Source organism: Coffea arabica, chromosome 7e (genome assembly GCF_036785885.1).
Source record: "Coffea arabica cultivar ET-39 chromosome 7e, Coffea Arabica ET-39 HiFi, whole genome shotgun sequence".
Lineage (NCBI taxonomy): Eukaryota > Viridiplantae > Streptophyta > Magnoliopsida > Gentianales > Rubiaceae > Coffea > Coffea arabica.
Window position 1 is genome coordinate 38,523,704 of NC_092323.1, and position 72,089 is coordinate 38,595,792.

Here is a 72,089-nt window from a genome sequence, read left to right on the forward strand (position 1 = left end):
CCACAGGTGTCATTGATCTTGTTCAGGATCCTATTCCTGAACAAGATCATGAAATGACAAATCAAGATAATGTCGAAGAAAAAAAAACTGTTATAGAAGAACAAACTCTTCCTCTCCAAGAACCAATGCCATTAAGAAGATCCACTAGAGAAAGGAGAAGTGCAGTGCCAGATGATTGCATTGTTTTTCTCCAAGAATATGAGAATGACACTGGATTGATGGAAGATGATCCAATCAACTTCCGTCAAGTCATGAAAAGTTCAAATTCTCAAAAGTGGATCGATGCCATGAATGAGAAGATTAAATCCATGAAGGACAATAATATTTGAGATTTTATCCCATTGCCAGAAGGTGCGAAACCCATTTGTTGTAAATAGATATTTAAAATCAAGAGAGATTCGAAAGGCAATGTAGAAAGATACAAATCTCGTCTTGTCGCTAAGGAATTTACACAAAAAGAAGGTATCGACTATAAAGAAACCTTCTCTCCGGTCTCTTCCAAGGATTCTTTTAGAATTATCATGGCATTAGTGGCGCATTTCGATCTTGAGTTACATCAGATGGATGTAAAGACAGTATTTCTCAATGGTAACATTGATGAGGTGCAACTAGAAAACTTTGTATCAGGAGATCCAAAGAATATGGTTTGCAAACTTAAAAAATCCATCTATGGGCTCAAACAAGCGTCTCGACAATGGTATTTCAAATTTCATCAAGTGATCATTTCATTTGATTTTGAGATAAATTTAGTAGATGATTGTATATACCATAAGTTCTGTGGGAGCAAATATATTTTTCTGATATTATATGTTATGACATTTTGTTTGCCAGCAACGATATTGGTCTATTGCATGAAACCAAGAAATTTTTAACTAAGAATTTTGAGATGAAAGATCTTGGTGATGCATCTTTTGTGTTAGACATACAAATACACCGGGATCGATCTCAGGATATTTTAGAACTATCACAAAAGGGTTATATTGAAAAGGTTTTCAAAAGATATGACATGCAAAATTGTAAATCAGGTGACACTCCCGTGGCTAAAAGAGATAAATTTAGTCTTGAACGGTGTCCTAAGAATACTTTTGAGGAAAAAGAGATGCAAAAGATTCCTTATGCGTCAGCAGTAGGGAGTCTAATGTATGCTCAAGTATGTATGCGTCCGGATATTGCGTACATTACTGGAATGTTAGGTAGATATTTAAACAATCCTGAATTAGATCATTGGAAAGCAACCAAACGGGTCTTGCTGTATTTACAGAAAACAAAAGATTACATGCTTACGTATCGGAAGTTAGATAAGTTAGAGATCATTGGGTATACTGATTCCGATTATACTGGATGCCAAGATACTATGAAGGCAACGTCAGGCTATATTTACTTGTTGACTGGAGGTGCCATATTCTGGAAGAGTACTAAACAGTCCCACATAACATCTTCTACTATGACTGCAGAGTTTATAGCTTGTTATGAGGCATCCAATCAAGGAATTTGGCGCGAAATTTTGTCACAGGATTACGTGTAGTGGATAGTATTGAAACACTACTCAAATTATTTTATGACAATAAGTCAGTAGTTCTATATTCCAATAATAACAGGAGTTCGACGAAATCTAAACATATAGATATCAAGTTCCTGACTGTTAAATAAAGAGTACAGAGTGGACAGTTATCGATAGAGCACATCGGGACAAACTCCATAGTTGCGGATCCGCTTACTAAGGGATTGCCACTCAGAATGTTTCATGAGCATACTGCTCGTATGGGTGTCATGTTGATAAATGATGTACACTTTTAGTGGGAGTTTGATATTTTAAATGCTCTTATGATACTTTTCGTTGATTAATATTTTAAGGATATTTTATGCATAAATAAAGTTTGGATTTATTTACACTCTGACTTTGGTATGATTTGATCTCATAAAATTTAAGGTGGACCAGTTGGAAATATACATGTTTTGGTCACATTACATGAAATTTTCATACTACATATCCAAATCATGATTCATGTCATTCAATTGCATCGATATATGTGACCATTGATGGGTCGAATTACGAAATTGTGACAAAGGTCGCTTTGATCCTATATTGGTGTGATTGATGGACCGAATTGGCTACAGATACATTTTAATAATGACAGTAAAATTGACCTCATATGGTTAATTGCGAAACATAATTATAAGGTTACACATATAGTCCAAGTGGAAGATTGTTGGATCATTAATCCAACATTGGACTTATATGTGAATAATTATGGGTTGCAAACTGTCAAATAAAGTTAAGTCCAATTAAAGTGATCAAATATGGTTTGGACTTAATGTATCTAATAGGATGTAGGCCTTTAATGTGTAGAAAGTTAAATGCTCCTATTTCTATGATGGGCTGAAATAGGGTTCCAAAAGGTAACAAGAATGTTACCTATAAATAGGATTATGGTCCCCAGGTTACACGAATCATTTTTTTGTCGTATTTTCTATTTTCTAGTACCACAAAATATAGCTCTTCCCTGATATCCCATCGTCAGGAAAGATACCAGAGAGATACTAAAGGGTTCTCTCAAGGATCAGCGAATACGTGTTGACCTGGAAGGCCATCCCAATACCTTTGGAGATTCATATATCAGTTTGTCGATATGAATCCAGGTACGCTTCCGCAATTTTCTTGTTAATTTATTTCTTAATAATCGCCATATAGATTTTGGGTTTAATAGGTGACAGTTTTCACCAAAGGTTGAATATAAATAATCACCCTAACACTTGGTTCCAAAGTGTGAGAAAAATATAGGAGTGAGAGTGAATTACTGAAAGAAAGAAATGACAAATAGTGGAAGTACTTCTCTTCAAGTTCCTCAACTTACAAAAGAAAATTATAAAAGATGGTGTATTCATATGAAGGCTTTGCTTGGCTCAAAAGATATATGGGACAGTGTAGAAAATGGCTATGAGGAGGTAACAAATATAGATGAGTTATCTCAAAATGAAAGAGATGCTTTGTCAAAGACAAAAAAGAAGGATCAATTAGCACTCACACTCATCCATCAAGCTTTGGATGATTCTATGTTTGACAAGGTGGCTGATGCAACCACATCAAGAGGAGCTTAGGAGATATTTAAAACTGTTTTCCAAGGAGTTGACAAAGTTAAGAAGGCGAGGCTTCAATCCCGACGTGGTGAGTTTAAAGCTTTGAAGATGAAGCAGTCCGAGTTAATTTCAGATTATTGTACAAGGGTGAAAACTATTGTGAACCAAATGAAGAGATTCAGAGAAAAGATAGAAGATGTCCGTGTGATTGAGAGGATTCTCCGGTCATTAATTCCCAAATTTGATTATGTGGTGTGTGCCATTGAAGAGTCAAAAGATCTAGACTCAATGACCATTGGAGAATTAGAGGGCTCCCTACAAGCTCATGAAGATAAGATCAAACGAAGAATTGAAGAGCCTTTGGAGCAAGTTCTAAAAGCCAAAGCATCTTTGAAGCATGACGAAGAAAAGAGCCAAAGAGGACGTGGCAGAGGAAGAGGACACGGTCGTGGTCGAGGGGGACGAGGATATGGTGACAACAAAATTAATGAGGAGAAAAGCTACCAGTCATTTAGAGGTCGTGGAAGAGCAAGAGGAAGAGGATGTGGTTACTATCGTAACACGAATGAAAGGAGGTATGATAAATCTAAAATTGAGTGTTACAACTGTCATAAACTTGGCCATTTTGCTTGGGAATGTTATGATGCAGCAAATGTAGAAGAGAAAGCTAATCTTTTTGAAGACAAGCAACAAACTGGCGAGTTAGCTTTGTTGTTGGCACTCATGGAGGAAGATAGCGATGCTTATAGTTTGTGGTATTTGGATAATGGAGCAAGCAATCACATGTGGCTATAAAAATTCGTGAAGCTTAATGAGAAGGTGAATGGCTAAGTGACTTTTGGAGATTCATCAAGAATCCAAATTCAAGGGAAAGGTACGATTCTAATCTTTGTCAAAGATGGAAGCCATAAGCTGATTCATGATGTTTATTATATTCTCAAATTAAAAAATAATATTTTGAGTTTGGGACAACTTCTTGAAAATGGATATGAGATTCATATGAAAGATAGATTTCTTTGGCTTAGAGATCAATATGCTAATCTGGTTGTTAAAGTACTTTTGTCATAGAATAGAATGTTTGTTTTGAATCTCAAGACAGTTGAAGCAAAATGCTTGAAGGCTAATGTTCAAGATGAAGCATGGCGTTGGCATATGAGATTTGGCCATCTGAATTTTGGAGCACTAAAGGCTATGGGTGAAAAGAAGATGGTGAATGGTCTGCCTTCTATCAACCATCCTAATCAACTGTGTGAAGCATGTCTTCTTGGGAAACATGCTAGGAAAAATTTTCCAAAAGAACTCACTTCAAAGACAACTACACCGTTGCAACTTGTTCATGCCGATGTCTGTGGGCCTATCAATCCACCTTCACTTGGTAAAAGTAGATATTCTTGCTTTTCATTGATGATTTTAGTAGAAAGACTTGGGTTATTTTCTAAAGCAAAAATCGGAAGTTTTTGTTGCTTTTAAAAATTTCAAAACACTTGTTGAGAAGGAAAGTGGTTATGCAATTAAGGCTTTAAGGTGCGATAGAGGAGGCGAATTTATTTCCAAAGAGTTCAATGTTTCTTGTGAAACTCATGGAATTCACCGTCCTTTAACAGTCCTAAGATCTCCACAACAAAATGGAGTAACGGAAAGGAAAAATAGAACCATTCTTAACATGGCAAGATCTATGTTGAAAGCTAAAAATATGCCCAAAGAATTCTGGGCCGAAGCTGTTTCATGTGTAGTTTATTTATCCAATCGTTCACCAACAAGAAATGTCAAAGATCAAACCCCTCAAGAAGCATGGAGTGGAAGAAAGTCAAGTGTTAATCATTTGCAAGTTTTTGGGAGCATTGCATATGGTCATGTGCCACAACAAGAGCGATCCAAGCTAGATGATCGAAGTATCAAGTATGTCTTTATTGGCTATGATTCAAATTCCAAAGGTTACAAGTTGTACAACCCAAGCAATGGAAAAATGGTGGTAAGTCGAGATGTTGAGTTTGATGAAGAAGCAGTCTGGAATTGGGAGGCTCAAGTAGATAAAGCCTAAAATTTCTTTCCATGTTTTAAAGAAGAAAAGGAGGAGACAATTGCACCCATGAGTTCTTCATCCTCATCTACTCCTCCTAATTCACCTACCTCTCATTCTAATGGTGAAAGTTCAAATGAAAGACCACCAAAAATGAGAGATATAGGTGAGATTTATGAAAGAGCTAGAGAAGTTACTCTTGATAATAATAATTTGTTGTCTTCTTGCAGATAGTGAGCCATTAAATTCTGAAGAAGCTGTGAAAGACATAAAGTGGAAACAAGCCATGGATGGGGAGATTAATGCAATAAAGAAGAACAACACTTGGGAGCTAGCAACTCTTGCCAAGGGTCATGAAGCTATTGGAGTTAAACGGATATACAAGGTGAAGAAGAATGCTAATGGAGAAGTGGAAAGATACAAGGCAAGACTTGTTACTGAAGGCTACAAGCAAAAGCATGGGGTTGATTACAAAGAGGTCTATGCACCCATAGCTCGCATGGAAACAATTCGATTTCTCATCTCATTGGCAGCTCAAATGAAGTGGAAACTTTATCAACTTGATATGAAGTCAGCTTTCTTAAATGGCTATCTAGAAGAAGCGGTTTATATTGAGCAACCACCGGGATATATGATTGAAGGGCATGAAGATAAAGTTTTGAAATTGAAAAAAGCGTTATATGAGTTAAAACAAGCTCTAAGGGCATGGAACAGTCGGATTGATGAATATTTTCAAAATCATAGCTTTGTTCGTTGCTTTAATGAGCATGCTCTTTACGTTAAAACTCATCATAATGATATTTTAATTGTTTGTCTTTATGTGGATGATCTTGTATACACTGGAAATAACCCAAGTTTGTTTGAAGAGTACAAGAAGGCTATTTCACTTGAATTTGAGATGACTGACATAGGGCTCTTGACATATTATTTGGGCCTAGAAGTGAAGCAAATGGAGGAAGGCATGTTTATATCTCAAAAGAGTTATGTGAAGAAAGTATTGGAAAAATTCGGAATGCTTGGCTGCAATTCTGTGAACACGCCAATGGAAATTGGAGCAAAATTGTCAAAGTTTGATAAAGGAAAAAAGGAAGATTCCACTCGTTTCAAAAGTCTTGTGGGAAGTTTGAGATACGTGATTGTTACAAGGCCCGATATTCTTTGTGCAATTGGAGTAGTAAGTCGTTTTATGGAAACTCCTACCTCCATGCACATGAAAGTTGCAAAATGAATTCTTCGCTACCTAAGAAGTACAATTGACTTTGGCCTATTATTCTCAGAGTTTTCACAAAATTAGGGGCTTGGCTCAAGCTCTTAAGATCTAGTACAAGATACATTTCTTTTTCTTTTTTTTTTTTCTATTAAGTAGGTACGAGATACATTCGTCTCTCACTATTATCTTTCTTTCCTTTTATTTCTTTTTGTTGGGTACATTTTTGCCATCAATTCTTTGATTGCGTGATGAATTTTTTGTTTCCTTTTGACAATTTTGCTTCTCAGATCCTACAGAATATTATACATTTGTAACTTGGTTTGATCAAAATTTAGAATCTTTCATTCCACGTGTACATATAATGAATATTGGAATTCGGTTTTGCATGTTGAGTTTGGCTTTGATTACTTTCGTAATCTTAAATACCAAGTGCAATTGAAGTTTATCAATTGGGTAATCATTTGATCTCACCCCTACATTCGAGTTTTAGCTGTTGTTAGAAGTATGATTTACAGCTAATTCTTTTTAAAGTTTTAATTTTTGCTGAGATTTTGATAATTTTACTCTGATGTGTGAGCAGATAGAATGCTGGAATCCTTTTGCCCGCAAGATTAATGAAACAGTTATAACTAACTAGGTGATGCTCTGACATCATTGTTTAGATTAGGGTTAATCACATTTAATCCCCTTAAAGTATACCTCATTTCTCAGTTTACCCCATAACCTTTAATTTTGCTTACTTAACTCCCTATAGGACAAAATTGCCCTTGCATTATTTTGACTTTTTATTTACTTTGTTTTCCTTTCTTTTATTTCTTTTTCTCTTTCTTCTTTATTTAATTCTTCCTCTTTCCTACAAAAATTTTCACCTTAATGATTGAAATTGAAAAAGAGGAATTGCAGAGATCTATCTTCTCCTTAAATGATTAAAAAAATATTCAAATGACTTTCCTAAAATACAATTTTTTTAGCCTTTCAATTCTTTTAATTTTGGGGTTTCCTCTTTCCTTTCTAGTTTCTCATTTTATTCTCAAAAAAATATCATAAGATGAAATTGTTTTCCTTTCTTTTATTTCTTCTTCTCTTTCTTCTCTCATTCATCCTTCCCAATAGAAAATTTCATTTCAACGAAAATTTTTGTTTTGAATTTGTAATTGCATATTTCTGAGTGAAGGTTTAAAAGGTATCAAAAACTAATTTTGATTTTTTGTATGATGCCACGTGTCACAAATTTCAATTGATGATTATTAATCATGTCACAATTTCATCTTAAGATATTTTCTTGGGAATAAAATGAGAAACTAGAAGGGAAAGAGGAAAACCCAAAATTAAAAGAATTGAAAGACTAAAAAAATTGTATTTTAGGAAAGTGATTTGAATTTTTTTAATCATTTAAGGGGAAGATAGATCTCTGCAATTCCTCTTTTTTAATTTCAATCATTAAGGTGAAGATTTTTGTGGGAAAGAGGAAGAATTAAATAAAGAAGAAAGAGAAAATGAAATAAAAGAAAGGAAAACAAGGTAAATGAAAAGTCAAAATAATGCAAGGGCAATTTTGTCCTATAGGGGGTTAAGTGGGTAAAATTAAAGGTTATGGGGTAAACTGAGAAATGGGGTATACCTTAAGAGGATTAAATGTGATTAACCCTTTAGATTATTTTAGATGGAATGTCTGGTCAAGCTTTCTTTTCAATGGTTTTCTACAAGCTTAACAATTAGTGTGACAAAAAATGATACTATTAACTTGAGATTGGAATCCTTAAGATTACTAGTTAGCTTGTGCCTCGCGCCAGGTGCGTCGCGAGGTTGCCCAAATTTTGTGTTCAAATCATTGTTTTAAAAGGCATTTCTGGAGAGAGTTTCGGGTGAGGCCCAAATTGTGACGCCCCCACTTCTCCCAAAGGCGAACCAAAGGGTATCCGCGGGACGCCTGCCCAGCTCTCGCCAGGACTCACTACAATCCATCATTCAAGAGCTCGAAATACTTTAATTAACTTCAATACACAATTAAGGTACTTCAAATATCTCACACTTACAACTAAGTAGCTTTCAAGCTTAAATACAACCCAACGGAAAATGGTACAATAGCCATCCGTTATAATATAACTTAAAGTCTTCAAAAGAAAACATTCTAGTACTACTCACGAGTACCCTTGGTCTCGAACCCTGTAAAAGAAAACCACAACGTGGAATGAGCTACACAGCCCAGTGAGGTTCCAAGACACTCTAACGGTTCAAATAAATCAAGTAAGTTGGGCATATCATATGCATGGTTCAAGGTTACACAATGGCATGTTATCATGAGGTGATAATCTTTGTACGGTAATTTGAGACATTTATCATGGTATGAGACATTGGCATGTATAGTTCACGAGTGATTGGAGCTTATTACAGGCATAGCTCAGGATTTCATGTTGGCATTTTAGCACGAAACAATTATTATGATACAAGGTAAACATATACTGTAGGATACGGTGTTCCAGTGGAACTCTGTCGGTCATCTGCACCTTATGACTTCCGGATCCCCTCGGTTTGACTGGCCATCACCTTATCCCTCCAGTGGTAATACTCGAGTATACCGAAACGGTTGTCCAGGGTTCCAACCTACCCGACCGAGCCCAGTCCTGGCTCGAGTAGGTCAGTAACCGAGGCAGGGCCCAAGTTCAGCTTAGAGCTTACAACATGCACAAGTAATCAAGTAATTCGACAAAAGGTAAAATTCATCATTTGAGTAGGTCGAGTGAGATAAAGTACACACTCGCCTAACAATGATGGACAACTTCATATAACATGTGATTCATGATAATCAAGTGATCAAGTGGATACTTAGCACGTAAGCACGTAAGCAATACAAGTTGATTTCATGGGAGCATATAATTCACGGATATCGAATAATCATATAGATTAGAAATCATATGAGCAAATAGTCAGGTAATCAGGTAGTCATGTGGGTTGGTAAACGGTTCACGGTTAACGGTTAACTGTTCACGGTTGACGGTTAATTGACAAGCATTGGTCATATGCATAGGCCATCATTGGCCGTTATCCCATTTTTACCACGTGAGAGTCGAGGAGATTCACTCCAACGACGTATGCAACCTTAGCATACCAAGTCATGTTATTCGAGTATTTTCAAGCATGAATTATTCATCTCAAAAGAGAACGAGTGCGATAAAGTACACACTCGACTCCATTTTTCAAAACCAAGTAGACTAAGTAAACAATCTAGCAAGTTAAGCATGTATCGAGTTCATATGGTCATTTGATATGGTTAATGATTTAACCAATTCGTGTAGATATACAATGCAAGTATACATTCCTTAAATAGGCATGAGTATGGTAAATACTTAACACATAGCACTTAATAATCATGAAATAAGCGTGTCCTAGACTTATTCAATTACGTATTCCTATATGGAACACTCACCTAGTCAAAACAAGCGAGTAGTTTTCAAACAAGCGTTTTAGGTGTCCGCTCCGAGTTCCCCTTGGAGATTCCCTCGAGTGCCTGAGTAAACAACCATTAACTATTATACACTATCACTTAGAACTCCTACTTATCAAAGAAGGTTGTACAATCTAAAGGGAATTCATGAATTGGGCCTTAATTATTAATAATCGAGGCTCAAGAGTAAAGTTTTAAAGTCTAAAGAAAGAGACTAACATTTTTCATGAAATCGAGTTAAAAATGTTCAATCGGTATCGAGAAAAGAAGGTAAGTTTCCAAAATCTCATTTCTAAGAAATTGTCAAATTTTAGCTTTGGGTGTCAATTCTAGAAAAATCGTATCTTGCACTACGTAGGTCCAAAATTGGAAAGCTTGATACCATTGGAAACTACATTCCGAGTAATACAAGTTTCTAGAAGACACTTTCCCATGATTCCAAATGGAAGGTATTCAAAAGTTGGATCAAAGTTACAGCTGTAGAATACTAAGACAGTTTCAAGGTTGGTTTTTGGCCAATTTTGGAAATTCAGTAAAATTCACTTGTTTTGAACTAACCTTTGAAATTTGGAAATCAAATAGTGTTACAATCCAAGAGTATAACAATACAAGCGGATTGAGAAATGGAGTTTCGAGCACCAAGATATAGTAGCCCCAAGTTGAGGAAGATTCAAGACTGAAGAAGAATTTCCAGTTTTGAACCTCCAACACTAGAAATTTAATTCGGTATCGAAACGAACTTGGATTGGTACCAAAATTGGCAGTATTTTACTCCCATATGAAAGGTACCACTCTATCAAATTTCAGGGAAAAATACTTTCGGTAAGATAGTTAATTAGTCAACCAAAGTTCAGGAAAATTATAAGGCAATCTGCCTTTGACTTTCATTTTCCAAATTTCCAATCGTCTAACCAAGAAAGTTATCCAACCATGGTTCATTTGTGAAATAAGGGTCTAAGATACACCCATAATATCTTTGGTAAGTGTTTAATATCAAAAACATCAACTAACAAGTTCATTCCAAGATTTGGTTCCAAACCAGTCCCAACATTAGGGTTTTCCAAAACAGAGCAGTCCACTTGTTTCAGTCACAACTCAGTCAATATAGCTCGAAATTGAGCATGGCTTATGCCGTTGGAAAATACATTCATAGTACTAAAACATCACAGAAGAAGTCATTCCCAAATTCGGCACCCATCTGGTTCAAATTCGGGCATCAAGTTGCTGCCTGAACACTTCATTCCAGACGAACAGAGCAACAGGACAGCGAACTTAAAACATTTGGTTCGGCTTGCTCACAAGGAATCAGAACGTAAATTTTATACCAAATTAAAGCTAGGAATGTCTAGTTTCAAACTCCACCGACGGCACATGATTTCGACATCCGAGGACAGAGTTATAGCCAAAATGCCAACGCTGGACAGTGCAATACGGAACAGATTTCCAGATTGCCACTTCTAGGAGAAAAATTCATTTGACCCACCAAACGTTAATGTTTTCCAACGAAAATTTTTACACACATAATATAACATATATACATCAGGTTCATGCCAATAGATCACCAAAAATGGGCCTTCTTATGGCCGAACAAAACAGGGGCATTTTCGGAAATTCTTGCCAAGACCTCTACTTTGAGTTTCCAACAATAACACTCCATAAACTCATCATTATAACCACTAAACTACCATTAAATCCAACAGTAATCCTTAAATCAGCAACAACAACCCAAGTGTGGGAATACCAAGAGCCCACTCATTTCATTTTCACCATAAACAAGCTAACTAAGTGCATGCATGAGCTTAATCTTGCTATATAAATTCCAAAAGACAAGAATCCAAAGGTTGATCATTACCTATTCCTTGGGTGTGCAAGATCAGAAATTTCGGCCCTCTTGAAGCTCCAAGAACCCGTGAAGATGCAGCCTTTTGTTAGCTAAATCCAACCTCCAAGAGGTTTGCTAAGTGGTCTCCAAGTTTGGTGTGATTTGGAGGTGATTTGGGGTAGTTTTGGTTGAGATTAGTGTGCAGAATTTTTGTTGCAAATGAGTTAGAGAGAGAGAGGAGCTTGGCCGGCTGTTTGAAGCTCAAGAGAGAGAGAGAGTGATCAGATTTTAGCTTCCAAGAGAAGACATTAACTTGTGGCCTCAAGTCACCCATTAGTCAACTCACATTAGGGTGCGTTTGGCGCGATTAGGGCTCGATTTTCTCGCGCGTTTGGTTCACTAGTGCACTAAACCTCCAATGTATTTATATTCATGTAGATAATATTCACTCTTAATTGTCCCGAAATAAAGGTCTAAAGTTCCTGAATTTAAATCGCGCGTGTGAAAACGCGTATCTCCAATTTAAGCGCGATAACGCGAAACTTCCGAGAAATTCTTATAACGATAGTACTAATAACTATCACTTGAGTATTTAAACATTAAAATGCCTAATTTAGGTCCATTGTACATGTCTCCAATATTTCAAACCTATTGTACTCTCAATCGATCAAGATTTCCAAAGACGTGTTCACTATTTTCACTAAACGAGCTTCCGAAAATTAATTTTTGAAACAAGTCATTTTAAAAATATAATGAAACTATATTTTCATGTAATTAGGTCTCAAGAGCTTAGAAAATAATATTCGGAGTAAAAGACCAAATAAATAATTAAATAAGCTAAAAATAGGAGATTAAATAAGTAAATTTTGCGAGTCCTCACACAAATGCCTTGAGGTGTTTGAATGGGGCATAAGTATTGTTGGGCGTTCGCCTCGTAGTATGAGACGGACGCCTAGGTGTTTAGGGCGTTGGGTGTTTGGAGCGTTCGGGGCATTTTGTATTGTTTTTCTCTTCTTTTTTTAAATTTTGAACTTTAATTTTACTATTTTATCTTTGTTTCATGTCCTTTTTATTATTTAGTAATTTTAAAAAATGATTCCACTTATTTTCTCTTTGGATATAGTTTACGAGAAATACAAAATAAAAGCATCCATGACTTTGTTTCCTTGTTTTTTTCTTTTCTTTGATTCCAAAGTATAACGATGTTTTATTAACATGACTCTAGATGACTAATGTATGAGTTAAGAGTTATGTTGTGATTTTACTTGTTAAACAACAATAATTCTTTTATAATTTTTATAATTTTATCAATTTTTAAATTTTTATTAATAATAACATATACACAAATATATGCATGAATATTATAATTTTGTAGTATAATTTTATGTTTTTATTTTTTTATATATTTAAAAAATCAAATTTTGTGAGACTTACGCCCTACGTCTCAAGGCTTTCATCCTATTTGGGTGAACATAAAACACCCTACCCAACACCCTCGCCTTTTCAAAGATTGGTTCAGATATCTAATGCTACTAATATGATACCGAACATGATAATACAAACTATCAATTTTAGCTTGGAACTACGAAATGGGAGATTATGAAAGCCGATGTAAAAATGAAAACTGCAGAAGAAAGAATAACAGGTATAGTGACCAGGAAAGGCACAAATAAGAGCAGAACTAACCAATGGCAGAAAATCGAAACTTGGACCAGTGGAAGCACAGTGAGAAGTACGTTATAATTGAGAAGTATTTTATATTTTTAGCTACATGTGAAGGACCATTTGACTTAATTCAACATGAAGAAAATACATCCATTACCAAGTATAGGATTTTATCATGCAATTAAGGAATGTTGAAAATTTTCACGTTAAAAGTTCAAATCAATCACCAAATTCAAATAGCAATGCTGAAGTTATACGTGTTATTCTAGCATGAAGTACTAAGACTTTTCAAAAATGTATTTGCCGAAGTTTAACGAATAAACAACAATGATTATTGAAAAGTTCAAGCCAAAACTCAATTGCATGCACTTAATTTGAGGCTTTATAAGGTAGCAACAATTTAGTTTGCAAGCAGTAATGGTTATTAAAAAACTTCACTGCTAGATTCAATTTTTGGAATGTGTTTTTGGATATTATTTGCATATATTTCATTCATTGAAGAACAATATTTACATGTTGCCTTCATTAAGTTGCATTAGAAGGCAATCAAAAGTTACAAGGCTCATTTAGCCTCAACAAAACAAGTAGTCATTCGAAGAACAATAGGAAAAGGAAAAAGCTGAACAATAACAAACAACATGAGAACTAGCCGGGAAGAGATAGCTTTCTGGTATATCTGCTGTTGCAAAATGTTCGCATAAAAAACCAAAAGACCAGGTCCTTAATTTACTTCAGCATGAATGTATTTTATACTCATTTATCTAATCATATAATGAAGTACTCCAATTCATCAGACACATGCGAACACAACACGCAGCAGGTAGCAAAAAAACCAATGATTTGAGAACCAGACCGGACCAGCCGGTTGAACTGCAAACCGGGAATGACACCGATCCGATTCTATGCTATAGTTGAAATTGTCAAAGAATCGGCCAAGACCGATCAATACCGTCAAACCCGGTAAACCGGGTCAAACCGCTAATTTCTGGTTTTTTAGTTTTCCCTCCATATTTGGTTTTTTAAGTTTTGCAAAATGTGGCTAGCAAGGATTGAAACCTTTGCTACACAAGACCAGCATAGTAACCATTGCACCATCATATCCACTTAGTCTTTTTTTTATACCACATTTATATAACATAAATATCCATCTTTCTTTTCTCCATTTTTCTTACAAAATCTCATACTCTCATAACTTTTTCTTTATAATCTTCAACTATCTTTCTCTCATCTTTTCTTTTGTCACCTCTTTTTAATCAAAACTCTTTGGTTTTAATTTATTGATGTTTTCTTCCATCTTTAAATTTTGTTTTTGTCTCTAAACTGAAAAAAAAAATTGTTTTTCTTTAACCTTAAAAGCTAATTATTAAATGCCACAACCAGTCACTTTCATCTCATTTTTTTGCTTCTTATCAAGTTTGCATCTCTATTTTCGATTCTTCTGACTTTCTCCAAACTCCAAACTTTTTTTTTAAGATGCAATCTCTAAATCCCAAAAACGTGAATTAAAATTTAAACTCACAATGTCTAATTTCCATAGACGTGAATTTTGTATAAATTCAAAATATTGTGATATTTTTGGGTTGGATTTAAGATGATTTTTTGGGTAGATATAATTGAGATTGAGATGAAATTTATTTGTTTCAACTCATAATTTAAAAAATTTATTTTTGAAAATCCCAGTTTTTTTTAAAATATTAAACTTTTCATCATATAGTTTTAAATTAGTCCATTGCATGTGTTATTTTGTGCATGTATATATATTTATATAAATTTTTTTAAAATCATTGAACTAAAATTAAATCGATCCGACCGATTGAATCTTGACCCGAACACTTTATTGGTTCAATTAACGGTCTTAGTTTTAAACATTGCAAAAAACCAAAACTCCACCGCACTGTTAAGTTTCTGAATTGGAAGCTGCGCCATGTCATAAGACTGTTTGAAATAGGTGGACCCGAGCAAAGGACCGTATTTCTTGTGGCTATTTACTCCACCAGGGGTAAAAGTGAAATCCAGGGGTAGCATGGTCAAGAAAAAGGTGGCAGCCAATTCCCGCCAAACATATGTGCAAGCGTAGGAACCCACCAACATAAAATCCATGTGAAATGACCAAAAAATCCACTTACTAATGGTGTTGATAGGGGACAAAATTCACTGTTCATTCTTACGATTCACACACTTTATATTGTCAGGGAGACGTCTGCAGTGGAAAGTTCACTTTTCTGCCCATGGTAGTCAGAAGCAATGCAAGGAGGCCAACTGTGTTCTATAGGGATGTACAAAGACAAACAACAAAAAAGATGGCACTGGAGAAAGCCGGTTTTGAGTGGATGAAATAATGCAATACATTTTAAAATCACAAAAAAATCCTCTTAAAAATTTAGTCATCATCTAATACTCAGTACATAGAAAATATTTTGTGAACACTCTAGCCTAAATGTGGGTCCCAATAAAAGGGCAAGAGCGAAAAAGTGAATGTCAAAGAAATGTGAAAGAAAAGACACGAAAAGGTAGACAAGATTGTTATAACGGAAAATTGATGAAATTTTCAACATTAGGTAATGAATTTTATACATGTCAAAACAAATGTTGTGGTAGATTTTCTTTTTTAATTGAGTTTGATATTTGAAAAAATTGAAGCGTAAATATAAAAGGAAGAGTTGGGAACTCAAACATGATTAAAATAAAGGGAAATGTGCAATTTTGATCCCCAATGTTTGGTCTATGAGTTAAATTAGTTCCTAATATTTCGACTAAAATAAATATGGTCCCAAAATTTTTTATTTTAGGCAAATTTAGGACAACTAATAGAAAACTACAATATCTAATAGTCAAAATCAAATTTGAATTATATTTTTTGGTCCCTAATATTTGAAAATTTAATCAATATGGTCCCTTATATTTTAAATAATTATATTTCAAATGAAATAAAATGTGAATTAGATTAAATGCAGAAAAAATGTGTTCTCAAATCTCATAAAAATCCTTAAAAGTAATACACATTGTCAAAACATTATCATTTAGCCTAAAGAGCATCTCTTCGTTAGATTAATTACAAACAAATGACAACACATGAATCACATATAAAAAAAAATTAGTGGAAAAAAGAGAATTTTAATTTGACTATATAGTAACTTCAATTCTAAACAGTATAACACAAATTGTTGCATTGTTAAGCATTGTGATTACATTAACAAGTAAAGTGATTACCAATATGAATGAATAATATGAATTATTAAAAAATTTCTTGCTATTTCTTCTTGTCTTTCCTTCATATTAAATCAAATATTTCAATAATACAATTTAATGTATTTATATTTACGTTCATCTATAATTGATAATTTTGTTGAATAATTTAAACAATTATAAAATCTTTATTTCAATTGAAACTTAATTGACAACTAGTTGAAATGCCAAAAAAAATGAAAAATATTATTCAATCAACTCAATGACATATTGTTGTTCATATTACAATAGAATATTTAATTAACTATTTTAAATTATCAAATATAATTATTGGGTATTAGATGATGAACAAATTTTTAAGAGGGCTTTTATTGAGATTTCAAAATATATTGCATTATTTCACCCCACGCATAATCGACTCTCTCCAATCAACTACTCTTAGAGTAGCTAGCCACAAAGAGAATCTTAAGGCTCTATGACAGGTGTCGAGTTGTGCAATTATAATAATAATAATAATCCTAAGTGCCAACAAAGCAGTTTTGTGTCAATTTTAGTATTGAAGCAGGAACTCTAGATATGCAATGGATTACTTGATTCACCCTGGTTCCGAAGAGTTTGCTTAAACCGATATACCAGAATTTATTCACAAGAAATCCCCAATTTGTATATAGGGCAAGTAGGGTCGTATCCTCAGGGACTGAGAGAAATTCGTTTCTTTTCAAGTCAAGGCAAAACGGGGGGTTTGAGAATTTAATGCTAATGAATTGTTAACTAAATTAAATTAATCAACTGCAAAAAATAATTAATAGAAAGAAATAATTGGGAAAGCTCTAACCAAGGATACACTTCAGAGATGGTTCATGCAACTGATCATTGATTCAAATATAATTCCAACATTCATTAATAAGTAAGTTTTTAACTGTTGATACGATCTGACAGCCAATCTCTCCTTACTGTCTCGATAGTCAAGGTACGACTATTGAATATTTCTCTAATTTAGGAATAATTCTAGGTACGATCATAGAATTTAATTCCCCAATTGCATTAGAAACTAGAGAAATCCTACTCTAATCAATAAACGCGCTAAAAGAGTTTATTTAAATTAGATTGTACATTTCCCTAACATAAACCCAGTAATGTCAGTTGCTAACGGGATGAGAGTAATAGAACAATTACGGATTCAACTACCCCCAATTAGCGAATAGACTACGTGACTAATTAAATATTGTGCAACTATTCAATCATACACAATAGTTATGGCCAATAAAAGCAGAAAACATACAAATACCAATGAATGAAACAAGTAATTAAAATAATTTAGATCTCACAGTTATTATTGAATCCAATCTTCAGTTGTCTCCTTGACTAGAAGTATGAAATTGGTTCTCCATTGATGGAGAACAAGCCTTGCTTACAAGAAAATCCGTTGGGAGCTTGCAATTGTCTTTTTCCCTCAAACTAATGAAAAGGCCAGCCGACAAGTCAAAAGCAAGTGGCGGCTCCCTTCCAAAAATCATGAGAAGAAACCTAATGACTACTAATTAATTGGTCAACCAAGACTAGAATTCTAATTGACTAAGGTAACTCCAAGAATAATGCCAATTGTTTCCTAATAAGACATCTAATAGAAAGTGGCAGTTTCCTAATCTTCAATCAATACTTAACGTAGACTCCATCTTGAATTGGAAAACTTGTGCTTGACAATCAACTATAAGAAAATCACCCATTTTAGCACTTTTTACTCCAATGCCCTACAATTAACAAAAAAACACCAAATATATGTAGAATCTGACAATTAAAACAATATTTGGCTAAAATCAAGGAAAAATAATTATAAATTTAACAACAAATTATGACCTATCAATTTTCCCCACATCTAAACCATGCTTGTTCTTAAGCATGAGAATACAAATCAAGCAATCAAATTCAAATAATGGTTATTATTCAAATATTCTATTGCCATGATACAATTAAAATATATGTTAAGTATTAGTAGCAATTTTTAAGAAATATCTCTCCAGTTAGCATTTAAGATCAAGGGTTCATTCAATTTATGACTAACTAATCTAAGAATATAAAATATTCAACCAGCATCTATCAGCAAATGGTTCGACTATTAAGCAAAATCTCAACATTAAAATTCATGGATCAGCGGGCTATCAATTCATTCAAACGCTTCCATATTTTTCACTATTAGCACATATTTTTTTTGTTTTCTAAAATATCTCCACACTTGATTGATTTTTTTTCTAAGGGGAATGCTTAGTCTTTAGCCATTTAAGCATTTTGACGCGAACTCCGACATTTGCTAAATAAAGGAGCCCGGTTACTCAGCCCTCATCGCTTAAAAATCACATACTCATAGCTATCGTCGTGTTTTTGATGTGAAAATCGACACTTGTGGTGAAGACCTCCGGTTACTAGGCAACTGTACTAGCGGAATATAGCTGAATACTATTCATAAATAAGCACCAAATTAAAATTAAAAATCATACAAACCCGCTTCATTTCTTAAATATGGAGAACTAAAATTAATAGTTGAACCAATTTGCATTAAAAAAAAATGCTAGACAAATATTTACAATACTTAAAGAAATTAACCAAAAAGTGTAAAAGTCACAAAATCTCAAATATTCACCAAAGATATACCCTTAAATTTAACCATGTCATACTTAATACCTTAGAGTGTAAAATTTTAGTAATAGAAAAATTTGAGATATCAAACCATCGTTTATCAGGAACAATCATAAATATGCATAAAAATAGGCAAAAATTGGATAAAATTCGACAAAGTCAAACAAAAAATTCCAACAAAAATGCCTACACTTACACTTTTTCAATATATTATCAATATACTACTCCCCCCCTCCCCCCACACCTAAATCTTACATTGTCTCCAATGTAAGAGATAAAGAATAGAATACGAAACAAAAGGGACAACGAAACTTTCCTGAGCACGTAATGGAGGGTCTCGAGCAGCAATGACATAGGTGGGAATGGTCGTGTGAAACCAATATGGTGGACCTCCACTGCCCCCAAATCAAAATCGAAGATGCCAACAGATAGCAAAAACGGAGATGGTCATGGGTGGTGGCTAGCGGCAGCAGCATGGTATGGTAGCGATGGTGACGAGCAGAAATGGCGCAAGTAGCGGCGATGGCTTGCGAGCAGTGATTGGTAGCCGCGTACATCCACGGAGAGAGGGAGAGATAGCAATGGCAGCAAGAAAGGAAGAAAAGAGGAGGGAGAAGAGAAAGACAAAGAAGAAAAAGAGTAGAGCAACCGTAGGGTGTTTTTTTTTTTTTAAATCAATGTGTTAGGCGTGGGCACGCCTAACTGCCTACGAATCTTCTGACCAACCCTTTAAAATTAACTTCCTTAAACGTGACCATCTGACATGGGCACGCCTAACTATTAGAGAATCTGTTGACCACAGATGAAAATTGTCTTCCTTAGGCGTGACCACCTGGCGTGGGCACGTCTAACTATTGAAAAAGCCTGTTAACCATCAACAACGAAAAATTAAAGCACCAAATATGAAAAGTCTAAGAGAAACATATTGAAACACATAATAAATGATAAAATAAAAAAAATTAACAAACAACCAAAAAAAAAATGGATTGGGTTGCTTCCCAATAAGCGTCTTTCTTTAATGTCTTTGGGTAGACATTGCCATATTTATTCATGGAGGATAAAACTGTATAGCTCGTTTCAGTGCTTCATCTTCTATGTAGTCCTGATATTCGTCGTAAATGGAGTAATCATTGAGCACATGAAGTACGGTCTTCCATGGACTAGTAGATGGCACCAAACAAGTAAACAAGAATCTTAATTCTTCACTCACTCCTCTATCACGCGTTCTTACTGGTTCATGATATTTTGCCGTCGCAACTCTTAACTTATTCCTGTTATGAAACTCAAAATTGTCTTGTATAATAAAGTCAATCTCACTAACAGGAATTAAAGAACAAGAGTCAGGAGAATATTGATTAAGGATTGGAGGAGATGTCACTACATTTGGAGATTGTTCACTAGATTCATCCACTTGAACCATTTGATATTGGGGTTCCATTTCTTGTACTTCAATTCACTTTTCAACTGTATCTTTAGATTCATTTTCTTGAGACTCTTGCAGTTCCATGTCACTTGTCAGGATAATTGTACTCTCATCTTCTTTAAAATCGATGTTGGTCTGTGAGGGCAATTCTTCATAAATTAGAGAAATCAATTTGCTCATTGTAGATGCCAATTAACGCCTTCCATCTTCCATCCTTTTAATCGTCCTTTGTGTCTCCTGTTGAAATCAATATGTATTAGTAGCTATTAATTCAATCATTTCTTCAAAAAACATACCTGACATGGATGATGGCTGTTGCTGTTGATGTTGATGTTGAAAATCGATTGGCTCTGGTGCATAATTAAAGTTGGAGTTGTTCCATCATTTTTTATCATACCCATTTGAATAAGGGTCATGCCACGTTTGAGATTGGGGTGAAAAATCTCCAAAATTTATTCATATAGGCATTCAAGTAATCTTGATATTCAAAACACATACCAGTTGAATGATCCGTGGCATAACAAATTCCACAGGTTGCAGCAGCCATTTTTTCTATAAGAAAACTCAATGAATCTGAATATTGATCATCAGAAAAAGCACAAGCCTCATTTCCTTTCGTAGGAATAAAATCCAGTTCATCACCAAAATACGGAATGTTAGCGGCCATTAAAAAAATAAAAAAATAAAAACAACATGAACTCAAAAAGAAACAAATTAATAAGGCACCAGTCCCCGACAACGGCGCCAAAAATTGACAAGTGTCGAGCCTATGCAATAATAATAATAATAATAATAATAATCCTAGTGCCAACAAACCAGTTTCGTGTCAATTCTAGTACTGGAGCAGAGATTCTAGATGTGCAATGGATTACTTGATTCACCCAACTTCCGAAGAGTTTGCTTAATCCGATATACTAGAATTTATTCATGAGAAATATCTAATTTGTATATAGGGCAAGTAGGGTCGTATCCTCAGGGATTGAGAGAAATTCGTTCTTTTTCAAGTCAAGGCAAAACAGGGGGTTTGAGAATTTAACGCTAATGGATTGTTAACTAAATTAAATTAATCAACTACGAAAAATAATTAATAGAGGGAAATAATTGGGAAAACTCTAGCCAAGGATACACTTCAGAGATGGTTCATGCAACTGATTATTGATTCAAATATAATTCCAACATTCATTAATAAGTAAGTTTTTAACTGCCGATACGATCTGACAGTCAGTCTCTCTTTACTGTCTCGATAGTCAAGGTACGACCATTGACTATTTTTTTAATTTAGGAATAACCCTAGGTACGACTATAAGATTTAATTTCTCAATTACATTAGAAACTAAAGAAACCCTACTCTAATCAATAAACACGCTACGAGAGTTTATTTAAATTAGATTGTATGTTTCCCTAACATAAACTCAATAATGTCAGTTGTGACGGCCCCACCTCCTCCTAAGGCGAACCAAAGGGTCGGCGGACCGCCTGCCCTGTTCTCGCTAGGACTACGGATCAAATTATTCATAAACCTTACCAAACGGTCCAAAGAACTTCGGAAAAATGAATCATCGGAAAGCGCAAAGGACCGCGGCCACGTCAAAATCCCACCAAATTTTTTCTTCCTCGTTCAAGGTTCGTACTCGCTCGATTTCCCCAATGGATACAAGAAAGTTCACATAACCATAAAAACATACAATCTCAAACGAATATGCTTGAAACACTTGATTACACACTTATATACATATATACATCAGAGTCTTCAACAAGTTAACTTGAAATACAAGCTATAGTAACTACACGTATACAAAAGACAATTAGGGTTTCGATTACAGAGGAGCATGATCAAAAGAATGTCTACACTAGCTCGATTTTTTTTTCAAAAATTATAGCTCTCAAAATATTGAACCCTGTAAGGAAAACAAAGATAACGGGAACGGGGTGAGTTTACGCTCAATGAAGTTCCACAAGTACAAGTAGTCAAGAATCATGGCATTTCACTTTTAAGGCACATATACACAACATATAAGGAAATGAACAAACACCTCAAATAGAAAGGATACAGGTGACTCTCAGGAGCCAAAATTCCTATTGCAGTATTTAATCCCAACTCGTTGACGTTCCGTCAACGTTCGAAGAAGCAAACATGACCATAGACCCCACTTGACATCAAATTCCGTCCACCGAACATACCCCTTGCCGGGTCCAAACACCATACACAGAACAGAGGTGGTAATACTCGAGTATACCGAAAATCCAGAGTCTGCAATACCCAATGATTTCCCAAAAACAGACTACCATGGTTTGTTATCTAACCGACCAGACCCTTGCCGGCTCGACTCGAGTAACTAGCTACAGGATTTGAGTTTAGAGGTCACAGAAGGGTCGTTGGATACAAGCCTCCAAACGACGTCAGAACAGACACAGATAACAGATTCAAATTCACACAGTAAATGATCACACAGGCAAGAGAATGAGTGTGATAAAGTACACTCTCGTCTCATTCAGAATAAACAGAGTTCATAGTCATTCAAGTCACAGATTTCAAGTACAAATAAACCAGTTAAGCAACAAATCAGGGGAGTGGTACACTCATCAGTTCAAGCAAAGATAACTTCAAAAATTTTCTCCCAAAGGATGGCTTTGATCACCGTCACGTCCTAACAACAACCAAGGTAAAACAATTATGATTTCCCCCATCCACAAATCCAGGAAACGGAATGAATAAATAAGCCTCGACTACAAGTCGTGTGCCTAGTCAAGTTAACAACTAGGGCAAAGAGATAACAATGTGGCGTTGGAGTAAAAGGTAGCAGTTGGTCGTAAAAACATGAACAACCCTAAAACCTTTCGCTCAAGTCACGAGTACATCCAACTAGCGCTCGAGTGAAAATTTGGGCCGCACGCCCTTTGTATTTACCTATTTTTCAGCCATTTATGACTTCATTATTTTTCTCAATTCAGCCCCAAAATCACACACAAATAATCTTACCACAATAGCCTTTCACTAGGCTCAATTTTTGTCAATTACAAAACAATGCTAGCAATGCGACCAGAACTAATGTTCAAGACAAATAACAAAATAACAGATTTGACATCTCTTGGTGTTTCGGTCACAACCGAAGTTACACTTAATAGATTGGGGTACAATTTATACCGTTTCGAAGTTAAGATAGAGAACTACATTTCTTATGAAGACATCAACATCCAATTCATGCATTTTCAATATCAAAATGGGGCATCTCAGAGGAAAATAGAAAACTGTCCACAAAACAGTACATTTGGCAGCCAAGGGTATTTTTGTCATTTCACATGTTACAGTGCTCCGATTGAGTTGAAATTTTTGCAGGCAGCTAACCATTTCCTACAACTTTTATGTTTTGATGTAAGCCTGATTCGATGTCTAACATGGACGTACATACAGGTCAATAACAGGGCAGTTTCAACCTTAAAGCAGGAAATTTGAACTTTTACTCTAGAAATTCATATCTAACAAGTACTCTATCATCAAAACCATCAATTACTAGCTCAATAACATCAATTAATAGGTAAATAACCATAATCAAGGTTGAAAATGTAAACCCTAGCTAAAATTTATAAGCTAATAAGCCAAACCATGAAATCTTCCATACAATCCATCAATCAAGCCATGTTTTGCTTAAATTGCAAAATAAGCAACAAACAAGAGAGGTTTCTAGTATAATACCTCAAAATCCCCAAAATAAGTTGTAATACAAGAACTTTCTTCCTCCCAAAAGTTCCACCAAGCTCACCTCCAAGCTTTCCCAAAGATTAATCGGAGTGGATTCAAGTTTCACTTTACTTTTCTCAAGATTCAAGCAAGGTCATTATGGTGCAAATGGAGTTTTCTCTCCTCTCTTTCCCTCTCCAAACTCAAGGCTACAATGAAGAAAAAAGTGCAGGAATTTTGGTCCAAAAACAAAGTTAAGAAGATAGGAAATTTGTTGGTCAAACTTGGTTGGCCAACACTTGTCAAGCCATCATTGGTCCTCTTGTTTTTTTTCTTCCTTCCTTTTCTTTTGGTCAAAAATGGTGGCTGTTTTATAGGATATTTTAGGTGTGATTAGCTGAAATAAAAGCAAGGTGATTAAGGTAATAAAGTAGTGTTCAAGTGGTGTACTCACTCGGTAACAAACGGTACATGTCGGTTCACACCGTTTTTCCTTAACTCGCACGTACTAGGGTTTTTACTTACAGTTCACTAACCAATTATTATTACTTATAATCACACACTTTTTCTTATCTAAAACTCACTTTTAACCACCAAATTTAGTACACACACCTCACCAAGTGATCACACGGCCAAAATACGCGAAAATCCTAATTTACCCGAACTATAAAACTAAGGGTTTATTCTCATCCTTTTGGCTACCAATGGTTTACCTAACTAACCTTTAATTATCCCCGAGCACCTTGTAAAAATAATATTTCCTAAAACAACGTTACCTAGTCGTCAAAATTTTATCGCACTAGCGGGTCCCACGTCCAATATACACTACTAACGTCACATAGACTAACTTGTACCGAAAAAATGTCTTAACAACTTAATTCCCTTATAAAAAATCTCTCAAAAATTAATATAACAAAGAAAGGTATAGAAATTGTATGCAAGAAAATAAAATAATGACTAGAAAATACAGAAATTTTTGGGTTCTCACATCAGTTGCTACTGGGATGAGAGTAATTGAGCAATTACGGATTCAACTACCCCCCAATTAGCGAATAGACTATGTGAATAATTAAATATTTCGCAACTAATTCAATCATACACAATAGTTATGGCCAATAAAAGCAGAAAATATACAAATACCAATGAATGAAACAAGCAATTAAAATAATTTAGATCTCACAGTTATTGTTGAATTCAATCTTCAGTTGTCCCCTTAACTAGAAGTATGAAATTAGTTTTCCATTGGTGGAGAACAAGCCTTGCTTACAAAAAAATCCGTTGGGAGCTTGCAATTGTCTTTTTCCCTCAAACTAATGAAAAGGCCAGCTGACAAGCCAAAAGCAAGTGGCGGCTCCCTTCCAAAAATCATGAGAAGAAACCTAATGACTACTAATTAATTGGTCAACCGAGACTAGAATTCTAATTGACTAAGGTAACTCCAAGAATAATGCCAATTGTTTCCTAATAAGACATCTAATAAAAAGTGGCAATTTCCTAATCTTCAATCAATACTCCACGTAGACTCCATCTTGAATTGGAAAACTTGCGCTTGACAATCAACTCCAAAAAAATTACCCATTTTAGCACTTTTTATTCCAATGCCCTACAATTAACATAAAACACCAAATATAAGTAGAATCTGACAATTAAAACAATATTTGGCTAAAATCAAGGGGAAAATAATTATAAATTTAGCAACAAATTATGACCTATTAATTTTGCCCCACATCTAAACCATGCTTGTTCTCAAACATGAGAATACAAATCAAGCAATCAAATTCAAATAATGGTTATTATTCAAATATTCTATTGCCAAAATACAATTAAAATCTATGTCAAGTATTAGTGACAATTTTTAAGAAATATCTCTCCAGTTAGCTTTTAAGATCAATGGCTCTTTCAATTTATGACTAACTAATTTAAGAATATAAAATATTCAACCAGCATCCATCAGCAAATGGTTCGACTATTAAGCAAAATCTCAACATTAAAATTCGTGGATCAGCGGACTAACAATTCATTCAAACACTTCCACATTTTTCACTATTAGCACATTTTTTTTTGTTTTCTAAAATATCTCCACACTTGATTGATTTTTTTTTCTGGGGGAATGCTTGGTCTTTAGCCATTTAAGCGTTTTGACACGAACCCCGACATTTGCTAAATGAAGGAACTCGGTTACTCAACCCTCGTCGCTTAAAAAACACATACTCATAGCTATCGTCGCTTTTTGACTTGAAAAACACTTGTGGTGAAGATCTCGGGTTACTAGACAACGATACTAGCGGAGTATAGTCGAATACTATTCATAAATAAGCACAAAATTAAAATTAAAAATCGCACAAACCCGCTTCATTTCTTAAATATAGAGAACTAAGATTAATAGTTGAACCAATTTGCATTAAAAAAAATGCTAGACAAATATTTACAACATTTAGAGAAGTTAATCAAAAAGTGTAAATGTGACGCCCCCACTTCTCCCAAGCGTAAACCCAAGGGTATCCGCGGAACGCCTGCCCAACTCTCGCCAGAACTCAATATAAGTCAAATTTAAAGTTAAAGGTACACAACCAATAATAAAAGTCAAAATAAGAAGAAGTTTCTCCCTTAAATAAATCTTCAAGTCTTACAACACAAGTTCTCAAAATTACATCAAACCTCCCAAAATACAACCACTATGAGTCGACTAGTCAATTACATCCCAAGAGTTTAATCAAAAGTAAACAAATCGGCTCTCCCCAAAATTTCTTTCTATTCCAAGCCCTTGTTAAGGAAAAAAAAACTAATGGGGTAAGCTGACGTTCAATGAGGCCAAGAAAACATGCAAACACATAGTTCAAATAACAATGGCATTTGTACGAGAAATAAATAAGGAAGTTCAAGTAACTCATAAATAACATTAACACACTTAATAAGAATACAGGAGCTCTCAGGAGCTAGATTTCCACTCGCTTCGCCAAGGCTCGATCAGATACCTCCACGGGATGACACTCCGTCAAAATTGAGTAGGTATGAAGTCCGTAGAACTCTACTTACTTCACAATTCCCGTTCACCGTCACACCCCCTGTCTCGGGCCCACACTTCTTTTAGAAAGGCACTACTCCACGAGTATGCCATGCGAGATTTCTTAATAGATCAACCTTTTGATTATCTCATGGTTCACCGAACTTCTCGACCAAGCCCATGCTGGCTCTAGTCGCAAGGTCGACCAATTGAGATTTGGGTGTCCCCCAATTACTATTATGAGTTGATGAGATTCCCTCCAATCGACAAATACAATTATAAGTCAATGAGATTCACTCCAATCGGCATATTCAACCACAATTATAAATTCAACTATGAGCAATTCAATTATGTAATTAATTAAAAGAGAACGAGTGCGATAAAGTACACACTCGACTCGACAATTGTAAATCACTTAATCAATAAGAAGCAATTCACATAATTGGCAACTATTCATGCACTTAACACTCACCAATTCAAAACTAATGAGTAAGTGCAAAATAAGATCTTTAGTGGTCCACTCCGAGATTATCTTTAAGATGCTCTTGAGCGCCTGAAGAAATAATGATTAACTATCACTCACCAATTCACACAACCACTACCAATTAAGGACGAAAGTATATCCGTTTAAGACTTAAGACATCATCTTAAAAGAGTTTTAAATCTCACGAAAATTGAGATTCAAAAGTGAGGATTTAATATCACAAGAGAAACTCGCATCCTCCATGAAATCGAGTTTAAAATGATCTATCAATATCAAAAGAAAGTAAAAAGTTCTCAAAAACTCATTTCCCAAGAACTCATGAATTTTCAGCTTTGAGCGATAAATTTGGTAAAATCAGATCTTGAGTTTGCCATGTCCAAAAATGGAAAAATTTATACCGTTGGAAACTAGGTTCAGGGCACTAAAAGTTTATAGAAGAACTTCTTCAAGATTCCAAACAGAAAGCATTCATTTTTTTAGCTCAAAGTTGCTGATTCAAGAAGGCAAGACAGAACCAGTCTTGGTTTTCGGCGATGTTTGGAAATTCGGAAAAATTCACAGAAAGTGAATCAGCCTTTGAAATTTGTAAAACAAAAAGAGTTCCATACAAAGTTTGAAACACAACAAGCAGAACTAAATTCGGAGTTTTGAGCAACAAGATACAACAGTTTGAAGTCGGTTGATTTTCACAACCTGGCCAGTAAATTTTCAGATTTGAGGAGCAATGTTTGGGGCATTCTTTGGGCATTGAAATGGTATTGAAATTACACCAAATTTGGTACACTTAAACGTCCATATATGGACTACCTCTCTATCAAAATTTAGATAAAAACTAGCATGGAAAGGCAGTTAACGAAATGACCAAAATTTGTGAAATGTTTCAAAGCTAATCTGCCATCCTATTTCTCTTTCTTTTTCAAATGTTTTGTCCAACAAAATCAGCCTCAATTCGCTCCATTTTTGGAACCAATATTCCATAACCATTTAATAAGCAATTTATGGTTAAATGACAGTAAAATGTTTGAAATATAACATCCCAAAACAGATTTGACCATTCGGTCAGCAAGGAAGGGAAAATCTTCCAATTTCCAGCTTTGTCGCATTTTCGAAATCAAACCATATCTAGCTCTGTACAACTCCAAATTGAGAATGGTTTACAGAATTGGAAACTAGGTTCAAAATGCTACAATTTATCAGAAGACATCATTTTGAAAATCTTTTCACAAATGGGACAAAATCGAGCCACAAGATGCAGCTTCCCAGTTTCATTCGAATAGACAGTCAAAACAGAACAGCTGACTTTGCTGACTCGCTACGGTTCACTCAAAATGAACTAGCAGGGGATTTTTATACCGTTGGAAAGCTATGAATGTCTAATTTTGAATGCCGCTAACAGTACTCAATTTTGACTTTTATACAAAGAGTTACGTTCAGACAAAGAACCACTATCTAAGTACCTTGCTATACGTTTTCCAGATTTGAATCTTTACCAAAACTCAAGTTTGGAGCAACCATTCGATACGATTTTTTAAAGGCACTTTGTACACACAATATACAACATATATCCATCAATTTCATAGCCAACTAATCATCAAAATTTTGAAATAAAAATAGAACAACATGGACAGAATTTTCAGCCAGCATGCCTTCACAACTTTCCTTCGATTTCTCTGCACTTTCTAACCATAACCATCTCATTTATCACATAAACAACCATAATCAAACAATCAAGCCTCAAGTCAGCTACCTACAAGTCTCCTCAAGACCAGTAGCCTATGATTTAAAGCAAGATAAATGTTTCATCAAGTCCTCTAGCCTATTTTCTTACTTAAGGTTGCAAACCCATGAAAACTAAACTTCAATCTTGAAGAAATTGGAAAGGTTAAAGGAGATGAAGGGTTACCTCTTTAAACCCTAGATGAGATCAGATTTTTCCACCAAAATTCCCCAAGAAACTCCGCAAGATTGCTTCTTTCTTCAAGTTAGAACTAATCTCCAAAGAGTTTGAAAGTTGGATGATGAATTGCAAGCAAAATGGAAGCTAGAAGTGAGGAGTTTTCTTTCCCTTCTTCCCCCCTTGAGGTTCGGCCGACTATGGAGAGAGAGAGTGATGTTTGTGGTTTGAAATTTGTGGAAGAAGTGTGTTGAGGAAGCTAAGTTAAAGGTGCAAGAAGGTCAACTCTTAATAGTGCTCAAATAGTGTTTCGTACTACCATTTTTCTCTCTTGTTTGATATACTCATGCACTAATCCTCCAATATAATTCCTTTAACACTGTAATTTCTCACTCTTACTAGTCTAATATTAATTTCTCAAATCTCCACATAGTCGTTCCGGCACGATTTACGCAAACTTTCGACTCGCGCGCGATAAAACGAAATTTAAGGGCAATTCATGCAACTAAAATATAATTAACTAATTCTTGGGCAAATAATAATAAAATGACTATTTTAAAAATAAAAACATAAGTCTTCACAGTAAAAGTCACAAAATCTCAAATATTCACCAAAGACATACCCTTAAATTTAACCATGACATACTTAATACCTTAGAGTGTCAATTCGTAGTAATAGAAAAATTTGAGACATCTAACCATCGTTTATCAGGAACAATCACAAATATGCATAAAGATAGGCAAAAATTTGATAAAATTCGACAAAGTCAAACAAAAAATTCCAATAAAAATGCCTACAGTTGCACTTTTTCAATATATTATCAATATACTACTCCCCCCCCCCACACCTAAATCTTACATTGTCCCCAATGTAAGAGATAAAGAATAGAATATGAAACAAAAAGGGACAATGAAACTTCCCTAAGCACGTAATGGAGGGTCTCGAGCAGCTATGGCATAGGTGGGAATGGTGGTGTGAAGCCAATATAGTGGACCTCCACTGCCCCCAAATCAAAATCGGAGATGCCAACAGATAGCGAAAACCGAGATGGTTATGGGTGGTGGCTAGCGGCGGCAGCATGGTGTAGTAGCGATGGTGACAAGCAGAAATGGCGCAAGTAGCGGCGATGACTTGCGTGCGGTGATTGGCAGCCGCGTACATCCATGGAGAGAGGGAGAGATAACAGCGGCAGCAAGAAAGGAAGAAAAGGGGAGGGAGAAGAGAAAGAAAAAGAAGAAAAAGAGCAGAGCAATTGTGGGGGTTTTTTTTTTTTTTTAACCAATGTGTTAGGCGTGGGCACACCTAACTGCCTTCGAATCTTCTGACCAACCCTCCGAAATTAACTTCTTTAAGCGTGACCACCTGACGTGGGCACGTCTAACTATTAGAGAGTATTCTGACCGCAGATGAAAATTGTCTTCCTTGGGCGTGACCACCTGGCGTGGGCACGCCTAACTATTGAAGAAGCCTGTTAACCATCAACAACGAAAAATTAAGGCACCAAATATGAAAAGTCTAAGAGAAACATATTGAAACACATAATAATGATAAAATAAAAAAAATTAACAAACAACTAAAAAAAATGGATTGGGTTGCCTCCCAATAAGCGTCTTTCTTTAATGTCTTTGGCTAAACATTGTCATATTTATTCACGGAGGATAAAACCGTATAACTCGTTTTAGTGTTTCATCTTCTATGTAGTCTTGATTCCCTTGCAAATGGAGTAGTCATTGAACACATGAGGTACGGTCTTCCATGGACTAGTAGATGGCACCAAATAAGTAAACAAGAATCTTAATTCTTCACTCACTCATCTATCACGCGTTCTTGCTGGTTCAAGATATTTTGCCATTGCAACTCTTAACTTATTCTTGTCTTGAAATTAAAATTGTCTGGTATAATAAAGTCAATCTCACTAACAGGAATTAAAGAATAAGAGTCGGAAAAATATTGATTAAGGAATAGAGGAGATGTCATCGCATTTGGAGATTGTTCACTGGATTCATCCACTTGAACCATTTGATATTTCCATTTCTTGTACTTCAATCCCCTTTTCAATTGCATATTTAGATTCTTCTTCTTGAGACTCTTGCAGTTCCATGTCACTTGTCAGGATAATTGTACTCTCATTTTTTTTAAAATCGATGTTGGTCTGTGAGAGCAATTCTTCATAAATTGGAGAAATCAATTTGCTCATTGTAGATGCCAATTCACACCTTCCATCTTCCATTCTTTTAATCTTCCTTTGTGTCTCCTGTTGAAATCGATATGTATTAGTGGCTAGTAATTCAATCATTTCTTCAAGAGACATACCTGACATGGATAGTGGCTGTTGCTGTTGATATTGATGTTGAAAATCGATTGGCTCTGGCGCATAATTAAAGTTGGAGTTGTCCCGCCATTTTTTATCATACCCATTTGAATAAGGGTCATGCCACGTTCGAGATTGGGGTGAAAAACCTCCAAATTTATTCATATAGGCATTCAGGTAATCTTGATATTCAAAGTACATACCGGTTGAATGATCTGTGCTATAACAAATTCCACAGGTTGCAGCAGCCTTTTTTCTATAAGAAAACTCAATGAATCTGAATATTGATCATCAGAAAAAGTACAAGCCTCATTTCCTTTCGTAGGAATAAAATCCAATCAATCACTAAAATACGGAATGTTAGCGGCCATTACAAAAATAAAAAAATAAAAACAAGATGAACTCAAAAAGAAACAAATTAATCAGGCACCAGTCCCCGGGAACGGCGCCAAAAATTGATAGGTGTCGAGCCTGTGCAATAATAATAATAATAATCCTAGTGCCAACAAAGCAGTTTCGTGTCAATTCTAGTACTGGAGCAGAGATTCTAGATGTGCAATGGATTACTTGATTCACCCAACTTCCGAAGAGTTTGCTTAATCCGATATACTAGAATTTATTCACGAGAAATCTCTAATTTGTATATAGGGCAAGTAGGGTCGTATCCTCAGGGACTGGGAGAAATTCGTTCTTTTTCAAGTCAAGGCAAAACAGGGGGTTTGAGAATTTAACGCTAATGAATTGTTAACTAAATTAAATTAATCAACTGCAAAAAATAATTAATAGAGAGAAATAATTGGGAAAGCTCTAGCCAAGGATACACCTCAGAGATGGTTCATGCAACTGATCATTGATTCAAATATAATTCTAGCATTCATTAATAAGTAAGTTTTTAACTGCCGATACGATCTGACAGTCAGTCTCTCCTTACTGTCTCGATAGTCAAGGTACGACCATTGACTATTTCCCTAATTTAGGAATAACCCTAGGTACGACCATTGGATTTAATTCCTCAATTGCATTAAAAACTAGAGAAACCCTACTCTAATCAATAAACACGCTACGACAGTTTATTTAAATTAGATTGTACGTTTCCCTAACATAAACCCAATAATGTCAGTTGCTATCGGGATGAGAGTAATCGAACAATTACGGATTCAACTACCCCCAATTAGCAAATAGACTGCGTGAATAATTAAATATTGCGCAACTATTCAATCATACACAATATTATATCCAATAAAAGTAGAAAAACATAGCAATTAAAATAATTTAGATCTCACAGTTATTGTTGGATCCAATCTTCAGTTGTCCTCTTGACTAGAAGTATAAAATTAGTTCTCCATTGGAGGAGAACAAGCCTTGCTTACAAGAAAATCCGTTGGGAGCTTGCAATTGTCTTTTTCCCTCAAACTAATGAAAAGGCCAGCCGACAAGCCAAAAGCAAGTGGCGGCTCCCTTCCAAAAATCATGAGAAGAAACCTAATGACTACTAATTAATTGGTCAACCGGGACTAGAATTCTAATTGACTAAGGTAACTCCAAGAATAATGCCAATTGTTTCCTAATAAGACATTTAATAAAAAGTGGCAGTTTCCTAATTTTCAACCAATTTTTCATGTAGACTCCATCTTGAATCGGAAAACTTGCGCTTGACAATCAACTCCAAGAAAATCACCCATTTTAGCACTTTTTACTCCAATGCCCTACAATTAACATAAAACACCAAACATAAGTTGAATCTGACAATTAAAATAATATTTGACTAAAATCAAGGAAAAAATAATTATAAATTTAGCAACAAATTATGACCTATCACTCTACTTAGGTATAGGTTAAGGGATCGAATCTCTTGACGTGCATTCTAAAAATCCAAGGGGTGCGTAGGCACTCGTCTGGACCGATGGTAGTTCAATATCTTGAATTCCCCTCTTCACTCCGTTGGATCAACCCCCTCCCCATAATATCGAGTAAGAATAGGTCTATCGTATCCAGCAAAAAAATAATAATAATCGGCTTTCTCTCCGGTGCCTGGTACATCTTTTTGCTGTTTGTCTTCGTGCGTCCCCACAGAACACAATTGGCCTCCTTCATTGCCCTGCCTGCCGTTGGCAGAAAAGTGAACTTTCCACCATAGACGTTCCCTATTGTTAGGATGTAACCAACGTAATGATATTGGTGCGACAGTCAAAAACGATATTGTATTGTAATCATTAAGTTTTTTTTTTTTTTTTTTTTTTTTACAGAAACGTTAGAACTTGTATTGAAATCAAAGCAAGCTATACAACTTGAGCAATGGTCCATGCGGAGCTTTACAATTGTGTCATTCGACACTGAGGACTTAGATATTCCTCATCTTTACAATCATTAAGTTGTTGACATAGGGCACATTTGCCATATCTGCCAAGGCTAATTATTGATGTTTCCAACTAGAAATTTAGATACAAGTAGCTGCCATATTCTTATGTGATTTAATCAAGTTGAATGTTTAAGATGGATCTTGGTGCAATGAATTGAAACAATTAGCTTAACAATCCTTCGAGTTCTGGACTTCGATGGCTGTTTAAATTCCTCTCCATGGGTGGAGCCTGCCTTCAAGTGAGTTAGTTTAAACCACTTAGCACATCTCTTTATGTTCCTACTACTATGGATATTATTTCTGCACAAGTCTGCTTCCAAGATATCTGAATCTTTTCCACATAGGTTATCTATAAGGTTAAATTATTTTTGTTTTGCTAAAAAAATGCCAAAATTGTGGGCATGAATGTATCACAAACAAGTAGAAAACTGAGAACAGTTTGGAAATAAAACCAGTGATCTGCATTGATGACTAACAATGCAATTCAGGGTGCTTAGGTATAAAGATTGAAACTGTTGCAAGTTTTTGTGGCCATGGAGCATTGGATTGTTAGTTGTGCTTGTTGTGACATTGACCATATTCTAAAGTCTCCTCACTTTCTGACACTTGTAGAGAAGAAAAATAAGGACAAAAGATATGTTAGCCTTGTGAGATCAAAATAATAACATATTGCACCAACATAGCAAATACCTTGTGGATTTGGAAATACTCAAGATAATAAGTATCACAGGCAGACTAAATCATGGAATTATCAAGTTGAACAAATTGCTGTACAGTTCGTTCATGCCATGCTTCATAATCTTTGAGAAGGTTTTATAATAAAGGCTTAACAAGTATTAATGATATTTGCTATATGCCAAAAACCTCTTTTTATGGTTCTTTGTCTTTGCTTATTTTGTATTCATTTTAGACTTTTACAACCATTTATCATTTTTTATGGTCTTCGAAACTAAAATCCTATTGTTTCACTTTTTCCTTTTACCACCAAATAGCATTTCTATAGATGTACCATTTTCTTGGTTGAATATTATAGCTATGGTTCCTTTAAACAATGGTTGAGTAATGCAATCATGTCCCCTTATTCAGTTTTGCTTGCCTTCTATTTCAAGTTTACACAAATGGGTAAGCAAGAATAGTCATGGAAGGAAAGCAACCATGATTTCTACCCTCTATTGTTGTTCTCCTTACCAGTCGTTTCATCTAAGCCACTATCGGTGTAGTGACCTCTGCCTCCATCTCTGCTCCAACTTCACCTCAATCCAATCTAGCTTTCAAAGAAAATAGAGAGCCAAATGAAACAATACAAAGCAAAAGGAACCTGCAAGCAGCAAAAATCCACCAAAGCATGCAAAACTAGCTTAAATGCCCTCTTCATCCCCAGCTTCAAATGCCTCCAACTGTTGTTATCAGCTTTTGTAGACCAAAGAATATCAGCTCTTGCTAGCAGAGACTTCACTCTTTTGTCGAGGCTATCACCTGCTACAAACAGGCTAGTAGCCTACTTAGAAGTGTCTACTAGGAGTTATAAAGCTCCATCAATGCATGTATTAAGAGTTACATCGCCATGTAAACTTGTAAAGACTTTATGTAAATATAACTGGTTTACTATTAGCCTCTGATGATCTCGATTTCTTGCTTTTAACTTAAATGCATACAACTACTGTAATATTATTGCTCTTCAATTTATCATCACCCTTCCAATTCCAAACACATGACAATTACCATATTCGAGCAACTCGCGCCTTGCACAAGGCCCGAATCAACTAGTTCAAACTAAACAATATCTTATGTAATTAGGCCCATCTCGGACCTATTGATACGAGTCGATTAGGTTGAAAATGTTTTAGAGCCTTTTGTCGGTGATTTTAGTTTAAATGAGTTATCAATCTGAAAATTCTAATTACTACCATCCAAGAAGAATAAAACAAATCTTTTTTTCGCTTTCCAGAGTAATCCATGGTTTCTTGTGATAATTCTAAAATGATCTTACATGTTCTTACTCAAAGAATAAAACTTTTTTGTGCTTTTTATTCTTAAATTTTTTTTCTTCATGCTTCTTTCTAACGTATACAAATAATTTTTTTCCCTTGTTGGAGAAATCATGTAGCTGTAAGTATTAACATTTCTCAAAAAGCTCTAATATGTTCAATATGATGGACTAATTAACTATGTAATTGCGAGAGTGAAGTTTTGTCCATTAAACCTTTGACTTGAATTAATTAGCATCCTCTCATATTGTCAACTCTTGGATCAACTTGCAAAAAAATATTTTACATTTATTAATTTCTAGAGCACTTTTGTAATCGACCACAGATCCAACTGGTCCAAAATTATATGACCTTCTAGTTTTCAATAATTAATTCTAGTTTTCAATAATTATATGACCCACAAACAAATAAAAGTCAATAAGCCTCCTTATCGCTATATTTTCCAACTCGAACTGGATGAGTTGATTCAACCAATTTAACGGGGAATCGGTGAAGTGTTTGGTCCTAGATCACTTGAAAACTGGCCGGTAAAGATTCAATCAAATCCAATCAACAATCGGGTTGAGTCGGGAAAATTAGAAGAAGAAGAAGAATGAGCCTTTCTTTCCCTGTTTTTAAAGCAAATCTACAACTGTAAACTTGCTGTCATTTATAGATCTAGACAAATGATACAAACCTAAAATTAATAAGAAAAATTTTGAGATCTAAGATCTAAAAGCAAAATAAGAGAAAAAAAAAGAAACCAGCAAATGGATAGAAAAGAAAGAAAATAATAAATTTTCATGTTTTTGTTTGATAAATATAGAAAAGAAAACCAAAATGAAGATCCAGAACTACAAGACAAAATTGACAAAAGAAAAATGTAAAAGAAAAGATTAGAAGACACGAGAAAAGTTAGAAGCAATGTTTTAAAAAACGGACCGTTAATTGAACCGGTGAAGTGAAAGGGTCGAGGTTCAACCGGTCGGACCGGTTCAACCTCGGTTCAATGAATTTTTTTAAAAATAATTTATATATATATATATATATGTACAAAATAAGACATGTAATAGACTAATTTAATATTTTATATGATGAAAAGTTTACTATTTTTTAATAACTTGGATTTTTAAAAATAAATTTTTTAAATTATAAGTTAAAACAAATAAATTTCATCTCAATTTCAATTATATCTAAATCCAAGCCCAAAATATCACAATATTTTGAAATTATACAAAATTCATGTCTCTGAGAATTTAGATATTATGAACTTAAATTTTAATTTACGTTTTGGGATTTAGATATTGCAATTTAAAAAAGAAAATTTGGAGTTCGAAGGAAGTCAAGAAAATCGAAAATAGAAATGTAAACTTGATAAGAAACAAAAAATAAGATAAAAGTGAGTGGTTGTGGCATTAAATAATTTGGGTTAAAAAAAATTCTTTTTTAACTTTTTTCAATTTAATGGACAAAAACAAAATTAAAAGATGGAAGAAAACATCAATAAATTAAAAATAAAGAGGTTTGATTAAAAAGGGAGTGACAAAAGAAAAGAGGATAGAGAGAGAGAGAGAGTTGAAAATTAAAAAGAAAGAGCTATAAGGGGATGAGATTTTGTAAGAAAAATGAAAAAAAGAAATATGAGTGTTTGCTTTATATAAATAAGTTATCAAAAAAAACTAATAAGATGTGATGGTGCAACGGTTAATACATTGGTCTTTTATTACAAAGGTCTTGGTTCGAATCTTGATAGCTGCATTTTGCAAAACTAAAAAAAAAAAAAAAAAGGAAAGCTGAAAACCGGAAAACCGCCGGTTCAATCCGGTTCGGCGGTTTTCACGGTTCAACCGGTCTTTGACCGGTTTTCTAGCAAAGTCAACAATGGCATTGAACCGGACCGGTGCCATGCCGGTTCGCGGTTCAACCGGTCGAACCGGCCGGTCCAGTCCGGTTTTCAAAACATTGGTTAGAAGACGCAAGTGTTAATGGGAACAAAGGCTCTAGAAAGGTAAGCGCAACTACATGATAGAAGATGCATGCAGGCCATAGAGTGAGAAATTAGAGCTAATTGCCATAAATTTTTGAATATTTCATTTTTCCCCTGCTACTTTTAAATTAATATCAAAGTTCCTAAAACATTTTTTAATGTCATTTGTAGCATCAATTTTGATGTCAATTTTGAAATAAGTTTCATACATTATTTACAAACTTATTAATTTGCACTTAAAATTTGAAAATATCGAATTGGAATTAGACTTTACTGCTTTTGAATTTTATTGAGCTATGTGTTATTCCTCATTTGTGAAGTTATTGGTTGGATTGTATATGTTTGAGTTTTCAAAATTGGTTTTGTTTTGTGTGTATGATATGTAGGAAATGTGTAAGAAAAAAAAAGAAAATATCAAAGTGTATGTACTTTTTATGGTATTTCGTGTGTTATATATATTTAATACATATCTATGACATTATGATAACATCATTTGGTTATTAAATGTGACTGGGTCAAAGTTTCAAAACATAAACTTATCATCAAGAATATTTACAAAATTCATTCTAATCCAAAAGTATTGACCTACAATCTGCTCGTTGCCTGCAAAAGTATTGTATACGCAATTTAAAAAAATACATTTTATCTACATTACACCTTTTTTCCCTAATATTTCAATACTTTTTTTTCAATTCTTTCTTTCTCTTTTTCTTTTCTTTATTTCCTTTTCCATTTCTTCTTCTTCTTAAAAGCTCCTATCCCACCACACACCAACACTGACCACCACAACTACCAATACAGCCACACCACCAACACAGACCATCACAACCACCAACTCCACCACCAATCCAAATCACCAACTCCGCCACAACTTCTTCTCCCTCCTCTCCATTACCTCTAACCACCACCACCTCTCCTTCCCCTTTTTGTACCCTCCTTCCTCCCCGACAACCACTTTCTCCCACCTTCCTCCTCTTCCCCCTTTATCCCTCCCGCCTCCTCTCCCTTTCCCTCTACGTCCTTCACCACCAACTGCTATCTTCCGTTTGCATGATTAGGTTTGGTCGCGGGGGAACAGGATTTAGTTACTATCTAATCTGTGCAATGCAATGATGGTTGTGCTGGAATGGTAAGTTAAAAATCGCTATTTTACATCAAATCTACGGGAGAAGATGAGGAAGGGAAGATAGGTGAGGAGAGTGAGGGAAGGGGAGGAGAGGGAGGAGGGTGGTGGTGGTAGTACCGGTGGCAATGTAGCAGCAATGATAATGTTGAAAATGAGGAAAAGGTGTTGGAATTAAAACCTTCATTGGTCTTAAAAAGTTATGATTCTTCATTTTTTTCAGATCAGTTTCTTCTTGACCTTTGGTTGGGAAGTCATGATTTGTGGTTCAAAAACTGTCTACCAATGGTTTCAAACTGCTCTTGTTGTTTTGATCTATAAATATATGTTAGTAGGACAGAAAATTGGAAATCATTATTCCTTTTTAGCATAGAAAGTTTCTGCAGAAGTTCCATAGAACCATCTTAAGAGAAAAGTGAAAACACAGAGTTCATAGATTTCCTAAATTCTTGTGCAAATTTGAGGAAGAATTCACAGTTGAATCCTAGGAACAGATTGCTCATGCACTTCTACACAAAGGGAAGGAGCAAAATTCTATTTTAAGACATTGATCAAAGATCAAGCCTCTGCGATTTGTAAGTTATTAAGTTATTGTTATTAACATTGTTCTGGTATATCACATCAGTGATTTGAACTTGTTTAGTAGTAAGATTTGTTACTGGTAGTTTTTTCATTTCCTATTTCTTAGACTTCTCTTTAGTTTCCAACAGACAATGTGGCAGCGAAGAAAGAAACGAAAAGAAGAAAGAAGGGAATAAAAAGTAGAAAACACAAGGAAAAGAAAAGAAGAAAAATAAGAGTAATAAAGAGTGTGTTTGGGTAAGAGATTATTTTGAGATATTACGTGGAATAATTACTGTAATAATTTTTTTGATATGATAGAATTGTAATTGCGATACAAGAAAAACAATATTTTGAAAAATATTACAATCCAAACACACAAAGATTTCTGTTATCATAGTAGGTTACAAATATACTATTCCATGTTAGTTGGAACTATAAGGGGGTTTTTGGAGGTTTTCAAACAATAAGGGGGCTTCCTAATTTATGGATTTTGTCCCACAACAAATAAGATTAACTTTTTATACACCGATAGTATAATAATTTTTTTTACACTAGTAGTTATTGATACATACCGCATGTGCATGATTTGAATTTTAAATTTGAATTCTTGTCATGTGGCATGAATCTAAACCTGCTAATGTTTAAAAAACAATTGCATATTAACAGTGTATAAAAATCTTACTCTAACAAATATAGATACTAACAAAACAAGATAAGAAAACACAATAAATTTTTTTGACACATTGAAATTAGAGCCCTACATTTAATCTCTTTCATTTAATTTCAAAATACTTTATCTCCTACCTTTAACTACACCCTAACTACACCCTATAATCACTCTTACAACGGTAGAGTATCTCAATCCGATTTGCTGCGCATGAGCAAACCTCAAGTCAATGAAAACCCGCCTGATTCTTTCAAACGAATGATAAAAGAGAAAACCTATCTAACCAATATCGATATGAAACTCACCTTACATAAGTTGGCCATTAGGCAAATTATAAGAGGCATGCTTAGTTGTAGGTTAGGATTCAAATATCTGTAGTTTCAATGAAATTTAAAAAAATGTGTAGTATTGCACCTCTTTTAGTTGTAGGTTAGGATTCAAATATCTGTAGTTGCAATGAAATACCCTGTAACCCCTCACTGTAGTTGAACCTCCCCTAGCATAGGTTCAAATAGGAGTGGTATGACACAAAAAAAATTGAAAAAAAATGATATGAAACTTGACTTGTAAAGTTTTCTTTTCCTATCTCTTCGGAATACTTTTCCCTTTAAAATGTATGCAATTTTATAAAGCCTTTCACCTAGATTGCATAGCTAATTGAAAAGTATTTTGGGTTTTATTTGTTTTAGATTTTCCATTCTTGATTCACTTGGATCCATCACATTGAATTTCTTATCTTATCTTATCTTACATATATAAAAGTGGCAAAGCCCCAAACAAACAGTAACCTTTTGTCCACTTTCACCGTTATTTGATGTGAAAAAAAAAATATGGGCAATAACGCCATTTTAGATGAAGTTAGGCACCGCCCCACCACAATCGCTGAAGCTTTGACGTTCCGTTACAAAATTTCTTGGCTTTTCTTCTTTCTCATCTTGCTTCACTGTTTACAGCACCCACTGCCACCACCATTTCTCTGATCTTCCTCTTCCACCCTCATCTTCTCTTCACACTCCCTCATCAAATTTCATCCTATGGTTCACAGAGTTGAAGCTTTCATCATAAGCATTTTTTCCTTGTCATTTATTTACCCTAATTTTTATACTTCTTGCTTTGCATTTTGTCCCTTACTCTTGCCTTGTAAGGGTGTTGATATTGCAATAGCATGCGTGCTACTTTTATCACTGCTAACATGGAATTTCCAGTGTTTACATCGTTGAGTTGGGAAAAATTTTGATATTTATGGTTGCTAAGATAGATTTACTTGAAAGAGGAAGGTACATTTTAAATGCACGTTAAATATTTGTTCTATTGACATAACATATTTATAGAAATGGTCTTAACTGGTGAGAGAAAATTCCAAATTTATGATGAATTTTAAAAAATTTCTGCAAAGGGGGCAGTTTGAGAATGCAATTCCATCAAGGGGGATTCGCATTCATCAAATGCGAAGCCACTCCGCATTTTTTACACCCATAAAGCCAAAAAAAAAAAAAAACTTAACATTGACCTCGTATTCTTTGAATGCGAGGTTAGTGACTTGTAAAAAAAAAATTTGCTTAGTTGGACCTCTAAAAAAAATCTTTTTTTTTTATGTTACAGCTATCATGATATGAAAAATATTTGTTCCGTCAGAGAAAATAAATAATTTTTAAATATTTATTGTAACTGTGATCATTTTGCTCTTTTTGACCACTTCGCATATTGTCATTTACTAAATGCGAGCACCTAAAAAAGTTAAAATAAAATAATATTTGTTTTCTTCTAGCGAGCTTCTACAAAATTAAATTTAAAAAAGATTTATTTTCTTAGAGTAGTAAACGCGAGCTCCTGAAGAATTAAATTTCGCACAATATTTGTTTTGCAGATCTCTCATTTACTAAAAGCAATCTTTAGTAAAAAATAATTGTTTAGGCATTCATTGAGTGCGAGGAGTAAATATTTTGGAGTTCGCATTCGATAAATGCGAATTCATAGAAAACTACATTCAAAAATTGCTTATTTTTTTATTTAGGAGCTCACAATCATTTTTGTTTTCGAATTGACATTTATTATAAAGGAATAAATTCTTTTTCTTTTTAATTATAGATTTGTGAAAAAAATCTATAATTTGAACATAAAAAATTGTACAGCACAACCCACATGATATTTACATCCAAATTTGACATCAAATCTGAACTTTGCATCAGATTAAAGTATTGACTAAATATAAAATGCATAAGAATCCGACTTTGCAACAGAAATTCATACCTTTTATGCTGTTTCTGAGCTACAAAGCATAGCCACGAATTTGAAAGCCATTTGCCAAGTGAAAAGAAAATGTGCAGCACAAATGGGACACAAAATTGGTTGGGGAGTCCTGTTGAGCTGGCTAGCCTGACAGAAACGGGTTCCGAACAAGGGTGGAAGCTCTGAAATCTGCTCGAAGCTCTACAATGGAGGAGAGCAACCGACGACAAAGATGCGCCAGTGAGGGATTTCGTCTGCCGATCCTGGAAGCTTGGACTGGCGTCTAGCTCAGCAAAAGAGAAGAGAGAGTGAGCTGGATGGAGAGAGTTTATCTCCAATTTCTGCCGGTTAGGAACCAGATTTGAATTCCAAATTTACTGGGCTCTACCTTTTTGTTCGAGAAACAGATTAAGTACCTCGCATTCGAGAAATGCGAGGTACCTCCTAGCTTGCATTTGGCAAATGCGAGCTTTGTTGTTGTTTTTTATTTTTTGCCGAAACCTTTCTTTTTTTTCTTGAAACGCTGACCTCGCATTTGTGAAATGCAAAGCCTTTGAACTCGCATTTTACAAATGCGAAGATCATCCTAGAACTAGCTTCAAAAATAACCCCCTTGTAGAACAACTTTTTTTTTTCATAACAATTTAAGAATTTACTCTAACTGGTGATTGGTTTTCACTTGCAAATGATACGGTGAAGCTTGATTCCTGTTATCATAGTTGGAAGTCCGTGGTGTTACCTCAGCGAATGTTTTGAGTGTCCTTGGTGCTTTTGTTCATTGACTAAAGTTCTGCTGCTTATATGGAAAAGAATATATAAGTATTAATTTTTCCTTGGAATATTGGCATTTTATATGTTAGTAATTTCAATTGTTTAGCTTAGTGCAGCATTTTTTGACTTTGTGATACCTTTTTTATCCTACCAAATTCAACAATATTTGTGTGTTTTGCCGTGTGTATATTTTATATGATCTTTTCTTGGTGTGTTTGTTCATCTCTAATTTGTGTGTAAATAGATGTAGGTTTCTCTTTTTGATTATTGTATTGGATTATGGCAGGTAGTTGTAGGATTTGTTTTGCTCTTAAAAGCTTGGTTTTGCATGAAAAGAATATATATACAATGGCCCAAAGAAGAAAATAGGCTAGGCTTGGGCAATTCTATGCTAAAAGTTATTGTTGACACCAAAGCAATGTGCTAGGTCAATGGAAAAGGAACAATCTGGGAGTTTTGAGGTACATGTACCATGTTGTTAACAGTAATGTGAACATTTGATAGCTTAATAATTCTCAACTCATTCAATCTTCACCCTCTCTTTTTTTCCACAGATTCAAAGCACAAGATTAGCTTACTATTTGTCACGACCCCATTTTCCCCTAAGGCGAACCAGAGGGGTCAACGGGCCGCCTGCCCAGCTCTCGCCGGGACTCAGTCGATCACTACAGTCCTCAAACAAATACAAGATAAAATCTCCAATATAAATCAAATATTCCAACATTTACATATCAAAAGCGAAGCGTCCACGCTTCCACTGCGCCACTCTGATCCTTGATCGCAATTATTATACAGGAGGAAGTCCAAATCTTGACTATTACACATCCAATCAATTCTAAACGTTCAATACAATCCCAATATGAAAGACTACACAAAAGGAAAACCAAATTCAGTCCATACATGAGATAATCCAGGATTAAACACTACAAGCCCTTCCTTCGCCTTGAGCCCTGTGGAGGGGAATAAAACATTTTGGGGTGAGCAAGAAGCTCAGCGAGTAACCAGTAAAACCAGTTATCAAATCAGTTTCACAATCGTTCATTTCAATAATGTCGTAAATCAAATGATAAGTCTAGAAACAATTACAACGTTTACAAAACATTAAATATGGAGTATCAATAATTCAAGAAACATTTACAATGGAAAGCGATAGTAACATTCATGAAAAGGATACGTTCGTTCTCCTGTCATTTCATTGCATTTTTAGTTTCATTCGTGCATTCATTCACCCCGTCCCTGGCTTTTGGCCAGGCTCCACCAACCTACAAGGTAATACTCGAGTATACCGAAACGTTCACCCAAGTTCCTAGTCGCCCGACCGAGTCCGCTTCTGGCTCGAGACGACCGGTAACAAGGGGCAATGGCCAGTTCAGCCCAAAAGGCTTACATTCATGCGCAAGTAGCATTTAATCATTAATCATTGAAAATTTCATATTTATTTAGGTCGAGTGTGATAAAGTACACACTCGCCTAGAAAACTCGTTTTAACAATCATTGAAAGCAAAATCAATAATAACAAGACACTGATATGCAAGCACGCATGATCTGTAAGAAAATAGTTCCAAAAGTAACTTTGAAAACAGTTCAAAAGTAAATAATGCAGGAAACGGTTCATAACTAATTTTAGAAATAGTTTGAGGTCACTCACCTCCACGGCTCCGAAACCATCCATCATGTATCATTGCCTTGCTCAACTCCAAGTCCTAAATCACAAACTCAATGCAAATAAATTCCTTCAAAAGTTCGGACAGCACTTCCCCTGAATTTGCTTACTTTTCCAGAAGTCACGGCTTCATTATTTCCTCATTCCAACCCAAAGGTACACACACAACAACAAGTTCATCCAATAGCCATTCAACAAGCTCCAAGTAGTACTAGTACAAGTCAAGCTAGGGAAAAGTCCGGAAATGAAAGTTTAGCTCAAAACCAGAAAAATAGTTTTGACGTCATTTTGCGGTAATGGTACCAAAGGCGCTACGATTGTCGGATAAGGGTACAAGACCCACCATCTCGAAGCTAAAAGACAGGGCTACAACAATGTAGAAGGCCACTCAGTCCAAATCCTAGCACAACTAGGTCAAATATGCAGAATACCAAACCAGAATCGTAATTACAGGTTTACAAATCACACTATGCTGTAATCAGTACAACTCAGTCTATACAGGTCCAAATGCAGAAATTCCAAAGGAATATGATAGCTAGGCCATCAAGCTACATTTCATCAGAAGACACCAACATCCAAATCCAAAGAAATATCAGTCAAAACAACCCATTTCAGACGCAGTTCGCACATTCTGATCAACCCAGAACAGCAACAGTAAAATTGACATTTCTCACTCTACACTACTCCAAATGACCTGAAATTTTGTAGGCACCTCTAAAACATCAATACCTACAACTTTCATGTTTTAAGAAAAGGCCAATTCGGCCTCTAACCATATGATACAAAACCGGACAGAAAAGGGGGTTATGAAACCCTAACTTCCTCAAATTCCTTCCAAACCCAAAATTGGTTGCAATTATCAATAATTCACACCTACTAGAGTCATTATAGGCCATTGCCAATCATCATACAAGGCCACAACATCATGATCATATTAAACCAGAAAAATCACCAATAAATTGTAAACTTCACCATTTCATCCAAAAACAAGAATTAAATCACAAAATTCAACACTTTAGCTTCCACTAAGCACAACTCAAGCTTCATTAAGTGTAGGGGAAAGTTCATATACCACTCACCTAGTAAACAAGAGAGGGAGAGTTGTAGGACACCTTAGCTTTTCCAAAAAACTTCACCAAATCACTCACTAGCACCAAATGGAGGGATTTTATGGAGTAGAAACTAGATCAAGCAAGTGTTTTGGAGGATTTGAGCTAGATAATTGCCAAACTTTGAAGAGGTTTTTCTTCCTTCTTTGCTAGAGAGAGATTCGGCCAAGAGGTTGAAGACAAGAATGAATTTTGTGTGATTTTTGAGATATTTAAGCAATTGGCCAAAAAGTCAAGAAAATGAATAGTAAGTCATAAGCTATTTCCAATACAATGGTGACACTTGTCACCTTCATTAATGCAATCCTATCTTTTCTTTTTCCTCTCACATCAATCACTTCACATCCTCTACTTATCTCTTAACACCCGATAAATTTCACACAGTATCCGGAATTTAACCTAATTGGCCGAATTTTTCCGAACTTTTCGCACTAGTGGGTCCCACGTCCATTATATACTCTTAATTTCTCAAAAACTAACCGATACTAGAAAAATCATTTTAAAACTATCTTTGCTCATAAACTTTATCTGGGGAATTTTTTCTAATCAAGAAAATGTAGAAAAGGCGGGCGATTAAAAAAATAAACCCTAGAAAATTAGAAAATTTCCGGATTCTCAAACTCATTTTTTTTCGGGGCGTCACACTATTACACAAATAAATTCAATTCACAATTTATTCAATCTTCCTCCTCTGTTTTCCCACATAGTCAAAGCACAAGATTAACTCACTCTTTCCCGTCTGTCTATTTCATGAAGAATTGTGAAATATCAAATCCTAATAATACTTAATGCTTTTCTCCAAAACCCTTCCCTAAGACCTTAATCTTCCAAGATTTTTCACTCATATTTAAATTACGAATGTTCTGTTCTTTCATGGATGCAGGTGAGCAGTATAAAGTCAAAATCAAAAGTATTTGTAAGTTAAATATGTGAATCTAGCCGTGTTGTAAGTTTGTGTAAGTTTGAATTATTTCTCTTTTCCTTGTGGAATCAGAATGTGACTTTGATTTGGAATTTTTTAAATTTAGGAATTTTTAACTGAATGAGTTGTGATTTGTAATTTGGCTTCTTAGATGATAATTACAACTCAATTGATATTTGGTACCAGATTATGTGATGTACTTAAGATTGCACACCTCTCTAATTTCCTTTTTTTTTTTTTTGGCTTTATGAACAATTTATTTTGGCCAAAAAGGTTATCCTCAACTGTTCGTGACTGGTGAAGGCTAAAATTCATAGTTAACGAAATCCCTCAATATAGAGTATATTCCCGTTTCTTTTATTTTGCAATTTACTTCTTTTTCTTCTCAGTTCTTTTTCAGATACATGACACATATCAAAATTTGGCATATGAATTTGTAATCATAGTTTGGTTTTATTCGTCATTGATAACATGTGCATTGCACACGAGTTTTTGAAAATTCAACATTTATTCTTTTGCAGATAGTCCCTTTTCATTATACTGATCCGAATGAACCCTCCATTATACCTAAAGCAAAATCTCTTAATTTACTTACTTCATGTATTTCATTATGCTATTATTATCAAGCTCTGCACGTGTTCTCCTCTGCATTGATCTTGAATAGACACAATCAATTTAACCTTAAGGCTCCTAATTAATTTTCTTTTTTTTTCCTTCAATTGCATTCGCACTAAATCTTTTTGTTCATTTATGCGAGTGATAGGTTTATTATGACCTCAAATTTAGAGCATTTGTAAGCTAATATGTAGGCTATGGATGGCCATACTGACTTGTGCAGATTGTAGGTTCTTATTATTTCCTATTTTATGAATTCTAGATATGATTTATGATTTTTGGGTTGTTTTAATGAAATTTGGAATTTTATGTTGAATGGGCTCTGAACATTGTGCTGGACAATATCCAACACTAACTTATTTTGCATTTGCAGAGAATGAATCTTTTGGTAGAGCCATAATTTCATGTTATCACTATCAGAAATGCCCGATATTGTACAGTTTTAGGATGATAGATGGTGGATTCTATGTATCAGCAAGAGGAAAATTGTCCATCAGAAGTAGAGGTATCAAAATAGGTGATTTGGACGAGTTTGAGCGGATTAAAATGAGTAATTAGTATAAGTGAGTCAACCCATTTATGTCCATTTAATTAGATGGGTTTAAATGGCTAAATTAAAAAATGAGTTAGGTAACCCAATTATCCATTTATAACCCATTTATTTTAAGTATTTGCCAACTCATTTAAATTCATTTTGTAAACTAAATTACCAATTTATACAATCCTTTGTACCCATCATTAATTTTCAATATTTACTTATAATGCCCAATAAGCCTAATGATAACGACAAGGGTAGAGATGTTGGTGTTCAAGTATCGAGTGGTTCGAGTAGTGATCAAGTTCTTGTTTCAGTTGGTCCAATTACTAGAGCTCGCGCCAAGAAACTTAAAGATCAGCACAACGCATTAGTTCATGTTGTTTGTGAATCAATTGAAGGTTCTAAGATGGTTGATGATCGTAGTCAAGAAGAACATTCGATCGTTACGTTGCTCCAAGTGGTCCATGTGACGACCCCATTTCCCCCTAGGGCGTACCCTAGAGTTTGGCGGACCATCTGCCCAACTCTCGTCAGGACTCACTACATTCATTACAATACATTTTCAAAATAACCGTTCAAACCTCCAAATTAACATCAGGGTTCTACAATTCAACAAATAATTTAAGCTTAATTACAACCCAAAAGTGAAACGTAAGATACACTATCAAAGATAAAAAAATACAATGTTTACCAAAAGTACATGTGCAAGAGGATCATTACACACTAGTTCAAACTTATCCGCTCCAAACCTCCACTCCTGCAAGGAAAATAAATCTAAGAGGGGGTGAGCTATTGCCCAGTAAGGTTCCCCAAATAATTATCCAAGCAAAACACCAGTCAAAGCACAAAAATAATGCATTTAACAATTTCACACACTTTGCATAGTAGTAATCAATCTCAAAGCATTCAAGAAGTAATCATTCAATCATTTAAAGGATACGAGCTTACTTGGAGCCATTCAATCATTCAGTCTCCATCCATTTCTCTCTTATAACTTCTGATATTTGAAAACACATTTGAAAACAAAAACCCCAACATTAATCATTTCATTCAGTCATTCAGTCATTCATTCATTGCATTTTATTCACTGGCTAGTACTCCACCTGACTTCGTGGTCATATTTGAGTATATTAAAACAGTGGCCCAAGGTTACCAACCTACCCGACCGAGTCTGCTTCTGGCTTGAATAGGCTGGCGACGAAGGGCAAGAGCCCAATTCAGCCAATGGCTTACATTCATGCACAAGTAATATTCAATCATATAATCATTGAAAATTCATATTCACTTAGGTCGAGTGCAGTAAAGTACACACTCACCTATCAATTGTAAAGTGATCATTGGTATACATTTAATAGTCAAACATGTAAATAACCATACAATCAAGGCATTCAATTCACAAACACAAGGAACACTCATCACTTGACCTCAATGTTTCCACTTCAAACCCTGATTCGTCTTCTCAAGTCCTGTGGTCATATAAGCTATCAAGAGTCTATCCATTTAAAGCCAAGATAAATGAGAAAATATGAGTTCAAAGCTTCACTTAACTAACACAAAAAATTGCAGGTTTAACTTTAATATAGCTTCCAAAAGGGCCACGGTTTCTTGTTCAAATCAAAGGAAAACCACATGTATGATAGGTCCATGTTTCAAGTATAATATGGAGCAAGAACATGTCGATTATAGCCAAGAATTTTGAAGACAACAGGACAAGATTTTCGAGGCACAAAACTGGAAATTTCGAGAAAGAAAAACATGTAGGATAAAACTGATTTTCTTTCTCTTGTCCTCTTTGTTTTGACTCAAATCCAACATACAGGTGAAGATTTAGGTTTAACAAAGTATCTTGAAGAAAACCTTACCAAAATCACCACAAAATTCTGGAAGTCAAAGCTGGAAAATTGCCCTTTTCTAATCGGTCAACTCTAATAAAAATTACAGCAAGTTTTCCCCAAAATTTCCAACAAAACTTCCAACTTTCAACCTTATTTTCTTGGCGAAACCACTATCAATCAAGATATCATGTCATGACTTATATAAACCATTTTCTTAACAAACAAACCCATCAAAATTTTACATATTCAAAACTCTAAACTAAAATAACTATATTATGCACCAAAGCTGGAAATTGCAACATAACCTTGACAAACCATGAAATCTTCCATAAAAGTAATGCCTTTTATCTTATAGAGTATCATCCATCAAGTAGATACAAAGACAAGTGAAGAAAGATAAGGTTGCTATCAAGTTTATCTCTTAAATCCCACAAAACAAAGCTGAAAATTCACAACATAACCTGAAAATCATGAAATCCACCATACAAGTCCTTCTTTTAGCTTCTATAACATCATATATCAAATAAAGTCAAAGATAAGGGAAGATTTCCAGAAAAGTTCACCTTTTTACCTCCAAAACCTTAAATGGACAGCCAAGCAAGAAGTACTCAAGGGTTTCTTCCTCCAAAACTTCTCCAATAGCTTGATTCAAGGTTTGTTGGAGTAGACTAGGGTTTTCTCTTGTTTTCCCTCACTAATCAAGCAAGAAATCAAGGTTTGAACTTGCAATTTTTCTCCCCCTTTCTCTCTCACGTTTTTGGCCATCTCAAGAAGAAAATTTAGGAGTTTTGGTGCTAAATTGGAAGATAAACACAAGACTTCTTAATACAAACTCGCCCGAAGGTATGAACTCGTATCCCACATAGTCCCGGGTCTAGACGAAGAAAATCAAGTTGAATTGCGGAATAACACTTGACCCTTCTAAACCCCAGATTGCGAACCTTGAATTGAATCTCAACCCACAATCGAATGATTTAGTGAACCAATGTTAAGGTAGAAGAATGCCACAACTAAGGTGTATACTTGATTGATAAGTTCGATGAATACTCTCAAGTAATTCTCAAGTATTCAAAAGAGACTCTGGTGGACAAGAGAAAAGGTGTTTAACACACAAAATTCTGATATATTCCAAAACTAATGAAATGATGGAAGTGTTTGGCTATTTATAGCCTTACATAGACTCAAAATCTAATGTGATTTGGAACCACTTATTTCCTAAAATTAAATGACAAAAGTCGGCCCATTTGAAACCCTAATCTTGGCTGAATTTATTAAACCAATTAACAACTAAATTTAGCAAGGTAATTTAACATTAAAACCCTTGCTTAAACAACAGCAAGACAAATGACTCAAATGCTAATGGACTAAACCAGAACTGAATGTTTTAATCTTTGAGCGAATCTTCCAACTTTGCCTCACTTGACTCGAAGACTTGAATGAGAGTATAACGAGCTGTTTCTTCCTTCTCAAGCCCGTGAATAGCGTTTGCATAGTCAACTCCATCGTGTATGGCACAAACTAGGGCTTGCATTGACTCCTTAAGCTTCTTGGCACATGATCTAGCCATCAGACCACCTAGTTCAACTTGAACACCACTTGCCATGCCTTGGTCGGCCATCCCTCTTGTATCATTCCCCTCCTTTTGAAGGCAATTTGTCCTCAAATCAAACTCATCATCTACAAGATAAGGACTTAAGTCAGACACATTGAAAGTAGCGTGTACACCATACTCACCTGGTAGATCTGACTTGTAAGCATTATCATTGATGCGCTCCACCACTTGGAAAGGTCCATCACCTCTAGGCAAGAGTTTATTGCGTCGTTGTACTGGGAACCTTTCTTTGCGTATGTGAATCCATACCCAATCACCTAGCTCAAATATCATCTTGCGACAACCCTTGTTAGCATTGCAAATAAATTGAAATGTCATTTTCTCAATGTTTTCTCTTACCTTTTGATGCAAAGCACGCACTTGTTCAGCTCGTTTCAAACCATCCTTATTAACTCTCTCAGACATGGGTAAAGGAGATAAGTCTAGAGGTGTGAGAGGGTTAAAACCATAAATAACTTCAAATGGTGAGTATTGTATGGTGCTATGGACTGTGTGGTTATAAGCAAATTCAACATGTGGCAAACAATCTTCCCATGATTTAAGATTTTTTTTTGTGGTAGCACGTAATAAAGTAGATAGTGTCCTATTAACTACTTCAATTTGACCATCAGTTTGAGGGTCACTAGAAGTAGAGAACAAGAGTTTAGTTCCTAGTTTACTCCATAAAGATTTCCAAAAATAACTAAGGAACTTGACATCTCTATCACTAACAATAGTGAGTGGTATTCCATGCAATCTAACAATTTCCCTAAAGAACAGATCGGCTACATGCTTAGCATCGTCAGTTTTATGACGCCTCATGTCCATACCTAGTCTTAGATCTATCATGTCCATACCTAGTCCTAGGTAACCTAAGTATAAAATCCACAGATAGATCAACCCATGGAATACTAGGAATAGGTAATGGGGTGTAAAGTCCATAGGGGTTTACCTTAGATTTAGCATGGTGGCAAGTTACACACCGTTGAGTAATGCGTTCCACATCACAGCTCATTTTTTGCTAATAAAAGTGCATTTGGAGGATAGACAATGTCTCAACAACTCTAAAGTGCCACATAAGACCTCCACCATGCGCTTCCCTTGTGAGTAACTCTCGTATTGAACAAGAGGGTATGCACAACTTGTCCTTGAAGAACAAGTAACCTTGGAAAATGTAGTAATTCTCATGGTCAAACTATGGAAGATCAGCAAAGATAGCTCCAAAGTCGGGGTCATTAGTGTAAACATCCTTAATCAACTCAAATCCAAGTAATTTGGCATCAAGAGTGGCAATGCATTCTTGACAACGCATCTGCTATTCTAGACAATGCATCTGCTACCATGTTGTTTTTCCCAGCCTTGTACTTGATTACAAATGGAAAGCTATCAATAAAAGCTACCCATCGTGCGTGTCGCTTGCTCAATTTATTTGTGAGATTTGAGGTGCTTAAGCGACTCGTGGTCAGTATATAAAACAAACTCCTTAGGCCTTAAATAGTGTTGCCATGTTTGCAAAACCCTAACCAAAGCGTAGAACTCTTTGTCATATGTGGAGTATTTCAAGGATGGTCCATTTAGTTTTTCGCTAAAATATGTGACTGGCTTTCCTTCTTGTAGCAACACAGCCCCAACACCTATACCAGATGCATCACCCTCAATTTCGAATGTTTGATCAAAGTTAGGCAATCTAAGTACAGGTGCATGTCTGAGTTTATGCTTGAGTAATTGGAAAGACTTAGTTTGTTCATCTCCCCAATGAAAGGTTTGGTTCTTCTTGATGATAGAAGTAAGCGGGACTGCAATCGTGCTAAAATCTTTGACAAAACGGCAATAAAAACTAGCCAACCCATGGAAACTTCTTACATCACTAAAGGAAGTAGGGGTCGGCCACTCCAATATTGCTTTCACCTTGTCTTGATCAACGTGTATACCCTACGCACTCACAACATATCCTTGGAACACAATTTGATCAGTGCAAAAAGTACACTTTTTAAGATTGGCGTGCAATCATTCCTTTCGAAGAACCTCCAAAACAGACTTTACATGCATGACATGTTCTTCTAAACTTTTACTATAAATAAAAATGTCATCAAAGTAAACGACCACAAACTTGCCTAAAAATACGCGCAGGACATGGTTCATTAATCTCATGAAGGTACTAGGTGCATTAGTTAACCCAAATGTCATAACTAGCCATTCATATAAACCATGCTTAGTTTTGAAGGCAGTCTTTCATTCATCCCCTTCTTTCATTCTTATTTGGTGATAGCCACTCTTAAGATTAATTTTAGTAAAAATTACAGCTTCATGTAGCTCATCTAGTATGTCATCTAATCTAGGGATAGGATGGCGATACTTTACCGTTATAGCATTTATGGCGCAACAATCGGTGTACATCCTCCAAGTTCCATCCTTCTTTAGCACAAGTAGAACTGGGACAACGCATGGACTCAAGCTTTTGCGTACCCATTCTTTGTCCAGAAGCTTTCCTATTTGGCATTCCATCTTCTTAGTCTCCTCAGGGTTACTCCTATAAGGTGGTTTGTTGGGCAAGGTGGTGCCAAGGATGAGATCAATTTGATGCTCAATTCCCCTTAGTGGAGGTAAACCACTAGGTACGTCTTCAGGGAAAACATCTTGATATTCCTTCAAAAGGTTAACAATAGAACTAGGCAAAGAAACATCAAGTGTGTCAGTCATAGGTACTTCCTTACAGACAAGAAGTAGTAGGATTTGGTCAAAAAGCAAAGCTTTTCTCACATCTTTGACTTTTGCTACTAACACTTGTTTTCTCTCTTTTTTCACCTCTCTGGCCGAGCTTACTTCAGCCTTTTTTCCCTCAATTTTGTCTCGGCTCATCTCACCATTTTCTCCATTCTTTTTCTCTCAAATTTTGTCCTTACTTTCTTGTTTTTTCTTTCTCTCAAGCTCTAATTCAAACTCCCTTTGAAGAGTAGCTTGATCCACATGCACTTGTTGAGGTGTAAGAGGCACGAGTACAATCTTTTTATTACAATGGGAGAATGAATATTTATTAGTGTGACTATCCCAGCTAACTTTCTTGTCAAATTGCCAAGAACGACCTAAAATGATATGAGCATCTTGCATAGGCACAACATCATATAAGACCTTATCAACATATCTACCAATGTGAAAAGAAACTAGTACTTGTTTAAATACCCGTACCTCTCCACTATTGTTGAGCCATTGCAACTTGTAGGGATTAGGGTGGTTGGTAGTAGTCAAGTTCAATTTTTCCACCATATACGCACTTGCTACATTAGTGCAGCTCCCGGGGTCAACCACTAGGCTACATACCTTGTCCCTGACATGATAGCGTGTGTAGAATATGTTTTCATGTTGTAGCTCATCCACACTAATTTGAGTAGCTAATGCACGTCGAGCTACTAGACCAACACGATCTAGTGTAGGCTACTCCTCCTCGATCTCCTCTCCTTCATCCTCAACCAAAGGTGGCATTTCCTCATACTCATCCTCTTCATCAGTTAATACTTCCCCATTTGGCAATATGAGCATGGTCCTTTGATTTGGGCATTGAGAAGCAATGTGACCAAAACCTTGACACTTAAAGCATTTAGTGTCTCGATTTCTTGGTTTAAGTGCTTCTTGATTGGACTTAAATCCACTTTTTTGCATTGGTTTGGAAAATGAGGTATTTGGCTTCAATGTTCCACTTGAAACTCTACTTGGTTTTACTAAATTTAATGCCTGGGAGGGGCTGACCTCTCTTCTAAATGTCAGATTTCTCTAATTTTCAGATTTGAAGTTGGAGTTTTGGCGAGTTCTACCCCTCCTCTTGAGCCTCTTTTCCACCTTGATGGCTTTATCCAATAGTTCCCCCATGTCAAGTGTAAGGACTCATGTTTTTATTCTTAATTTAGTTTATTTTATAATTATTTTGCCCTAGTGTTATTTAATTTTACTATTTTTGCATGAATTTTTCTTAAATTAAACTTTTATCGCGCGTGCGTCGAAAGTTTCTCGAAAGTCGCACGACACTATTATGTATGAGTGTCGAAAGTGTCGAAAGTTTCTCGAAACTATTTCAATAGTGACTCAATAGTGTCGAAAGTTTTTCGAAAGTAGCACGCGCGTCGAAAGTTTCGAGAAAATGGTAGTGCACGACACTATTGAGTCACTATTGAAAGTTGACTTTTGCACAAAACTTAATGGTTACTTTTCCTTCATTCTTCCTCCACAAGAATCAAAACACAAAACCCTCCATTTTCTCTTCCTCCTTGGCCGAACCTCCCCTCCTTCATTTCCCCTCAAAAATTTCAGCTTTGTCTTCATTCTTGCTTCCCAAGTTTTTCTTACTTTTCCATCCAAAATCTCCAAGAGATCTTGCAACTCCTTGCTAGTTTAACTTTGAGCTTGAGGACATCTTGAAGGGAAAAGAGGGCCGACTGGTTGGGGGGCTGTTTTAGGGAGTTTCTCACACCAAAAATCTAGGGTTTGGGTTTCCTCTTGTGTTTGGAAGGTATAAACACCACTCACCAAAACTCTTGCTTTCTTGTTTCATTTCTTGGCTTTGAAGCTTGTAGCTTCTTTCTTGTTGTTGTTGGTTGGATTTGGTTGGTTGAAATGGGCTCTATGAACTCCCACCTTGGTTATATAAGGGCTGCCCTGATGTTTATGTATGTGTTAGTGATGAGTTTTAAGGGTAGAAACTAGAAGAGGAAAAAGAAAGAGAGAAACCGAGAGGAGAGGAAGAAATGCTGGCCGAAATTTTGAGTTTTTGTTACTCTGTTTTGATACCATATTTTTGTGACTTTCTTGGCCCATTTGAGAGCTGATATGTTGAGCTTTAAGTGGACAAATTTCTAGCCAAAAACTCTTTCATTTGGTGCTTTAAAATTTCATGAAAAGATTTGCCAAGAATCTGGAAAATTTTCCTTTCCCTGCTGACCGAATGGTCAAATCTATTTTGGGGTGTTTTGTTCCAAATATTTTGGTGCTATTAAACCATCAATTACTCAATAAATGTTTCTGGAATTTTGGCTTCAAAAATGGGGCAAATTGGGGCTGATTTCATTGGACAAAACTTTTGGAAAAGAAAGAATGATAGGGTTGGCAGATTTGCTTCGAAGAATTTTATAAACTTTGGTTGTTTTGTTAACTACCTTCCCGTGTGATTTTTTACCTAAATTTTAGTAGAGAGTTATTCCATATATGAAAGTTTAAGTGTACCAAATTTGGCATAATTTTAATACCATTTCGATGCCCAAATGATGCCCCAGAGATTGCTCTTCAAAACTGGGAAACTATATTTTGTAGCTCAATTTCGTCTCACTTGTGAAAGGAGTTTGAAAATGATGTCTTCTGATGATTTGAAGCATTTTGAATCTAGTTTCTAAATCCATAAACCATTCTCAATTTGGACTTGTGTAGATTTAGACATGGTCTGATTTCAAAACTGTGTCAAAGCTGGAAACTGGAAAATTGTTGAACATGCTGTGAAATCCAGCCATCTTCAAACTGTTGTATCTTGTTGTTCAAAAATCCAAATTTAGTTCTGCTTACTGTGTTTGAAACTTTACTTGAAACTCTTGCTGTGTTATAAATTTCAGAGGCTGATTCAATTCCTGTGAATTTTACCGAATTTCCAAATATTGCTGAAAAACCAAGACTGGTTCTGTCCTGTCTTTATGAAACAGAAACTTTGAGCTGAGATTTGAATGGTTTCTAGTTAGAATCTGGCAAAAGTGTCTTCAGGAAAGTTTTAGTACTATGAATCTAGTTTCCAATGGTATAAAGTTTCTAATTTTTGGACTTACCAAACTCAAGATCTGATTTTCCATGTTTTGTCGCGTAAAGCTGAAATTTTCTGATTTCTTAAGAAACGAACTTTTAAGAACATTCAACTTCCTTTTGAGATTGATGGTTCATTTTAAACTTGATTTCATGGAGGATGCAAGTTTCCCTTGTACTTGATGTTTCCTTGGATTTAAATGAGAATCCTTAATGTTCTTTATTATGCTTAATTCTTGACCTAGAACTTAATTTCTCATGGTTCCATTCTTACTTTTGAACTTTGAATTTGAAAAGGCTTGATTCAAGACTATAACGACTCGCTTTATTCTTTAGTATACAATTGAAAATTATATACCAACCTCTTGTTTCTTCATTTCTTAAGTGCTAAAACCCTAAGGTTTTGTTTTTCACTTTCATATAAACTCGTAGGTTCTTACCTTAAGACTCGAGGGTAATCAAGTGTGTTATCCAGGAACCGAGACATATCGCACGTAACTGTGAGTGTTCCTTGCATGTGTGTGTGACTTGAATAGTTTTGCTACATGTTTACTTCATATGTCTTGTGTGTTTAAGTGTTAAGTGCTCCCTATAATTGCTCCTATGTAATTTTTCACCATTTTAAGGCGAGTGTGTACTTCATCACACTCGACCTATTAAAATAACAAATTTTTACTGTTTAACCGTGAATTTCTACTGTTTACCGGTTTATTTGATTATTTGCGCACGTTGTAAGATCTTAACTAAATTGGGTCCTACCCTTGGTTGCTAACCTGCTCGAGCCAGGACTGGGCTCGGTCGGGTAGGTTGAAACCCCGGGCCACCGTTTCGGTATACTGGAATATTACCACTGGATAAATAAGGCGATGGCCAGACAAACCAAGGGAATTATTGGAGTTATAAGGTGAAGCTAACCGAAATAGTTCCACGTGAACACCGTATCCTTTTAATGTGTGTTTATTTCTGTAAAATGATAAATATCTCATTTTAATGTGCAATGTGAAACCTTAAACCATATGTGTGTTATGCTTAATTTACTTGATTTATTAGAACTGCTTGTATGTTTTGAAACCTCACTAGGCTGTTTAGCTCATTCCACTCCTTTGTTTTCCTTAACAGGGTTCAAGACCGAGAGTGCTCACGAATAGTACTAAGTTATTTTCTTTTGGAGACTTTAAGTTGTATTGTAGCAAATGACTGCAGTACATATTCTTTTGGGTTGTATTTAAGCTTGAAGGTTAACTAATTTTAAGTATTAATGTTTTGGAGTACTTTAAATGTATATTGAAAATATTTGAAGTATTTCTAACTTTTGAATTATGGATTGTAGTGAGCCCCGGCGAGAGTTGGGAAGGCAGTTTGCTGACCCCTCTGGTTAGCCTTTGAGGAAAGTGGGGCTGTCACATCAAGCCAGTGTTGAAGCTCCACAACATATGCGATTTCAGCCCTTAGTCCCCTCAAAAATCGAGCCATAGTTGCTTCTAAATCTTCATGAACATCAGCCCTCATCATTGTCATTTCCATCTCCTTGAAGTAGTCTGCAACTGTCATACTACCTTGAGCGAGGCTTTGCAATTTATGGTGCAAATCCTTATGGTAGTAACCAAGTATGAAGCGCTTTCTCATGACCTTTTTTAACTCTTCTCAAGTTCGGATGGTTGGTTCCTCGTTTCTCCTTTGTTTGATGTGAAGTTGATCTCACCAAATTGCTGCATAATCCGTGAATTCTATGGCTACCAACTTTACCTTTTGTGGCTGTGTTACAATCAATAATCAGTTCAATCTTCCTTTGCCACTCCAAGTATGCTTTGGGGTCCTATTTGTCCTGGAAGGTAGGGATTTTCAATTTTATCCCCTTGAGTTGATTATCTCCATGCTTAGCTCTATGCTTATCTTTCCTCGGCCTATGTTCATCTTTCTCAAACTCCCTCTCCAAATTGGAGTCACTGAGTTCATGCAATGGGGTTTTTCCTCTAGCTTTCTTAGAAGAGTTCTTTGATGAATCCATTTGTTCAATTTGCTCCTGAATGGACTCGAACTTGTGATCGAATCTTCTTTGTATTTCGATCCACATAGCATCCATTTTAAATGCTAATTGAGCAATGGTAAGTTCATTTTCGTGAGCCATGTTTTTAATCCTCCAAAACTCAACAAACGTTAGTAGAAAATGCCTCACTCACTCCCTTACATGTTTCACTCGTGCTCGTGTATCAGTCAAGTGTATAATTCACTCTAATGATCTCACCAAACACCTCTCAAGTCACTTGATTGTCTCCCTTGAAGAAGTAAGAATTCCTCAATGAGTATTAACCAACTTTCACCAAGCTTCACCAAGAATGTAGCGATTATGGGCTGGAGTTTTTGGAGGGTAGTAGCTGATATTTATTGGCTCAAAAAGGACTTAAAATAGGCTGGAAATTGACCAGGCTTGGCCGCGCAAGTAGACTCAAAATTTAGAAACTTTTGGACCTTGATAGTGACTCAAATTAGGAAACTAGAAAATTAAATGGAAACCAAGACTGATTTGGACTTCTCTTGTGAACCTTTAGACGTTGTAGTGACTTGGAATGACACCTTACAACACAAGTTATGTGGCTGGACAAATTACAACCTCCAAAACAAGAACAAGGAAAAAATGGCAGAGTTTTTTAAACCTAGAAATTACTCTATCCGATTTGCACCTTGGCCGGAATTTGGAAGTTCAAACAAAGGTTTCTTGGGTTTGTTTTTGGAAGGTAGCTGCTTATTTTTCTGGTTTCTCACTTGTGCAAGGCTGACAATCCGGATTTGGGTAGTTTGAGTGCAACTAGGATTTGTTTTGCAAATCCAAGTTGACTTGGTTTCCCAATTCAGGTTGCCTTCTTCTTTTCCAATCTAAGAGTGATCCGAATTTTGTTTCCTTTTTCTTTTCTTGTGTTTTCTTTCCTTTTTTCACACAAATAGCTTTGATTCCTTTTCTTTTCTTTTAATTCGGATCAAAACACTCAAGGATCGGATTTGATTTAGCTTTTTGCATAAGAGACAGCAACACCTTTCAATAAAAACAAGAACTAGGGTTCGTTCAAATTCAAGATTTGTGCAACTTTGATTTCAAAAATTCAAGAATCCTAGATTGCGAACCCACTACTTCAAGATTTAACCAAGAATTTCCAGAATTTCAAGAAATTGATCAAGAACTTCCAAGAAATAAGACAAATAGCCACGAATGAATCAAGAAACACAAGATGCAAGTCACTTTGTCAAGGAAAACCCTAGGTTGTGTTCAGATCTTCCAAGAACTATGCGATCAAATATATTTTTGTTGACTCTTAGACGACTTTAAAAACTGAGAAACAAGAACGACATGACACTAACAAGATCAAAACACGATGCAAACAAGAGTAAGAATTCGGACAGCCACTAAGCCATGCGAACGACAAGTAACGATGCGAATAGCACGGAATTAGACCCTAACGACTTTATGAGCAATAACAACAACCAGATTTGGACAACTACTTAAGGCAAGATGCTACAAGGTTAAAACAAGACACAATTTGGATATTTAACACAAACAAGATGCGGACAACAACCACGGATTAAGCAACAAGAACAAGAAAGAAACCTAGCGAACCAACTATCAAAAAGCAAACGATCAGATTTGGAGACACAAAGAAAACTTACGAGACTCGATAAGATATACTTGATAACGTCAAGTAGCTCTGATTATCAGCTGATATGAACCTACCCAAAGGTATGAACTCATATGCCATGTAGTCCCGGATCTAGACGAAAAAAATCAAGTTGAATTGCGGAATAACACTTGACCTTTCTAAACCCTAGATTGCAAACCTTGAATTGAATCTCAACCCACAATTCAATGATTTAGTGAACCAATATTAAGGTAGAAGAATGCCACAACCAAGGTGTATACTTGATTGATAAGTTCGATGAATACTCTCAAGTAATTCTCAAGTATTCATAAAAGACTCTCTTGGACAAGAGAAAAGGTGTTTAACACACAAAATTCTGATATATTCCAAAACTAATGAAATGATAGAAGTGTTTGGCTATTTATAGCCTTATATAGACTCAAAACCTAATGTGATTTGGAACCACTTATTTCCTAAAATTAAATGACAAAAGTCGGCCCAATTGTGATGAGGTTCCCCGGCACCCTAGTTTTATTCCATAACTCCCTTGTTAGCTGCAAGTATGCAGGTCGTTTTGTAGTACAAGAAAGTTAAGGTCAATCCCTCAAGAAGCACTCACAACTACTAGAACTTAATCCTACTTTATTATCTAGATAAGCAACAACAATGAAGAATAAAAGCTACTCTAGATACTAATGTTTAATAACTACAAGTTAATGGATGAACTCAACTAAAACACAAGCTCTAGGATATGGAATCAACAAGTGTTCTTGTCTATAGTTCAAATGAGTGATAAATATTACACTACTTGTCTTGCTAAGGGTTTATTCACATAAGGTATCTGAAACTCACTTTCACGATGAATCGAGTGTCACCTATACATGCAATTCCCTACTTTTGTAGTGAAATAACAAGCATGGTGCCATTAAAATCAAGAGTGTATTAAAGCCCACCTAGTCTCAACACTACTTTTGCGTGCCAAGATCCTAAGCTCCATCTAAGCTGGTTTCGTCATCATCTGCCAACTTTTATTGATAAACAACAACTAAAATAATTGGTAAATAGTGATCAAGCATTCACAAATGGCCAAGCAAGCTAAATGAACTAGCAAGTACAAAAGGCAACATTCATCAACTCATTCCAACCAAGATCAAGAAACACAAGGCATCATCCACTCTTAGAACAAATATATTAGCTAGACATGAAGAATAACTACATGAAGCTTAAATATTTGATGAATCCCAACATATATCCAACAAAATAAAGAGAAAGGGAGAAGAAAATGCTTATTCAATTGAAGGAACAAGGATCTCCAAGCTCCAAATTCTCCTTTGCCTTTAAAGTGCCAAGGTTACATCAAGAGTTCATCAAGAGTTGTTGTTAAAAGTCCTATTCTATTCTAGAGAGAGAAAGTACAAGTTCTAGTCTAAGAATGTTTTTTTTTCCTCCTCTGTTCTAACTTCTTGATATATCCAACAAAAGTGCCTTTCTCTTCTTCAAGAAGCTTCTTCTCCCTAAAAGTCTTCATCCATCCTTTCTTGACATGATTGGATATTGAAAATGACTTAAAGTTGCAAAAAAGTGAGAAAAATTGATGCTTTAGACTCAGCTAGCAGCTGTCAAGACGTCCTAGTTGTCACTAGAAAAGGAGCTGAAAAGTTGGCATCAAATTGTGCAAATTGCGCAACTTGGAGATTTTTCCTGCCCAAATATACGATGCGGTATCCGAAGCGAATTCACTATCTGGCGCTGTATACTGCTAAACACTCTTCTTCCAAAAACTCACTGATGAGTCTCTAGTGCGATTATCTGACTTGACTCCTTCTATCTAGCGTCGTATATTTTCTCTGAGGCCAGGTATCCGACACCGTATATCCTGTCTTCCTGTCACAACCAATTTAACTGATAAATCTTTCCATTTTCATACTTTGCTTACTACACAACTAGTTATCACCTAATCATCAAAATAGCCATTCTCAACATCATTTTAAGCCCAATTCCATCACAATCCATCCAAAATATATACAAAATATTAGGAAAAATATATACTTGTCAATTTGAAACCCTAATCTTGGCCGAATTTATTAAAATAATTAACAACTAAATTTAGCAAGGTAATTCAACATTAAAACCCTTACTTAAACAACACAAAGACAAATGATTCAAATGCTAATGGACTAAACCAGAACTGAACGTTTTAATCTTCGAGCGAATCTTCCAACTTTGTCTCACTTGACTCGACAACTTGAATGAGAGTATAACGAGTTGTTTCTTCCTTCTCAAGCCTGTGAATAACATTTGCATGGTCAACTCCATCATGTATGGCACAAACTAGGGCTTGCATTGACTCCTTAAGCTTCTTGGCACGTGATCTAGTCATTGGACCATCTAGTTCAACTTGAACACCACTTGCCATGCCTTGGTCAACCATCCCTCTTGCATCACTTCTCTTGGTCAAATGGTATCCTAGATGGTTGACACTTGGCACTACATGGTTTCATTTCTATCTCTTTGTCTCTCTTGTGTTTCTAATAACCAATCCATCTTGTATTCCTCTAATTCACTCTTAACACTTCTAATCACATAATCCCTTTAGCACCATACCCGTTCCTCGTCCACCAAATTTATTGCACACGCCTCACTAGTCAGTCACACTAGTATCATATACTATGAAACTTACCATGCACCAAATTAAACATGCATCAAGACAAATAATGCAATAGGGGAAAAATCATGATGCAACCTTTAAAGCAACTAAGAATTTAAGGCAAGTAAATTCAAATAAGAGCTATAAAGATGAGTAGAATTTCAGGTCCTCACAGTCCAACAAACTAGTCCTTAGATTGTTTGTTTAGTCGTTTGATGGAGTAGTTGAAGTTGTGGCATTCGGTTAGCTTTGTCTTAGTTAGGTGCCGAATTAGTTTAGTATTATTCTTAGACATTTTTCGTGACTTTTTCTAGTCATTTTTGAGGTCAATATGTTCGGCCAGCTTAGGAAAGTCTTAGGGGCCGAAATAGTCAATTAGTTTCCTAGTTGGAGTTACTTAAGTGTCTTGTAAACTCTATAAAAGAGCTAAAAAAAATTTTCAGAAATATATTGAAAATTTCCAGCAAATTGAAAGCTTTTCTCTTGATTTTTCGTGAGCTCACTTTGAATACTTTAGAGGTTCTCTTGAGTGTTCAATTCTTGGCTTATCAATCAAGAATCGCACTTGATTGTGGCGCCATTCTATCAAACCTTGGTTCGCTAACTCGTTAGGTCATAGGTTAAGCTAATATCAAGAAGTTCGCACCTTAGGGGTTAGATTGGGTTGTAGGTTCTCTGCTGCCAAGCTTGAATATCACCATCCCAATCCGGGCTTGTTGATCACGAGCTTCGTATGCAACAGATATCGTATCAGTTGGCATCAGAGCAAGGTTGATGGTATTCTAGTTATATCCCTTTTAATTCCAGCTTTTGAGTCTTATTCTTGATTCATAGTTGTGTTTGAGTCTTGTTATTATTCGGTTTTAATCCATAAAAAAAGAAATCAAGTCCTAGGGTTTGTCGCGAGGAGCCGTTAGGGTTTCATTTTGTTCGGTTGCTGTTCGAACTTCATCCTTCTTGTTTATTTTCATTTCTTGTTCCAACAACTTGTTTTATTGTTGTTTTCATGATTTAGTTGACGTTTGAGTAAAAAAAAATTCTGACCATACCTAAGCTTTTGAGTTGTGTCGTAGTTTTCGTGAAGAAATCGAAGCTATCTTCTTGTGTTCTTGATTGCTAAAGTTGCAAAGGGAAAATAGTGGATTAACCTCATAAAATTCTTGGAAAATTGAAATCAAAACATGGGTTTCTTGAAGTTCTTGACTAATTATGTGAGGACCCAAAAATTCCTTTAGAATTTCCTCCCATTTTTGAAACATAAATTTACATTTCCTTCTATATTTCTTTACTCAACTAATTAGCTATTTACTAGCCCTAAATTTCATGGTGATTTCATTAGTTGAGTCAAGAGTTTTACTGTTACCTTTAAAGTTAGAGTAAGTGAGGGTTTTGGTGCATTTTGGTAGTGTGATCGATTGGTGAGGTGTGTGCATTAAATTTGGTGGATAAGAGCGGGTATTAAGTAAGAGGAAGTATGTGCTTAAAAAGTGCTAAGAGTAAGTTAGTGAATTATAAGTTAAAGTAAAAGTACAAGAGAGTTAAGAAAGTAGGCTTGAACCGACTCGCGCCATTTGTATCGATCGAAGACACCACTTGACCAATACTTTCTTACCCTAATCTTCTTATTTTTCTTTCATTTATCATTCCTTAATAATTATCCTAGTGTGGCCAAAATTTTTGACCAAAGAAAAGGGATAGACATTTCTCCTCTTATTGCCAATTGTCAACAAGCCCACAAAGTTTGACTAAGACTTGATCAAGACTAAGCTATCATTCCATCACCATTTTTCCTTCATTTCTTCCTTCTCTTGGCCGAATTTTTGAAGGAGTAAAAGAGAGATATTTTGGTCAATAAATGGCCATTATTTCTTGCCTTCACAAGTGTCAATCAACTACCTAACTTTGGACCAAGACTTTGACTAAGCTTAGACTTGTCTTTACTTTGGAGTAAGCTTTCAATTCACCACAAAACTCAAGCTTTCTTTCCTCTTGATGGCCGAACTATTGAGAGAGAAAAGGAGAGAAAAGAAACCAATTTCTAGCCTTGATTTCTTGCTCAATCCATGAGAAATCCTGTGAGGACCCGTACTTTTCTTAATTGCACGTTTTCTGCATTTTCTTTATTAGAAAATTTTTCTAGATCAATTTTATGAGTAAATATAGTTTTAAATGATTTTTCTAGTATCGGTTAGTTTTTGAGAAATTAAGAGCGTATATCGGACGTGGGACCCGCTAGTGCGAAAAATTCGGAAAATTTCGGCCAGTTAGGTTAAGTTTTGGATACTGGGTTTAATTTACCGGGTGTTATGAGATATTTAGAGGTACCAAGTGGATAGGTGTGAGAAAGACAAAAAAAGTTAGGCATGACATTAATGAGAGGGACAAGTGTCATGAAACCATTGGATGGGGACTTTGACTAACTTTTCTTAACTTTACTAAACATCCATTTTGACCAAATGTTTCTTCATTTTTCACCTTGTTGGCTGAAATTTTGAGGAGAGAAAAGAGAGGAAATCCTTCATCTTGTACTTCAATCCCTTGCTCCAATCTTGATTTCCAACCATTAAAAGTGAAGATTACTCCATCAAAGTTACTTATTAAGGAGGATTAAAGCTTCTAGTGGAGGGATTTGTGAAAGAAAAACCCTAAGTTATCATCTTTCTTGAGGTGTCAAGGTACCTTGCTTACAAACTTCCTCTTTACTTCAATTAATTGCTTATTAGTGGTTTTTAGTTGTTTTAGATGTTGTTTTGTGGAAGATTGGCACATGAATGCATGAATTTCCAGATTAGGGTCCATTTTTTTTTCCTTTCTGCCCGTTTCTGTTCGACCAGGTTAGAGGCCGAATTGGCCTTAGAACAAAACATTAAAGTTGTAGGTAATGATGTTTTATAGTTGCCTGTAAATTTTCAGCTCAATCCGAGCTCGGTAGCCTGAGATAAGACGGAAATACCCAGACTGGTCTAGGTAGGAGTTCAGCGAACAGGGTTGTCTTTTCACCCAATCTGACCGTGACTTTTCACCATGATCCCTACTGAATTAGATTTTGCCCAAAACATGAAAGTTGTAAAACATAGTATAAACTAGCTGAATACAAAATTTCAGCTTGATCCAACCACTGTAGCATGTGAAATGACCGAAATACCCTTGACTGTCCATGAAACCTGTTTCACGCCCAGAATTCTGTTTTTGTGTAGTTTTCCATTTTTGATCATGAAAATGCATGATTTGGCCATGGATGTATTCATAAGAAATGTAGTTTTGTGTTTTAGCTTCGAAACACCATAAGATACACTTCAATCGGACTTCGGTAGCCTGAATTATTGCTGTTTAACAATTGTGTGGTTAGCCAACCTGTTTGTGAGTTTCTGGTTTCATATATGTCAATTTTGACCTAGTTGCACTACAAACTGGACTGAGTGGCCTTCTTCAACATTTTAGCCCTATCTGTTATCTTCGAAATGGTGTGTCTTTCACCTTCATCCGATAATCGTAGCGCCAATGGTGCCAAAACCGCAAAATGGTGTCAAAAACTGTTTTTATCCGGAAATGTTTCTAGCTTGATTTTTGTATTTATTTGACTTTAAGCCTAGTGATTGGATTTTGGACATGAGATTATTCTATATGAGATGTTGGGACTGTTTTGAGGAAAATAATGAAGCCATTAATGGCTGGAAAATAGGTAAACACAAGGGACATGCCGTCTGTTTATCTTCTTGTAATGTGAGCAAGTTAAAGTGATTTTGCGAATGTATTTTGTGACGAATTGGACGTATTTACTGAAAATGTTACCGGCTCTTTCAAAAGGTGGCCGAGGGCTAAATTTCTATTTGAACCTGTATATTTCCACTTGGCAAATAAAATGATCATTTTACCATTTTAAAACCTAATACCTCTTTGGGTTGAAATTCCAAACGTTTACTTACTGTTTACCAAAATATAGAGGTTGACCTAGGGTTCTCTCGGCCACAAGTGAATAACTTTTAAGTGAAGTTTTAAGAGTGAAAGTGAGATAGTTTTGCCACCTTTTCATGATTTTCATCAAAGCATATAGTCTATTGATTTTGAGCTACATAAACGATTCCGGAAACAATACTTCTTAGCTTACCTTATTGGATTTCGATTTGTCGTTGGTTAAAGTGTTTTCTGCCGGAAATTTCATAACCTTTTGAGTTTGGTTTCACGGTTGGTTTATGAACCCTAGTAATTTCCGTCCACGGATCCATATGCATTATTGACACTTTAAAAGTCATTTTATACGTTTACTCGCGAGTAGTCGGGTAATCCTTGATTTCATCTAAATCATGCTAGATGGATTGTAATGTGTTCTTTGTTTACTTTTAGGTTTCATTGGTGATTGAGAAGTGGACGTTATTTTGCGTGTATAGGTGAGTGTTCCCTGTTTGATATGTTTCATGATTATATAGCTGGTATGAATGACTGATAACATGTTATATGCTTTCAATGATTGTTAAAACGAGCTTTCTAGGCAAGTGTGTACTTTATCGCACTCGGCCTAAATGATTGTGAAATTTTCAATGATTGAATGATTGAAATGTTATTTGTGCATGAATGTAAGCCTTTTGGCTGAACTGGCCACTGCCCCTTGTCACCGGTCGTCTCGAGCCAGAAGCGGACTCGGTCGGGCGATTAGGGACTTGGGTGAACGTTTGGTATACTCGAGTATTACCTTGTAGGTTGGTGGAGGTTGGTGGAGCCTGGTGAATGAATGAGGGTTTTACTTATATACAAATGCATTTTCAAATGATCGAAGGTATAAGGGAACGAAAGGAGAATGAATGAACGAATGAATGAACGAATGGCTCCTTGTGAGCACGTATCCTTTTAATGAAGGTGTTTATCGCTTTCTTTTGTATTTGAATTATTGGTAACATGTAATGAATGCATTGAACTTCTTGTTGCCTATGTGTTCGGAACCTCACTGAGCTTATAGCTCACTCCTTTAGTTTGTTTTCCTTAACAGGGGAAGGCGAGCAAGGACGAGAGCCGGTATAGACTAGCTGGGTCTAGCCCTTGGTTTTCTTTTGTCATGGTTCTCGCCCTAGTGCTTGGCACGGGCTGGTTGTATGGTGATTTGAGAACCTCTGTATATTTGACGGTTGACCTTCTTCTTGAGATATTATTGTATATACGTTTTGTTTTAAGTTGGATCGTGGTTAGATATTCTTATGGTTGCTTGAAGTGATCGACTAAGTCCCGGCGAGAGCTGGGCAGGCAGTCCGCCAAACCCTTTGGTTCGCCTTAGGGGAAAGTGGGGCTGTCACAAATCCAAACACTAACCCTAATCCCTACCGATTAATCTTGAGTTAAGCTTGGAGGGAAGCTTTTGGTGGAGTTACTTGGGGAAGAAATCTCTTGAGTTGCTTGCTATCTTGGGGTTTTGAGGTAAAATTTCTAGAAAACATCTCTTTTTACTTGTTTCTTGAGATTTATGCAAGATATGTTATGATTGAAGTTGAAGGAAGCATGTTTATGGTCATTTCATGGTTTTGCTAGGGTTTGGTTAATTTCCAGTTTAGATATATGTTGGTTATAGCTAGTTTTATGGCTAAATAAGTACTCTATGTATTCTATACCTTGTGAACTTGATTGGGGCTGTCTTGTGGTGAGAATGAAGCCTTGAAAATGGCTGGAAATTAGGGAAAATAAGGGGAAGTGATGCTGAAAATTTTTCCGCAGGAGACCTTGAGCAGTTTTGGGAAATCTGTTATATCTTGGTGTAAAGAAATCCAAATTGAGTTCTGTTTCTTGCATTTGAAACTAGACTCATAGATCCTTTAACCGTGAAATTTTGAGATTTTTTCTCAATTTCTATGAATATCTGTGATTTTTCAAAGTTGACTGAATTACCATTCCTGTTCTATCTTTCTACTGGATAAAGCAGCCACTTGAGATTGGATTTTGACTGATTTGTGGACAGAATCTTGTAAAGGTGTCTTCTGAGAAATTCTGTAAGCTTGAGATCTGATTTTTCAAATAGCATCGCGCAAAACTGGAAAAAATTCTGTTTTCTTAAAACTGTCCTTACTTTCACTTCCAACTTCAAGTTGGAGTTGTTGAACCAATTTGAGCTTGTTTTTTCTTTCGGAATAATGTGACTTGACATAGTGGATCTCATGGCACTTTATAAATGTGATTTTAGGACATGGAGGTGAGGTCGGAAGTGCACATGAGGCGAACACTTGAACTTGTACCGTGGTGAGTGTTCCTTGCATATGTATGCTTTAAATGACTATGTGAAATGTTGTGAATGTTGCCGGAATGTTAAATGCTTTCTAATGATTGCTAAATGGATTTTTGATAGGCGAGTGTATACTTTATCGCACTCGACCCAAGTCAAAGTGAATTTCAATGATTGAATGCTACTTGTGCATGAATGTAAGCCTTTTAGCTGAACTGGGACCTTGCCCTTCGTTGCCAATCGACTCGAGCCAGAAGCGGACTCGGTTGGGTGGCTGGTGACCCTGGAACAATGTTTGGTAAGTATTACCACGAAATCTGGTGGAGAACTAGCCTGTGGATTCATGCAATGATATCAATGAATGAGTGACAAGAATATTGAAGAAGTTTTCACTTGCAAACGTTTTCTAATGTTGGAGGGATAAGGAAAATGGTTGGCGAATGAATGGCTCCAAGTGAGTACGTATCCTTCTAATGATTGAATGTTTATTTCTTGAATGACTGGATATTATTGTGCAAAGTATTCAAACTGTTAAATGCTATATTTTCATGGTTTCTCTACCTGATTGCTTGTTTCAAAACCTCACTGGGCTTTTAACTCATTCCTTTAGTTTTTGTTTTCCTTACAGGAATGGAGGTCCGAAGCAATTAAGTGTGAACTAGAGTGTATTACCCTCTTGTACTGTTACTTTTGGTTGATAGGGTATACTGTGACATTTGATGTTGTATCATACGTTTGGTTTTTGAGTTGTAAATAAGTTTACATTTTGGTTGAATTGTAGAAATTAAATGTTATTTTGGAGGCTTGAATGATTAATCTTGAGAGTTGAGTGAGTGAGTGAGTCCTGGTGAGAGTTGGGCAGGCGGTCCGTCAAACCCTTGGGTACGCCCTAGGGGGAAGGTGGGGTCGTCACAGATTAAAACAAAATCTTGAAGTTCTTGAAGCTTTAGTCAAGATTTTTGAAGCTTTGACATTCCCAAAATCTGTTTTGATCAAATCCGTGAAACCTTGGACTATTTGGGAGGGGGGAAATCATCCTCAATTTATGTTTCTTGAATTCAGGAAAACCCTTCATACATTCTTGAAAAAATCTTGGGGTTTGTTAGGGTTGTGGGAACTGATCCCTACTCAAAAACAAGGCTGCAAAATTCCAGCCGCTGAAAACCCTAGTTTATCGAAGTTTTTGGCTGATTGTACAAAAAAAAAAAGCAATAATACAGCCATGAAATCTAATTCTTAAAGCTTCCAGAAATTGAGTCTTGTTTGTGCTTAAAGAATCTTGAAGTAAACAGTAGCCGCCAACCTTATTCCAAGTTCTAGTCCAATTCGAATAATGCTATCCAGATTTCCTTTAAATTTCATGATTTCAACCTATTAAATCCTTGTTTGGGATAGGAAAAGGTTAATTCCAGCTTATTCCAAGAATTTTCCGCTGATTATTGCCTTCTAATTATAGCAACAAGAACAAGTGTCGGTAAATTCTTTAGGCAATTGATCTTGAGTCTAATCTTGATAGCTTTCTTGAGTTGGTTGTTCAGCTTATTTTTCTAGTAATTCCAGCCATAAAACTCATCCTTAAAGTCCAAAATTAGTGTCCAAAATTTCCAGTTCTTGTGTCGAGTCGTTTGCTAATTGTTTGTGCCATGTAACTTGTAGTTCCTTGTGTCGATCATCTAAGTATTCTTCCAGCAAATTTCCAGCTTGGTTTGCTCCATTTTCCTGCCTCATTCACTTCATACCAAACCAGATTTGAGTCACATTTGTCTTATATTGAGCCCTTAAAGTCAAGCGCTACACTTGTGTGACTTCTTTGGTGAGCCAAGGTACATTTAAGGAGGTTCTAACTTCTTTAAAGGGGTGCAAACAAGGCCTTGAGAGATATTGGTGAGCTCAATAGAGTGATTATCTATTTGAGTGATACACGAGTGTGAGAGAATACACGTGAGGGAGCAAAATGAGGAAATATTGTTGTTACTAACAATTTTTGCAGGTAAGATAATCATGTCAAGTGGAGGTAAAGGTGGGTCTCAACCTTTTGATGTAA

General features: G+C 35.6%; 1 protein-coding gene and 1 long non-coding RNA gene across 3 annotated transcripts; one reads left to right on the forward strand and one right to left on the reverse strand.

Moving 5' to 3' along the window:
* Positions 1-3,186: 3,186 nt before the first annotated feature.
* On the forward strand, positions 3,187-3,873 carry LOC113700831 (uncharacterized). Its single transcript, XM_027221266.1, has one exon. It carries the CDS (start codon positions 3,187-3,189, stop codon positions 3,871-3,873), a length of 687 nt encoding a protein of 228 aa, XP_027077067.1.
* Positions 3,874-8,253: 4,380 nt separating this feature from the next.
* LOC140011418 (uncharacterized) lies at positions 8,254-11,830 on the reverse strand. Of its 2 annotated transcripts, XR_011818571.1 has the most exons (3): positions 11,606-11,830; positions 9,736-9,816; positions 8,254-8,474 (listed from the first exon to the last, which is right to left on the reverse strand). It is a non-coding gene; the product is annotated as an uncharacterized lncRNA (long non-coding RNA). The 2 variants fall into 2 exon arrangements; XR_011818572.1 differs by lacking the exon at positions 8,254-8,474 and having other exon boundaries at positions 9,438-9,816.
* Positions 11,831-72,089: the final 60,259 nt, after the last annotated feature.

Coding starts and splice junctions, on each gene's coding strand:
- LOC113700831 (XM_027221266.1), top strand. CDS start 3,187: ATGAAGCAGTCCGAGTTAATTTCAGATTATTGTACAAGGGTGAAAACT.